The sequence below is a fragment of the Oncorhynchus mykiss genome, chromosome 11 (assembly GCF_057628025.1).
Source record: "Oncorhynchus mykiss isolate SJ-2025 chromosome 11, ASM5762802v1, whole genome shotgun sequence".
Taxonomy (NCBI): domain Eukaryota; kingdom Metazoa; phylum Chordata; class Actinopteri; order Salmoniformes; family Salmonidae; genus Oncorhynchus; species Oncorhynchus mykiss.
In genome coordinates, this window is record NC_143032.1 from 47450092 (window position 1) to 47522180 (window position 72089).

A 72089-nucleotide genomic window follows, 5' to 3' on the forward strand; every position below is an offset into this window, starting at 1 on the left:
TGATATGCTATGTCAGTAGGTAACATATAACTAATACATCAGCATACGTGACAACTAGATTGGTAAAAAAAGCAGTATTTCAACTTATTCTAATGAGACCATGTTGGTCAGCATGTGGTTCTATAAGGGCACAAGGCGAGACCCAGATTCAGACACGGGAGGCAAATGGTTTGAGTCTTGATATTTATTGAACAATCCAAAAGGGGTAGGCAAGATAATGGTCGTGGACAGGCAAAAGGTCAAAATCAGTTCAGAGTCCAGGAGGTACAGAGTGGCAGGCAGGCTCAAGGTCAGGGCAGGCAGAATGTTCAGGTAGGTGGGTATGGAGTCCAGAAAACAGGCAAGAGTCAAAAACCGGGAGGACTAGCAAACGAGAATAGAAGCAGGAGTACAGGAAAACCGCTGGTTGACTTGAGAAACATACAAGACGAACTGGCACAGAGAGACAGGAAACAGGGATATATACACCAGGGATAATAAGCGACACCTGGATGGGGTGGAGACAATCACAAGACAGGGGAAACAGATCAGGGTGTGACAGGTTCAGCATCAGAATGGGGTTCAGCATCAGAATGGGGTTCAACATCAGCTCCTCCAAACATTCTAGGCAGAAGAGACACCCCATAACCGTCTGACTTGTTTAATTAGGATTTTGGTTTGTTGTGCTAAAATAATAGGCCTTGAATATATTCATATCAATATCAGTTGGAAAAGTCTATTTTCAGGAGAGATGACTCCTATGTCTTGATTAAATTGGGTTAATTGGCCACAGCGAATACTCTGAGCATCAGAGTGGAATGGAAACTAAGCTTGTTAAACAGTAACTCAAATGTTTTACTTTATATTTACGTTCATCTTCCCTTGTATGCTCACAAAGCAAAGGCTTGACTGTCTCTGACTGTTACTTACACAGTGGGTTCATTATTGGTTGTCAGTTTTAAGAAGCTACTGTTGTATTGAATGATTCATTGTTATTATGAGGATTAAAGAGATAAAATGGCTTTGTGTGTTTGTTTCTTTTGAGCGGTAGAGACACAGCAGAGCTTAAAAGTTCCACTTCAAGGTATATCAACTAACAACAATGACAGCCAGAGAACGTTGTCATTTAAACCAGTTTAGCACTGAAGATTGCACCGGTGTGATATGTAGAAATCAAATAAAACACATTTTCCCTCTGAGGAAAATGTAACATGGTGGGACTGAATTAAGGACTGAATTAGTAATTGAAGTACTGAAAGTTGATCTTAATTCTCCTATGTGTTACTGCAGTTATTCAGTGATGCTTCCATCAATGAGGAGATCTTGGAGTTGAAAATGTATTGTGCCAACCAAGGGTGCTCCTGGAGGAGTATTCTCAAGGACTTTGAGGTATTGACACTGTTTTACACATTTGAATGATACAACAAAAAAATGATTTTTATCACCATGTGACCATTGTAATACCTACCCACTGTAATTAGATCAGGGTCAGCCCCCAATTTTTCACTAAAACAAAAGTCCTGTTGAAGAAAACCTTCAGACAATTTAAGAACAAAATATTTTAAAGTGGTACGAAAATAATGAATACATTTTAGAACTAATGAGGACAATTGCCCCTGATGGTTGATATTGACTTTGCGCTGCTATCAAGATGTTTATCCTCCAAGTGGATTGATTCCCTGAAATGTTGTGCTGAGCTTGGGTTAGTTTATTGTGATTTCTGAATTGTCTTGAATCCTCTTTCAGGAGCACCAGGAGCAGTGTGAGTGTGCCCTGATCCCCTGCAACATTGGCTGTGGTCACATGGTGCTGTAAAAGGCCTTGGCCTGTCACCTGGAGAAGGCCTGTCCAAACAACATGTCAGTGTTCCCCACATGCTGCCGCTCTATGTGCCCCTCAGAGCTACAGGTAAGACAGGCCCAAATAATTAACTTCCAGCCGTGCACTCAGTAGCTGTCAAACTAACCATCTCGTCTAAGTTGCAAATCCTGCCACTGACAATCTTGCTGAGATTCTCAAATGTTCAGCCCTGATATGAAGTGTTTTTACTCCTGGAAATAAATAGCCAATGTATGGTTTCCTGTGGTTTTTATACTGCAGGGGCTACAGTCGCTGGGAATTGTACAAAATAAGTTAGAATTGGTCTCTAGTGGAAAACCTTGTTGGGGACGAGGTCAGTGTGACATTGGTTGGGTCCCCACAGCGCAGCTCAAGCAGTAGTGTCTCCAATGTTTACTGCTGCCCCATATTCCCTTTCACCACTGATCTGGGAAGGGCAGTGGGCTGCCGAGAGCTTTGGACCACAGCGAAAGGGAGCAGAAAGCCACAGAACTTTAGACTCGAGAAAGGTTAGGTTAACCATTAGGGGGAAGGGCATCATGATTCGGGAAGAAATGTATCAAATGTATTGTAAGAAGCAATTGCAAAAGCATTCTGTGTGTAGACTACTGACTACACTAAAATAGTAATACTGTACTCCTTAAGTTGTCCAGTCTCTTGACAACAAGGTAGATGAAATTCGAGCAAGGGTTTCCTTCCAGAGAGACATCAGAGATTGTAACATCCTGTTTCACAGAAATATGGCTCACTCGGGATAGGTTATCAGAGTCGGTATAGCCACCTGTTTTTTTCACGCATCGCGCCGACAGAAACAAACATCTTTCTGGTAAGAAGAAGGGCGGGTGTGTATGCCTTACTATTAACGAGTCGTGGTGTGATCATAACAACTTACAGGAACTCAAGTCCTTTTGTTCACCTGACCTAGAATTTCTTACGATCAAATGCCGACCGCATTATCTACCAAGAGAATTCTCTTCGATTATAATCACAGCCGTGTATATCCCCCCCCCCCCCCACCCCCCCAAGCAGACACCTCGAAGGCCCTGAAAGAACTTCATCGGACTCTATGTAAACTGGAAACCACATATCCTGAGGCTGCATTTATTGTAGCTGAGGATTTTAACAAAGCTAATCTGAAAACAAGGCTCCCTAAATTTTATCAGCATATCGAATGCGCGACCAGCGCTGGCAGCATTCTGGATCATTGCTACTCTAACTTCCGCGACGCATACAAAGCCCTCCCCCGCCCTCCTTTCATCAAATCTGACCATGACTCCATTTTGTTGCTCCCAGCCCATAGACAGAAACTAAAACAGGAAATGCCCGTGCTCAGGTCTGTTCAACGCTGGTCCGACCAATCGGATTCCACGCTTCAAGATTGCTTCGATCACGTGGACTGGTTTATGTTCCGGATAGCCTCAGACAACAACATTGATGTATACTCTGATTCGGTGAGCAAGTTTATTAGCAAGTACATAGGTGATGCTGTACCCACGGTGACTATTAAAACCTTCCCGAACCAGAAACCGTGGATTGATGGCAGCATTCGCGCAAAACTGAAAGCGCGAACCACTGCTTTTAATCATGGCAAGGTGACCGAAAACATGACCGAATACAAACAGTGTAGCTATTCCCTTCACAAGGCAATTAAACAAGCTAAGCGTCAGTATAGAGACAAAGTAGAATCGCAATTCAATGGCCCAGACACGAGACGTATGTGGCAGGGTCTACAGACAATCACGGATTATAAAAAGAAAACCAGTCCCATCGCGGACACTGATGTCTTGCTCCCAGTCAAACTAAACAACTTCTTTGCTCGCTTTGAGGACAATACAGTGCACTGACACGGCCCTCTACCAAAACCTGCGGGCTCTCCTTCACCGCAGCCAACATGAGTAAAACATTTAAATGCGTTAACCCTCGCAAGGCTGCCGGCCCAGACAGCATCCCTAGCCGCATCCTCAAAGCATGCACAGACCAGCTGTCTGGTGAGTTTACGGACATATTCAATCAATCCCTATCCCAGTCTGCTATTCCCAAATGCTTCAAGAGGGCCACCATTGTTCCTGTTCCCAAGAACGCTAAGATAACTGAGCTAAACAACTCTCGCCCCCGTAGCACTCACTTTCGTCATCATGAAATGCTTTGAGAGACTAGTCAAGATCATATTACCTCCACCCTACCTGACACCCTAGACCCACTCCAATTTGCTTACTTCCCCAATAGGTCCACAGATGATGCAATCGCCATCACACTTCACACTGCCGTAACACATCTGGACAAGAGGAATACCTATTTGAGAATGCTGTTCATTGATTACAGCTCAGCATTTAACACCATAGTACCCTCCAAACTCGTCATTAAGCTCGAGACCCTGTATCTCGACCCCGCCCTGTGTAATTGGGTCCTGGACTTTCTGACAGGCCTCCCCCAGGTGGTGAAGGTAGGAAACAACATCTCCACCCAACTGATCATCAATACTGGGGCCCCACAAGGGTGCGTTCTCAGCCCTGTCCTGTACTCCCTGTTCACCCATGACTGTGTGGTCATGCACGCCTCCAACTCAATCATCAAGTTTGCAGACGGCACTACAGTGGTAGGCTTGATTACCAACAACGACGAGACGGCCTACAAGGAGGAGGTGAGGGCCCTCGGAGTGTGGTGTCAGGAAAATAACCTCACACTCAACGTCAACAAAACAAAGGAGATGATTGTGGACTTCAGGAAACAGCAGAGGGAGCACCCCCCTATCCACATCGACGGGACAGTAGTAGAGAAGATGGAATGTTTTAAGTTCTTCGGCGTACACATCATAGACAAACTGAAATGGTCCACCCACACAGACAGCGTGGTGATGAAGGTGCAACAGCGCCTCTTCAACCTCATGAGGTTGAAGAAATTTGGCTTGTCACCGAAAACACTCACAAACTTTTACAGATGCACAATCGAGAGGATCCTGTCAGGCTGTATCACTGCCTGGTATGGCAACTGCTCCGCCCACAACCGTAAGGCTCTCCAGAGGGAAGTGTGGTCCGCACAACGCATCACCGGGGGCAAACTACCTGTCCTCCAGGACACCTACACCACCCGATGTCACAGGAAGGCCAAAAAGATCATCAAGGACAACAACCACCCGAGCCACTGCCTGTTCACCCCGCTATCATCCAGAATGCGAGGTCAGTACAGGTGCATCAAAGCTGGGCCCGAGAGTCTGAAAAACAGGTTCTATCTCAAGGCCATCAGACTGTTAAACAGCCATAACTAACATTGAGTGGCTGCTGACTCAAACCTCTAGCCACTTTAATATTTGGAAAATTGAATGTAATAAATGTATCACTAGTCACTGGAAACAATGCCACTTTATATAATGTTTACATACCCTACATTACTCATCTCATATGTATATACTGTACTCTATACCATTTACTGCATCTTGCCTATGCCGCACAGCCATCGCTCATCCAATATGTACATATTCTTATTCATTCCTTTACACAAGGTAGTTGTTGTGAAATTGTTCGATTACTTGTTAATGTAGTGTCTATCAAATCCAATGATGTTATTTGTTGTATAGCTACTGTTCGTTTTTGTGTAACACTTTTTGTTGTTGTTGCATGATGTGTTAATTGTCAAAATTGTCTTGATTCTACAGAAAAATCCTCTTCCAAGTTCCAAAATGCAAGACTCTGTGTTTTCTCTGAAATTCGTTGCCCATTTAAGCCAATCTAATAATTCCAATATTGCATTACAGTAAAATGATTGAATTAGAAGAAATGGGGCATCAAATACAAAGAACGTGTGGCATATTATAAAGCTTTTGCTGTACAGTTATTGACGTTTTTGTCTTTCAATCCCATGTATCTTAGGGGACCGTAGAGAAGGTGAGAGGCCATGAGACCAGCAGCCACGTCAGCCACCTTCAGCTCCTGCTGCGTGCCACCACCACCAACAGCAGTGACCTGCAGTTCGCCCCACAGGTAGCCCAGTTCTCCTTGCCTGGTGCAGCAGCTATGGTTGAGCCGCTGCCCCAGCTCAGAGAGGCTTTGTCTGACTTGAAAATCCACTAGGACATGGGGCTGTCAGGGGGAGCTGGAGGCGGATGGAAGGGACAGATGGGATAGCTCAGCAGCTGAACAGTCTGTGAAATGATGACCAGGTGACCATCCTCATGGACATAAGGCTGCAGATAGACACACTGCAGCAGAGGGTCCAGATATCGGAGAACATCATCTCTGTCCTCAACAGGGAGGTAGGTGGAAAAGACCCAGCTGAGAGTGGAGGCTTTGGAGAGGGAGAACCAGAGCAGCCAGAACATGATTCACCAATTAGAAATAAAGGTACATTATATTGTGAGTCGTTGGACCAGTTATATGACCTCATGCTGTTTCATTCCAGGGCATGCCGTGAACTTTAAAAAAAAAGTTGAATTATACTTCTTAAAGGTCCAATGCAACCATTTAAAAAAAATCTCAATATCAAATAATTTCTGGAAAACAATTAAGTACCTTACTGTGATTGTTGTCAATTAAAATGGTCAAAAATAAACAAAAAATGGTTCTTAGCAAAGAGCAATTTCTCAATAAATACTTTTTGCTAGGACTGTCTCGGAGTGGTCTGAGGGGGAGGGGAAAACTGAAAACTAGCTGTTATTGACAGAGGTTTGGAACCCTCTTTCTTACTGGTCTATTTGTTACATCTTCTCCTGCCACGCCCTCTACTTCTCATCCTGTGTCTCCATAACCTGCTGCCACTCCCCCATTGATCTCTCCCTCCCTCCCTCTCTCTCTGTGTGAGTGGAGACAGGTGTGCTGGAGGCAGAGCAGATCCCCACCAGCTGCAACCTGTTCCATATTCAAGAACTCTACAAATACTCAGCCCTGCCACTTCCACGCTGCCAGATCATAGCCTCTGCTCAGTCAGTCTGCGGTTCAAGCCTGTTCCTGCATAGATCTTGGTATCCTGTTGAGCCTAGTTTTCCCTAGCCTGACGCTCCTTTTCTCTCCGCTACAGTTCCGCCCGCTCTGACTCTGGTCGCTGTCTCCAGTCCCTCATCTCGTCAGTCCTGCCCCCCCCCCCCCCCCCCTGGCTCTACTGCTTTCTTGGATTCCCCTCCGGACCTGCTTACCCTGCTCCTACTGCTTTTCAATAAAAACCTTGCCCCTGTCTCTGAGTCTGAGTCTGCACTTGGGTACACCTACTCCACCACACGTTTCACTAACTAATTTACCACCTGATGTCACCAGGCAGGCCAAAACTCTATCCCACCAAAACAGTCTTTTCAAACAGCTCTTACACTAAAGGCACTATCATAATTTGCACAGTATTTTTCCAACCTCATAGTGTGGAAATATATATAAAACACAGGAAATATATTTTTTGACTGCTCTGGGCCTTAGAAGTGCATGCGTGAACTATCCTCCCAAATTACAGTAAGTAACTTTTCTGATGCTCCTAATTTGCAGTGGTGGAATTGTAGCCTTACAATTGCTCTATACACTCGCTGGTCTGGCTGAACATTGAGGGGGAAGGGAGAGCATCAAATGTCACATCTTGGTTGGAAAAATGGACTGTTGACAAGAATGTATTTCACTTTCCTGAAAAATATCCATTTATATCCCGCTTCTGCAAACGTTCCTCTCCTACTCTTAAAGTAGAGAGCCTCTTCTCATGTAACAGTGCATAGAATGACCCCTAACCCCCCCCCCCCCACACACACACACACACAAAATGAAACAGATTTTACCAGGGTCTCTCTGCTTTTTTCACTGGCTGTTGAAATGTCAGCTTAATTAACAGAAAAGTGCGATGTCATTTTATATTTTAAAATGTCATCTTGAATCACTGTTCTAATTTCTCTCAAATCCAAAAACAAAACGTTATTGAACAGTAAACAAAACGAAGCAGTGATTGTATATTTTCAAAACAAACATATCTCAGACAGTCAGCTGAAATTGAAAGGTCCTAAACATAATATTTAGTTATGTGTTATCTGACCAGGATAATGGGGGTGATTCAGCTACACTGCAATGTCAAGACCTGCGACAACAATACCATTTCAGAAAGCTCGGCGAGAACAAATTATAGAGGGGACCAAATAGATGTATCTGACAACAGACATCAACAGTTTTCTGCGTGATGTCTGTTGTTTGTATCAGCCTACTTTATTGTGGAGAATGTTGATATTTGTAACCTAACTATGCCTTCTTAAGAAGATGAAATCTGTTTCATTGTGTGGGGAGGGGGGATAGGGGTTATTCTATGAGCATGAGAAGAGGCTCTCTACTATAAGAGTAGGAGAGGAACGTTTGCGGAAGCGGGATATAAATGGATATTTTTCAGGAAGGCGAAATTCATTCTTGTCAACCGTCCATTTTTCCAACCAAGATGTGACATTTGATGCTCTCCCTTCCCCCTCAATGTTCAGCCAGACCAGCATTTTATTATTCTCATTTTCTTCAAGAATAGTGGGTGTGTGCAGCAATACTAAGGCTACAATTCCACCACTGCAAATTAGGAGCATCAGAAAAGTTACTTTCTTGATTGTATTAGCCTACCTTTCTGTAATTTGGGAAGATAGTTGACGCATGCACTTCTTAATTGCCCCTGTGGGGATTAATAAAGTTGAATTGAATTGGTTGTTGCCCTGTAGGTGACAGAGCAGCAGCACAGACTGGCCAGGAAAGATCTTGTCATCAGCTCCCTGATAGAAAGCCTCTGTGCCCACCAGGAGGTCTCCTATGACGGTAATTTCATCTGAAGGCTGTCTGACCTTAGCTACAAAATGAAGGAGGCCATCTCTGGCCATTGGAATAGGCCTAACCTGTACTCTCCTGGTACAGTATTCTTTCAATTTCACCTAAAACAGAAAAACCAGTGGTGTAAGACAGTCAATTCACAGGGACAGTCTTCTATGCACATGGAATAAAATAGGCCTTCATTAGAGAGTGCTTAATTTGAACAAAATAGTTTTTTATGTACCACCTTTGAAACACTACACAGACAGACAAGTTCCCTCTGATATTAACATTTGTGTCCACTGAAACACTGGCACAAGTTTGAATCCGCGTTTTTTTGTGTTCTCTGCTTCCTCTAGCATTCTACACATCCAGGTACGGATTCAAGGTGCGCATGAGGCTGTATCTGAATGGTGACGGGGTGGGAAAAGGCACTCATATCTCTCTGGCCATTCAAGCACTCTCTATAATACCTGTGTAACAGACATCATAGATTGTTTGTTTGTTTATTTAGAGGGCTGAGGTTTTCAACTGAAATGTTAGTTGAGATACGTATTTCCTGAATGTCAAAAAACAAACAAACAACAAAATCTCCTCATGAGTCATTACAGTTCTAGTTCTCATCTCTTTCCCTCTGCATCATTAAGGTAAGTAAGCATTGCGTCAACCATCTTGTGTGGTATGTCTGTTACACCGATTAAACATGAACATGTCTGTCTCCTTTCCAGGTCACTTTCTTTTTGCTTGATCATAATCACTGAGAACATGTGATTGACGCCTTGTTTTATGCATAGATATGTCCACAACATGAGCCCGTGGTAGGTAGGTAGGTAGGTAGGTAGATAGGTAGGTAGGTAGGTAGGTAGGGGGGAGGAATAGGAATGGGTCGTACCTACTAAGAAGGGGGGGGGGGGGGGTGATGGGAGATGGGACAGATACTGTAAGCCAATTATCAACTTTTCATTTTATTAACTTGGTGTTTTGGTGTTTTTTCCATGTTTTTTTTGTACTGTTTTTCGATTATTTTTCTATGTACTTCTTGAATATAATTTCCTGTCTTTGATTTGAACCCCTCCCAGGAAAAAAAATACAAAAAGTTGGTAAAAAAATATATATCCACAGGCTAATTACAATGTGCTCGATTAGTTGCATTTAGATTGCTTAAAACTTCACCATTTAAGATCTTTTTAAAAGTCTTACAAGAGTGTAGTAGTACTTACAAGTTATATATATCAGCAATTATATAGCAGAACTGATTTTTAGAAAGCATAGAATTGGCCAAATAATTGTCCCCTCAACTCATCTGCTAAATGACATTTCAGTTGATCCCTGACATTTCCTCTCAGCATAGAGGCATTAGAAAAATCATCATGAACAGACAGCAGCACAGTGGAAGTAAACAGAGATCTCATGTTTTTTTATTTGCTTGAGAGTAAGCTCAAATAAACAGAGCAGAATCCGCAATCTTACGTCAGTGCTAGTATAGCAATCCTAGGATTCTCAAGGAATTTGATTTGAAAACCTCTCAAATGACTTCTCCAAACATGTTATTTGTTTAATGTTGTGTGTTATTTATTACGTTCAAAAAAAGGTATACATTTAATCATGCAACAGTAATGTTAAATACATGTTGCAGGCATTTCAAAATCATAATTCTTTACAAAAATATATTATTAGTCTTATGGTGATGATGGTGGTGGTGGTGGTGGTGGTGGTGATGATGATGAATAGGGTAGTAAAGCCTAGTGGTAGTACAGTGTTGCGTAATCAGTAGTAGTGGTAGATCATTGATAATAACAAATAGTGCGTGAAAATATATGTGATTAAAGGAAAAAAAATACATGTAGAGATTTGAAAAACGTAAGGGGCTCATTTGAAGAAAACAAATGCTGTTCCTCCGCATCTTGTGAGGAAATATTGAACTTCCTGTATGGTGATGATGTGTTTATGTTAATCACATAGCTAAGGCAAAAACCTAAATGATTCGCGGGAAAAAGTAAAAAATGGCGACTAGCAGAGTTTGAACTTTAGCGCCTGTACACATATTTGCAAGAAGAGACAACTCCTCGCTAATGGAACGTTACTCAACAGCAACAACAATATTTCGAGTTTTATCGAACCTGGGTTGGAAGTTTATCAAGGGGGTAAGAAGTCTGGATACATTAGAGTTAAATTTGATGTGTTTTTGTTGTTGTATCTCCTAGTTTTTATGTCTCAAACTAGTATTTTATGTAACGTGCTCAATCTCATATGTCGGTTATTCATTATAGATTACATTTAGCTAGCAAGCTAAAATATATGTTCCTAATGCATATGCGATACACTATACCCAGGGCCAAGCAACAGATACGTTTCATTGCATTGACAGTTGCAGCACAGTTTAGCAGGCTAACTTCACTAGCAGCTACTTTATCAGTTACCAAGCTAGTTATATTCAATATTGCTACTATAGTTAGCTACATTTGATAGATAGCATTTTAGACTAGCCAGCAACGTTTTGTGACTCTAGAAGACATCCTGTTGAGATGCAAAAGTGTCTGATCAGATTTGCAGAAGAAAATACTTTAAACAGCTTGAGCTGGCGATATGCTCATCATCTTATTGATGTACGTTAACTTAGCCAATCAACCAGTCTATTATCAGTTTGATATAAGTTACATTCGAGAGTTGCTATAGTTTGATAGCCTACTAACTACTACAAGTTTGTAAGCCATGTTACTTTTTAATGCTGTGCACGATTGTTTGGCTCGAGCAAGTGCGGCAATCTGCGACTGCTTTGACAAGTCCAACTCAAATGTGCAGGCTGGTTGTAGTTAGCTGATGAGTCAAACCTGTAGGCTGTGCTGCGATCTACACGCAGGAGAAAATTGAGTCATCAGACATCAGCCTCAGAACAGGGGAGGGGTGTTAAAACAACAATGTTGAAGGGCTGGAATTCATGATAGCATGGGCATATGTCGTAAATATGTTTTTGTAGGCTTTGTATGACACAGTAATAATACATACATGTGATCAACAACCCCAAAATTACAGGACAATGTTCAACCACCACTAAACCTCCATAACGTTGTGATCAGGAGGACATATGGTGTCTACCACAATGACGATGTAACACCCTGATTCACCTAGGAAGTGTTGTAGTGTGTGGACAGCCCAGCTGCAGCATGTTGGAGTCAGCATACAGAGATGACTTCTGCAGTGTGGAGCCGAAGAAGGGGCTGGATGCCAAGCGTCTACCCCAGAAGAGGGAGCGGAGCTTCACAGACCTGGAGAGCAGCCTGACCGTGGGCCAGTATGTCCTGTGTCGATGGTCTGATGGCCTATACTACCTAGGGAAGGTCCAGAGAGTAAGTGCTCAATAGAAAACATTCCTGTTATCAGTCAAATACTGTAGTATACTGCCACACAATGGTTTAGATTAATTTGATTTACTACCCAAATACCGCTATTCACAAACTGTGATGGTTTCTCTGTAGTTTTCTGGGACCACATCTGTTATTCCTGTTTTATGAAAAATCTATTGTAATACACTATGAGAATAAAACTGTAATAAGGTTGCTGTAAACAACTTGCCTCCTGCCTCATACTGTCTGTTTTCACTTTTCCAATCAAGGTGAGTGCCTCCAAGCAGAGTTGCTTTGTCACTTTTGAAGATAATTCAAAATTCTGGGTTCTCTGGAAAGACATCCAACATGGTGAGTGAAGAGGGACTAAAATATTGTTGTTGTCACATTGTTCAATAAAAAACGTGAATTAGTCAAACGTCAAATGTACTACACCCAACATCTTCAATGAATGTACAGTGGGGCAAAAAAGTATTTAGTCAGCCACCAATTGTGCAAGTTCTCCCACTTAAAAAGATGAGAGGCCTGTAATTTTCGTCGTAGGTACACTTCAACTATGACAGACAAAATGAGAGAAAAAAAATCCAGAAAATCACATTGTAGAATTAATGAATTTATTTGCAAATGATGGTGGAAAATAAGTATTTGGTCAATAACAAAAGTTTATCGCAATACTTTGTTACATACCCTTTGTTGGCAATGACAGAGGTCAAACGTTTTCTGTAAGTCTTCACAAGGTTTTCAAACACTGTTGCTGGTATTTTGGCCCATTCCTCCATGCAGATCTCCTCTGGAGCAGTGACGTTTTGGGGCTGTTGCTGGGCAACACGGACTTTCAACTCCCTCCAAAGATTTTCTATGGGGTTGAGATCTGGAGACTGGCTAGGCCACTCCAGGACCTTGAAATGCTTCTTATGAAGCCACTCCTTCATTGCCCGGGAGGTGTGTTTGGGATCATTGTCATGCTGAAAGACACACCCACATTTCATCTTCAATGCCCTTGCTGATGGAAGGAGGTTTTCACTCAAAATATCACGATACATGGCCCCATTCATTCCAGGATCAGTCGTCCTGGTTCCTTTGCAGAAAAACAGCCCCAAAGCATGATGTTTCCACCCCCATGCTTCACAGTAGGTATGGTGTTCTTTGTATGCAACTCAGCATTCTTTGTCCTCCAAACACGACGAGTTGAGTTTTTACCAAAAAGTTATATTTTGGTTTCATCTGACCATATGACATTCTCCCAATCTTCTTCTGGATCATCCAAATGCTCTCTAGCCAACTTCAGACGGGCCTGGACATGTACTGGCTTAAGCAGGGGGACACGTCTGGCACTGCAGGATTTGAGTCCCTGGCGGCGTAGTGTGTTACTGATGGTAGGCTTTGTTACTTTTTCTGCTCTCTGCAGGTCATTCACTAGGTCCCCCCGTGTGGTTCTGGGATTTTTGCTCACCATTCTTGTGATCATTTTGACACCACAGGGTGAGATCTTGCGTGGAGCCCCAGATCGAGGGAGATTATCAGTGGTCTTGTATGTCTTCTATTTCCTAATAATTGCTCCATTTCCTAATATTGCAGATTCAGTCTTCCCAGCCTGGTGCAGGTCTACAATTTTGTTTCTGGTGCCCTTTGACAGCTCTTTGGTCTTGGCCATAGTGGAGTTTGGAGTGTGACTGTTTGAGGTTGTGGACAGGTGTCTTTTATACTGATAACAACTTCAAACAGGTGCTATTAAAACAGGTAACAAGTGGAGGACAGAGGAGCCTCTTAAAGAAGAAGTTACAGGTCTGTGAGAGCCAGAAATTGTGCTTGTTTGTAGGTGACCAAATACTTATTTTCCACCATAATTTGCAAATAAATTCATTAAAAATCCTACAATTTTTTTTTGCATTTTGTCTGTCATAGTTGAAGTGTACCTATGATGAAAATTACAGGCCTCTCTCATCTTTTTTTCACGTCCGGATGAAAAGCGTGCCCAAAGTAAACTGCCTGCTACTCAGGCCCAGAAGCTAGGATATGCATATTATTAGTAGATTTGGATAGAAAACACTCTGAACTTTCTAAAACTGTTTGAATAATGTATGTGAGTATAACCGAACTGATTTGGCAGGCAAAACCCCGAGCACAATCCATCCAGGGACATTTTTTTTTAGGTCAATCTGTTTCCCATTAGTTTTCTATGGTAAAACCCTTTTTATTAGGAATCTGCTTGCAGTTCCTATGGCTTCCACTAGATGTCAACAGTCGTTAGCCCCAGAACATCACTGCTCTAGAGGAGATCTGTATGGAGGAATGGGCCAAAATACCAGCAACAGTGTGTGAAAACCTTGTGAAGACTTTGCAAATAAATTCATTAAAAATCCTACAATGTGATTTTCTGGATTTTTTTTGCTCATTTTGTCTGTCATAGTTGAAGTGTACGTACCTATGATGAAAATGACAGGCCTCTCTCATCTTTTTAAGTGGGAGAACTTGCACAATTGGTGGCTGACTAAATACTGTTTTGCCCCCCTGTATGTCTGCTGATAATATGGATCTACACCATACAGGTTCAACATATCAAAAGCTCGCTCTAAAAGCCATTAGTAATGTAATCCACTTTGAACAGCATTGCACAACATCCTAACGGGAAATCATTTACATTTTGTGCTGTAGCTCCGTGGAACCTCATGAAGCTGTTTTAGGCCTTTATTCCTTAACACTTTTTCATTGGCTAGCCGACACTTGTACTATGTAGTAGGCCACTTAATGGTATATTTAGATACTTCCCTAAAGGATTTAGCTGTCCTTCAAACTCTTCAACTGTCACGTTTCATTGAAAGGCTGATTTATGTCAGTAATTCCCTGCCGATTGCTTCTAATTTAATATCTTGCATGTTTTGTCTACATGTTGGTTTCATGTAGCTGAACGATGAGAAAGCTGAGAATCCCACTCCAGCTCTTCATTCATCATTGAATATACCCTAATGCTATTCTTCTCTCCCAAAACATGCAGCTGGAGTTCCGGGGGAGGAACCCAAATGCTCGGTTTGTTCTGAAATGGTGCTGGTGTCTGACAATGAGATCCTGATATGTGGGAAATGTGGAATAGGTGAGTCACTGTAGAGTAATGTATAGTCTGACACTTCAACATTAAAGCATAAGTGGTGAAGTTCCCCTTTAAAGGAGGGTGTGGCTACACCCATCTATCTTGCCCTGATATAGCCTACAAGAGGATGTTGGTTCTTTACAAGCCATGGTTAAGTGGGAGGAGATCGCATTGCTTATTGCATACAGGGTTCTGTATGCTTCTATATTTACTTCCATAACTTTGTTTAACTCTTTTAATGATTTAACACTCACTCTAAAAGCATAAACTGTATCTTTGAACTGTGGTAAATGGACTGGAACAATATACAGAACTTAAGATGGGGACAATGTGTCCAACTTGATCAAAAGTAGCCTAACTGCATCAAGTTATCTTCTACAGTTAAAGTGGAACTGAACATTTTCAAGTTGGACAAGGCAAGTGCACACCAAGCCTCTGCGACTCATAACATCATTTACTGAAGCCTGTGTACGTTAAACTAAGTACTTTCCATGGATGTCTGTCTTATAGAGTCCGGTCCCATTTGCAGTCTACGGTTTGCAGGTCCTGTCTTCAGGCTGTGGTCTCGTTGGTTCGGTTTTTACATGGCACTTAATTAAAGTCATTGGGAGAATCTCAATTGCATCCTCTCTCCTCGCCTCCTTCTGGAAACCCATTGAAGGAGAATGTCAGAGGGGAGGGACCTCTGGCTTTCTCATCAAATGGGTTGAGAGAAAAGGACGCGAGGAGTATGTAATTGAGATTCTCCCATTGATTGCTTTGGGAGTCCACTCCTGGCTTCCTCTAACATTTGCTGATCAAGGGATTAAAAGCTTCTAGTTGGTTGGGTGCCACCTTCAGATAAACATAACACATTGATGTGGCTGAAAGTGCGGCCGGCAGTAGCACTTTCATTAATCCATTCATTTATTTCTATTGGGTTTGAGATGATCCAAGGCAATTGATATTTTTCAAATATTTAACCTTTATTTAACTAGGCAAGTCAGTTAAGAACAATTTGTTATTTACAATGATGGCCTACCCCGGCTAAGCCCTAACCCAGATGACGCTGGGCCAATTGTGCGCCGCCATATGGGACTCCCAATCACGGCCAGTTGTGAAACAGCCTGAAATTGAACCAGGGTCTGTAGTGACACCTCTAGCACTGAGATGCAGTGCCTTAGACAGCTCCGCCACTTTGGAGTTCCGGGGGAGGAACCCAAATGCTCGGTTTGTTCTGAAATGATCTTGGTCCTCTTGTTTTTGTTTTTTCCAGGTTACCACCAGCAGTGCCACCTGCCAGAGGTGGAGAGCTCAATGGATTTGTCACCATGGTTTTGCAGGAGGTGCATCTTTGCTTTAGCTGTGCGGGTGAGTATTATTAATAGAATAACCTGCTCAAGGAAAACAAAACTGACTAATATAATGTATAAATTACTGTTTATCTAGGGTCTTGTTCAGTAGTGAGAAAACATTTGGAAAAGGAGTGAAATGGAGAGGCACTATCTAAACACGTCCAATAAGAAAACACATTTTTGTTTTCTGTTTTAAAACATTTCGCTATGATGTGTCCTACAGATCACTGTCCTATTGCCGAACCATGTTGATGTGGCTGTTTCTTCTCTTCACAGAAAGGGGGAGCTCTCAAAAAGGGCGCTATAGCAAAAGCACTGCAGGCCATGAAGCAGGTGCTTACCTACAACCCAGCAGAGCTGGAGTGGGATTCTCAGCACCGCACAAATCACCAACAGTGTTATTGCTACTGTGGAGGACCTGGAGAGTGAGCGTGCTGGCTAGACACACTGTAGCATAGCATTTACATATCCACACTTTTAAAATCCATTAGCAGGTTTTGTGACTCAATGAAGGCACAGCAGCTGTATTTGATTCAGATGGGCACAGCAGCTGTATTTGATTCAGATGGGCACAGCAGCTGTATTTGATTCAGATGGGCACAGCAGCTGTATTTGATTCAGATGGGCACAGCAGCTGTATTTGATTCAGATGGGCACAGCAGCTGTATTTGATTCAGATGGGCACAGCAGCTGTATTCAATTCAGATGGGCACAGCAGCTGTATTTGATTCAGATGGGCACAGCAGCTGTATTTGATTCAGATGGGCACAGCAGCTGTATTTGATTCAGAAAGATGCCTCTTAGCACTCTGTTGCTCATTCAGTGACTACTACTTTTCACTAAATGGCTGCTTTCCACCCAGGTGGTACTTGAAGATGCTGCAGTGTTTTCGGTGTCAACAGTGGTTCCATGAGGCCTGTATCCAGTGCCTACAGGAGTCCATGATGTTTGGAGATAGGTGCGTAACATTGTTATCAAACAAGAGGTTTTATTCCCACGGTCCAGTAGGGCTGAGCGATATGGCCTAAAAATCATATCTAGATTTTTTTCAAAGTCATGGGGGATTTACGATATACTGTATATTTTGATTTTTTTAAAACGTTTTCCCTGAATAAGCCTTGTTGTGCAATAAGGGAAAGGGTGATACCTAGTCAGTTGTACAACTGAAATGTGTCTTCCGCATTTCCGCTGCCTTAAATCGACATCCACGTAAAGGTCAATACACTGCATGTAAAATTCTACCTAGGCTAACTATAAGCCTTCCACAACCATAAAACCCACTAATAATTATTTTATCAAAATAGTTTAACCTGCTTTTTTTTACAGTAATCACTGATCTGGCTTTCAAGTCTGTCAATGAAAATGCAATTTCTGAAGAAAATGTAACCAGAATCATGCACATGCACTAATAATGACCAACTTCTAGTAGTAGGCACATGCTAGTGAGTAGCCAGCTCATATTTAAAGTCGAGCCAACTTGGATCTATTTGCATGCTAAAAAGAGAGTAACTGTTATGAATACACCCTCCTGTCCATCACAAACTGTTTGAACATCATAGCCTGTACACAGTGCACACAGCACAGAAGAGTGAAGGAGACGAGACCAGAAAGACATAAAAAGCTCATGAAAACAAACAGAAAAACATGATTATTTTGATACAGGCATTTGGAACATTGCGCTATAACATCAATTGTAATTAATCAAATTGATATACAGTGCATTAGGAAAGTATTCAGACCCCTTGACTTTTTCCAAATGTAACGTTACAGCCTTATTCTAAGATGTATCAAATTAATGTTTTGCCTCAATCTACACAATACCCTATAATGGTAAAGCGAAAATGTGTTTTAGACATTTTTGCAAATGTATTAAAAATGAAAACAGAAACACCTTATTTACATAAGTATTCAGACCCTTTGCTATGAGACTTGAAATTGAGCTCAGGTGCATCCTGTTTCCATTGATCATCCTTGATGCTTCTACAACTTGATTGGAGTCCACCTGTGGTAAATTCATTTGATTGGACATGATTTGGAAAGGCACACACCTGTCTATATAAGGTCCCACAGTTGCCAGTGCATGTCAGAGCAAAAACCAAGCCCTGAGGTCGAAGGAATTGTCCGTAGAGCTCCGAGACAGGACTGTGTCGAGGCACAGATCTGGGGAAGGGTACAAAAAATATTTATGCAGCATTAAAGGTCCCCAAGATCACAGTGGCCATGGAAGAAGTTAGGGACCACCAAGACCCTTCTTAGAGTTGGCCGCCCAGCCAAACTGAGCAATCGGGGAATAAGGGCCTTGTTCAGGGAGAGATCAAGAACCTGATGGTCACTCTGACAGAGCTCCAGAGTTCCTCTGTGGAGATGGGAGAACCTTCCAGTAGAACAACCATCTCTGCAGCACTCCACCAATTAGGCCTTTTTGTGGTAGACTGGCCAGATGGAAGCCACTCCTCAGTAAAAGCCACATGACAGCCGCTTGGAGATTGCCAAAATGTACCTAAAGGACTCTCAGATCATGAGAAACAAGATTATCTGATGAAGCCATCTGGAGGAAACCAGGCACCGCTCATCACCTGGCCAATACCGTCTCTACGGTGAAGTATGGTGGGGGCAGCATCATGCTGTGGGGATGCTTTTCAGTGGCAGGAAGACTAGTCAGGATTGAGGGGGAAATGAAAGTACAGAGATCCTTGATGAAAACCAATCAATTACATTTATTTATAAAGCCCTTCTTTCCTCAGCTGATGTCACAAAGTGCAGAACAGAAACCCAGAGCGCTCAGGACCTCAGACTGGGGCGATGGTTCACCATTCAACATGACAACGACCCTAAGCACACAGCCAAGACAACGCATAAGTGACTTTGGGACAAGTCTCAATGTCCTTGAGTGGCCCAGCCAGAGGCTGGACTTGAACCCGATCGAACATCTGTAGAGACCTGAAAATAGCTGTGCAGCGTTGCTCCCCATCCAACCTGACAGAGCTTGAGAGGATCTGCAGAGAGAAATGGGAGAAACTCCCCAAATACAGGTGTGCCAGGCTTGTAGCGTCATTCCCAAGAAGACTTTAGGCTGTAATCGATGCCAAAAGTGCTTCGACAAAGTACTGAGTAAAAGGTCTGAATACTTATGTAAATCTGATATTTAATTTTTTGTTGTTGAATAAATTAGCTAAAAATGTCTAAACAATTTTTACTTTGTCATTATGGGGTGTAGATTGATGAGGGGAAAAAATGACAATTTATTCGATTTTAGAAGGCTGTAACAAAACAAAATTTGGATAAAGTGAAGCCGTCTGAATACTTTCCGAATGCACTGTAATGCTCAGCCCTACGGTCAGAGCAAATCCTGGGAAGTCATAAGACATATCATGGAAGTCGAAGGTGTAGCCAGATGACCGAGGGCCAATATTGATTTTGATTTCCCCTAGAGGCATGTGACCTGTGCTTTCTCCTCTGATCTCTCTTCCTTTCTCTTTCAGGTTTTACTTGTTCATCTGTTCCGTGTGTAATAAAGGACTGGAGTACATTAAGCGCCTGGCTCTCCGATGGTAAATGGCTACTATTATTTTCCTACCTACCTCTGAGGCTCACTCAGGGGTACTTTAAGAATACAAAAGGCATTTGTGTCGTATAGTGCAGGATGTATGCATGTATGCAATGATTGTGCTCTTGTGCGCATAATGTCATAGGGATAGATAAAGTTGTACAGTATTGCACTGTATTGGTGTTAATACACATAGTGGTGCTGTGAATGATTCAGGCAGCACAATAGCTCTGATTAAGAGGACTACATTTACACCTCTCTAAACCCAATTTCTTATCTGCTAACCCATAGGGATGTATAATTGAGAATTCCATTTATGAAGATGATGAAATACATTGTCATACTCATACCTTATGATCTGATATGCACCTTATACTTGTGAATGCTGCAGGTGAGGGTTCGGCACTCATTAATTGCTATCAGCTCTAGATACATTACAATCAGTTCATCTTTAGATTTTCAGGCCTTCAATGAATTTTGTGTTTTATTTTTATTGTAGAACCTTTTAAGGATCTGAGGACCCATGCCAAATCTTTTCAGTCTCCTGAGGCGGAATAGATTTTTTCGTGCCCTCTTTACGACTGTCTTGGTGTGCTTGGACCACGTTAGTTTGTTGGTGATGTGGACACCAAGGAACTTGAAGCTCTCAACCTGCTCCACTTCAGCCCCGTCGATGAGAATGGGGGCGTGCTCGGTCCTCTTTTTCCTGTAGTCCACAATCATCTCCTTTGTCTTGATCATGTTGAGGGAGAGGTTGTTGTCCTGGCACCACCTGGCCAGGTCTCTGACCTCCTCCCTATAGGCTGTCTCGTCGTTGTCGGTGATCAGGCCTACCACTGTTGTGTCATCAGTAAACTTAATGATGGTGTTGGAGTTGTGCCTGGCCGTGCAGTCATGAGTGAACAGGGAGTACAGGAGGGAACTGAGCACCCACCCCTGAGTTAAGGATCAGTATGGCGGATATGTTATCTACCCTTACCACCTGGGGGCAGCCCGCCAGGAAGTCCAGGATCCAGCAGCAGAGGCAGGTGTTTTGTCCCAGGGTCCTTAGCTTATTGTTGAGCTTTGAGGGCATTATGGTGTTGAACGCTGAGCTGTCGTCAATGAACAGCATTCTCACATAGGTGTTCCTTTTGTCCTGGTGGGAAAGGGCAGTGTGGAGTGCAATAGAGATTGCATCATCTGTTGGGGCGGTATGCAAATTGGAGTGGGTCTAGGGTTTCTGGGATAATGGTGTTGATGTGAGCCATGACCAGGCTTTCAAAGCACTTCATGGCTACAGACATGAGGGCTACGGGTCGGTAGTCATTTAGGCATGTTACCTTAGTTTTCTTGGCCACAGGGACTATGGGGGAACATGTTGGTATTACAGACTCGGACAGGTAGAGGTTGAAAATGTCAGTGAAGACGCATGCTTGCAGTACACATCCTGGCAATCCGTTTCTCCCTGTGGCCTTGTGAATGTTGACCTGTTTAAAGGTCTTACTCACATTGATTGCGGAGAGCATGATCACGGAACAGCTGGTGCTCTCATGCATGTTTCAGTGTTATTTGCCTAGAAGCTAGCATAGAAGTGATTTACAGTGCCTTGCGAAAGTATCCGGCCCCCTTGAACTTTGCGACCTTTTGCCACATTTCAGGCTTCAAACATAAAGATATAAAACTGTATTTTTTTGTGAAGAATCAACAACAAGTGGGACACAATCATGAAGTGGAACGACATTTATTGGATATTTCAAACTTTTTTAACAAATCAAAAACTGAAAAAATTGGGCGTGCAAAATTATTCAGCCCCTTTACTTTCAGTGCAGCAAACTCTCTCCAGAAGTTCAGTGAGGATCTCTGAATGATCCAATGTTGACCTAAATGACTAATGATGATAAATACAATCCACCTGTGTGTAATCAAGTCTCCGTATAAATGCACCTGCACTGTGATAGTCTCAGAGGTCCGTTAAAAGCACAGAGAGCATCATGAAGAACAAGGAACACACCAGGCAGGTCCAAGATACTGTTGTGAAGAAGTTTAAAGCCGGATTTGGATACAAAAAGATTTCCCAAGCTTTAAACATCCCAAGGAGCACTGTGCAAGCGATAATATTGAAATGGAAGGAGTATCAGACCACTGAAAATCTACCAAGACCTGGCCGTCCCTCTAAAATTTCAGCTCATACAAGGAGAAGACTGATCAGAGATGCAGCCAAGAGGCCCATGACAACTCAGGATGAACTGCAGAGATCTACAGCTGAGGTGGGAGACTCTGTCCATAGGACAACAATCAGTCGTATATTGCACAAATCTGGCCTTTATGGAAGAGTGGCAAGAAGAAAGCCATTTCTTAAAGATATCCATAAAAAGTGTCGTTTAAAGTTTGCCACAAGCCACCTGGGAGACACACCAAACATGTGGAAGAAGGTGCTCTGGTCAGATGAAACCAAAATTGAACTTTTTGGCAACAATGCAAAACGTTATGTTTGGCGTAAAAGCAACACAGCTCACACCATCCCCACTGTCAAACATGGTGGTGGCAGCATCATGGTTTGGGCCTGCTTTTCTTCAGCAGGGACAGGGAAGATGGTTAAAATTTATGGGAAGATGGATGGAGCCAAATACAGGACCATTCTGGAAGAAAACCTGATGGAGTCTGCAAAAGACCTGAGACTGGGACGGAGATTTGTCTTCAACAAGACAATGATCCGAAACATAAAGCAAAATCTACAATGGAATGGTTCAATAATAAACATATCCAGGTGTTAGAATGGCCAAGTCAAAGTCCAGACCTGAATCCAATCGAGAATCTGTGGAAAGAACTGAAAACTGCTGTTCACAAATGCTCTCCATCCAACCTCACCTTGCTCGAGCTGTTTTGCAAGGAGGAATGGGAAAAAATGTCAGTCTCTCGATGTGCAAAACTGATAGAGACATACCCCAAGCGACTTACAGCTGTAATCGCAGCAAAAGGTGGCGCTACAAAGTATTAATTTAAGGGGGCTGAATAATTTTGCACGCCCAATTTTTCAGTTTTTGATTTGTTAAAAAAGTTTGAAATATCCAATAAATGTCGTTCCACTTCATGATTGTGTCCCACTTGTTGTTGATTCTTCACAAAAAAAATACAGTTTTATATCTTTATGTTTGAAGCCTGAAATGTGGCAAAAGGTCGCAAAGTTCAAGGGGGCCGAATACTTTCGCAAGGCACTGTAGCTCATTTGGTAGGCTCTTGTCACTGGGCAGCTCTCGGCTGTGCTTCCCCTTGTAGTCTGTAATGGTTTGAAAGCCCTGCCACATCCGACGAGCGTCTGAACCGGTGTAGTACGATTCGGTTTTAGTCCTGTATTGACGCTTTGTTTGTTTGATGGTTCTTCGGAGGGCATAGCGGGATTTCTTATAAGCTTCCGGGTTAGAGTCCCGCTCCTTGAAAGCGGCAGCTCTAGCCTTTAGCTCTGTTGCCTGTAATCCATGGCTTTAATCCATGGCTTCTGGTTGGGGTATGTACGTACGTTCACTGTGGAGGCAACGTCATCAATGCACTTATTGATGAAGCCAATGACTGATGTGGTGTACTCCTCAATGCCATTGGAGGAATCCTGGAACATATTCCAGTCTGTGCTAGGAAAACAGTCCTGTAGCTTAGCATCTGCTTCATCTGACCACTTTTTTTATTTATAGAGTCACTGGTGCTTCCTGCTTTAAAATTTGCTTGTAAGCAGGAATCAGGAGGATAGAATTATGGTCAGATTTGCCAAATGGCGGGCGAGGGAGAGCTTTGTATGCGTCTTTGTGTGTGGAGTAAAGGTGGTCCAGAGTTTTTTTTCCCCTCTGGTTGCACATTTAACATACTGATAGAAATTTGGTAAGACGGATTTAAGTTTCCTTTTATTAAAGTCCCCAGCTACTAGGAGCGCCGCCTCTGGGTGAGCGTTTCCTTGTTTGCTTATGGCGGTAATACATCTCATTCAATGCTGTCTAATTGTGGTCTACAGCTTATCGTGAGATACTCTACCTCAGGCGAGCAATAGCTTGAGACTTCCTTAGATATCGTGCACCAGCTGTTATTTACAAAAATACATAGTCTGCCACCCCTTGTTTTACCAGACGGCGCTGTTCTATCTGGCCGGCACAGCGTATAACCAGCCAGCTAGCTGTATGTCGATAGTGTCGTCATTCAGCCATGACTCCGTGAAGCATAAGATATTACAAGCCCTTGCATAATATGTGGGGAATTGTTGATTTGGCAAAAACAATTGCAATCGTGGGATCCTTGAGGTACTGGTTTCTGTTAAACATGCGTATCTTTTTTCCCCTCTCATTTCATCTCTATTTTGAGCTCACTGATTGTCCCTGGTTTCTTATCCAGGGTGGACGTGGTGCACTTGGCACTTTACAACCTGGGAGTCCAGAGTAAGAAGAAGTACTTTGAGCTGGAGGAGATCCTTAACTTTGTCAGCAACAACTGGGAGCATTTCCATTTGGGCAAGGTTAGAACCACCAAATGAATTCCTGTCTGAATTCTGAGTAGGAATCCGGATAGGAAGTTGATTAATGCCATCTCAAGTCAATTGCATCAGACTAACATTTTGATATTCCCCACAGCTCTCCAATACTCCTCCAACAGAAAGAGGCCAATATCTCCTTGATGCTCTGAACAACTACAAGAGCAAGTAAGACATCTCTCTCCGTTGTATTCAGATAATGCATTATAAAACTACTATTTAATTGGAAATCCCATCAACAGCATTTACTGAATCTGCCAATGTAATTATCATGTCCAGCTAACAATAATATAGTATGGCCCCCAACATTCAGTAAGTTGTTTACTTTTTGTTCTGGGTGATAAGAGTATTTGTTACAACAGACATGTTACTCGGCTGAAGGTTTATTTGTTGACATCACACCTCCTTTACCAGACCATGACCTTAACATCCCCTCTGTATTTCTCCAGGTTTCTCTGCGGGAAGGAGATCAAGAAGAGGAAATGCATCTTCCGCCTGAGGACACGCGTTCCACCGAACCCTCCCTCCAAACTCTTTCCTGAGAGGGCCCAAAACGAGGGATGGAGAGGACGAAAGAAAGGCCCAGACAGGAACAGGTATTTCACGGCGTTGTGATATGCTTGTTTTCATGGGAAACCGTGTATTTCAATGAGGCCTGTCTTGGCTCAGTCAGAAAGTGTTAATTAACTTCTTGCGACTAGCAATCCCGGATCCGGGAGCGTAATCATAGCCTCAAATGAATTAGCATAACGCAGCGGACATAAATACACCTAGAAACTTTTCCTATTCATGAAAATCGCAAATGAAATATATTCAAACACAAGCTTAGCCTTTTGTTAATCACACTCTCATCTCAGATTTTCAAAATATGCGTTACAGCCAACGCTAGACAAGCATTTGTGTAAGTTTATCATGGCATAATGCTATGCTAGGCTCTGCTGGCAGCAGGCAACATTTTCACGAAAATAAGAAAAGCAACCAAATTAAATAATTTACCTTTGAAGAATTTCGGATGTTTTCACTCAGGAGACTCCCAGTTAGATAGCAAATGTTCCTTTTTTCCAAAAAGATAATTTTTGCAGGCGAAATAGCTCCCGTTTGTTCATCATGCTTGGCTGAGGAATCGACCGGAAAATGCTACCACTACAACGCCAAACTTTTTTCAAAATTAGCTACATAATATCGACAGAAACACGGCAAACGTTGTTTAGGATCCATCCTCAAGGTGTTTTTAACATACGGTGCCTTGCGAAAGCCCCCTTGAACTTTGCGACCTTTTGCCACATTTCAGGCTTCAAACATAAAGATATAAAACTGTATTTTTTTGTGAAGAATCAACAACAAGTGGGACACAATCATGAAGTGGAACGACATTTATTGTATATTTCAAACTTTTTTAACAAATCAAAAACTGAAAAATTGGGCGTGCAAAATTATTCAGCCCCTTTACTTTCAGTGCAGCAAACTCTCTCCAGAAGTTCAGTGAGGATCTCTGAATGATCCAATGTTGACCTAAATGACTAATGATGATAAATACAATCCACCTGTGTGTAATCAAGTCTCCGTATAAATGCACCTCCACTGTGATAGTCTCAGAGGTCCGTTAAAAGCGCAGAGAGCATCATGAAGAACAAGGAACACACCAGGCAGGTCCGAGATACTGTTGTGAAGAAGTTTAAAGCCGGATTTGGATACAAAAAGATTTCCCAAGCTTTAAACATCCCAAGGAGCACTTTGCAAGCGATAATATTGAAATGGAAGGAGTATCAGACCACTGCAAATCTACCAAGACCTGGCCGTCCCTCTAAACTTTCAGCTCATACAAGGAGAAGACTGATCAGAGATGCAGCCAAGATGCCCATGATCACTCTGGATGAACTGCAGAGATCTACAGCTGAGGTGGGAGACTCAACAATCAGTCAGTCGTATATTGCACAAATCTGGCCTTTATGGAAGAGTGGCAAGAAGAAAGCCATTTCTTAAAGATATCCATAAAAAGTGTCGTTTAAAGTTTGCCACAAGCCACCTGGGAGACACACCAAACATGTGGAAGAAGGTGCTCTGGTCAGATGAAACCAAAATTGAACTTTTTGGCAACAATGCAAAACGTTATGTTTGGCGTAAAAGCAACACAGCTGAACACACCATCCCCACTGTCAAACATGGTGGTGGCAGCATCATGGTTTGGGCCTGCTTTGCTTCAGCAGGGACAGGGAAGATGGTTAAAATTGATGGGAAGATGGATGGAGCCAAATACAGGACCATTCTGGAAGAAACCCTGATGGAGTCTGCAAAAGACCTGAGACTGGGACGGAGATTTCTCTTCCAACAAGACAATGATCCAAAACATAAAGCAAAATCTACAATGGAATGGTTCAAAAATAAACATATCCAGGTGTTAGAATGGCCAAGTCAAAGTCCAGACCTGAATCCAATCGAGAATCTGTGGAAAGAACTGAAAACTGCTGTTCACAAATGCTCTCCATCCAACCTCACTGAGCTCGAGCTGTTTTGCTAGGAGGAATGGGAAAAAATGTCAGTCTCTCGATGTGCAAAACTGATAGAGACATACCCCAAGCGACTTACAGCTGTAATCGCAGCAAAAGGTGGCGCTACAAATTATTAACTTAAGGTGGCTGAATAATTTTGCACGCCCAATTTTTCAGTTTTTGATTTGTTAAAAAGGTTTGAAATATCCAATAAATGTCGTTCCACTTCATGATTGTGTCCCACTTGTTGTTGATTCTTCACAAAAAAATACAGTTTTATATCTTTATGTTTGAAGCCTGAAATGTGGCAAAAGGTCGCAAAGTTCAAGGGGGCCGAATACTTTCGCAAGGCACTGTATATATTCGATAATATATCCGTCGAGGCAATTGGTTTCTCATAAGAAGCGATTGGAAAAATGGCTACCTCAGTATTTTACTAAAGATTTTCTGCGGGAGACACCATGTGACCACTTTCTAAATATGCGCCCTTACGGCTATTCTTCAATGGAAATGCGTAAAAAGACGTCACAATGCTGTAGACACCTTGGGGAATACGTGGAAAACGTAAGCTCATTCGTAGCTCATTCACAGCCATATAAGGAGTCATTGGCATGAGGCGGTTTCAAAAAATGTGGCACTTCCTGATTGGATTTTTATCTGGGTTTCGACTGTAACATCAGTTCTGTGGCACTCACAGACAATATCTTTGCAGTTTTGGAAACGTCAGAGTGTTTTCTATCCAAAGCTGTCAATTATATGCATAGTCAAGCATCTTTTCGTGACAATATCTTGTTTAAAACGGGAACGTTTTTCATCCAAAAATTAAAATAGCGCCCCCTAACACCAAGAGGTTTTAATCAATGTTAATGATGCTATAAGGCTGTGCCGAATTGTCACCCAATAATCATATTGTTTGGTCAGAAAGTGAAAGTTGTCTCTTTAGCTCTCTCCCGGCAGAGAAGAGGAGGAAGAAAAGGTCGAAATGGCTGCTGGAGGACGCCATTCCCAATGTAAGTTCTCGGATTGTCACAAGATCCTCCCTCATTTTCAAAACACCTCACATCGAACCACCTTTCTGCTGTTTGAACTAGAGGTCGGACGATTATGATTTTTCAACCCCGATACTGATTATTGGAGGACCAAAAAAAGCAGATACCGATTAATCAGTCGATTTAAAAAAATATATATATATTTTTTTTTACATTTTTACATTTGTAATAATGACAATTACAACAATACTGAATGAATACTTATTTTAACTTAATATAATACATCAATAAAAATCAATTTAGCCTCAAATAAATAATGAAATTTGGTTCAAATAATGCAAAAACAAAGTGTTGGAGAAGTAAAAGTGCTATATGTACCATGTAAAAAAGCTAATGTTTGAGTTCCTTGCTCAGAACATGAGAACATATGAAAGTTGGTGGTCCCTTTTAACATGAGACTTCAATATTCCAAGGTAAGAGGTTTTAGTTTGTCGTTATTATAGTATTTATAGGACTATTTCTCTCTATACCATTTGTATTTCATATACCTTTGACTATTGGATGTTCTTATAGGCACTATGGTATTGCCAGTGTAACAGTAGAGCTTCCGTCCCTCTCCTCGCCCCTACCTGGGCTCGAACCAGGAACACATCGACAACAGCCACACTCGAAGCAGTGTTACCCATGCAGAGCAAGGGGAACAACCACTCCAAGTCTCAGGGCGAGTGACGTTTGAAACGCTATTAGCGCGCACCCCGCTAACTAGCTAGCCATTTGACATCGGTTACACCAGCCATTAGGCTGATAGGCTTGAAGTCATAAACAGCGCTGTGCTTGTGAAGAGCTGCTGGCAAAACGCATGAAAGTGCTGTTTGAATGAATGCTTACGAGCCTGCTGCTGCCTACCATCGGTCAGTCAGACTGCTCTATCAAATCACAGACTTAATTATAACATAACACACAGAAGTACGAGCCTTAGGTCATTAATATGGTCGTATACGAAAACTATCATTTCGAAAACAAAACATTTATTATTTCAGTGAAATATGGAACCTTTCTGTATTTTATCTAACGGGTGGCATCCCTAAGTCAAAATATTCTTGTTACATTGCACAACCTTCAATGTTATGTCATAATTACGTAAATTCTGGCAAATTAGTTCGCAATGAGCCAGGCTGCCCAAACTGTTGCATATACTCTGACTCTGCGTGCAAGAGAAGTGACACAATTTCACCTGGTTAATATTGCCTGCTAACCTGGATTTCTTTTAGCTAAATATGCAGGTTTAAAAATATATACTTCTGTGTATTGATTTTAAGAAAGGCATTGGTATTTATGGTTAGGTACAGTCGTCCAACGATTGTACTTTTTTTCGCGAATGCGCTTTTGTTAAATCATCCCCCAGCGTTGCATCGATTATATGCAACGCAGGACACGCTAGATAAACTAGTAATATCATCAACCATGTGTAGTTATAACTAGTGATTATGATTGATTGGTTGTTTTTTATAAGATAAGTTTAATGCTAGCTAGCAACTTAAATTGGCTTACTGCATTCGCTTAACAGGCAGTCTCCTTGTGGAGTGCAACGAGAGGCAGGTGGTTAAAGCGTTGGACAAGTTAACTGTAAGGTTGCAAGATTGGATCTGACAAGGTGAAGATCTGTCGTTCTGCCCCTGAACAAGGCAGTTAACCCACCGTTCCTAGGCCGTCATTGAAAATAAGAATGTGTTCTTAACTGACTTGCCTAGTTAAATAAAGGTATTAATATTTTTTATTTTTTAAATCTGCAAAATCGGCGCCCAAAAATACAGATTTCCGCTTGTTATGAAAACTTGAAATCGGCCCTAATTAATCTGCCATTCCGATTAATCGGTCGACCTCAAGTTTCAACCACACTGAACGATCCAAACCCCTGGTTATTTCACTCATTCCTATCTCTGATGGTTAGCAACGTGGTTGGAATCCCTCCCTTCTCCATTTGTCTGTGCTCTTCTTTTTTCTTTCCCTCTGACCACTGTCCATCTTCTAAAAGTCTGTCTTCTCTCTGCCATGTCCCATGAAGAACTTATGTGTCATTGCCCTCATCACTGTCTCTCTCCACAGTTCTACTCAAAAGGGGATTACAGTTGGCCTTTGAGGCATTTTACTGACAAATCCCCCTGAACAGAGCAGTGCATGTCTGGTCCCCAGGCATATTCATCTCAAACAACAGACCTCTGACATTTCTTAGTAATTACTGCCTCGCTGGAAGGAGGAAGGTGCTCTGATTTGAAAATGTAGACAAAGCATATAGTAGGGTTCTCCAACTGGCAGCCCGCAGGCCAAGTGATTTTTATTTGGCCCCCAAGTTTTCTGAGCAAAACACAACGTATTATTTATTATTAATTGTTGGAAATATACGGGTTGGCTGACCACGTCACGAAAATCATGTGCACGCATCGATGTGACCGGAAAGTGTGCGTTATGATTCCGATGGCTAGCAACAAATAAAAGAAGATACCATGTGGGGAAGCGTAGGTGGCTCGTTTCTGCTCGTTGTATCTTGTTATTGATGTTGTCTTGTTTTGACCTCTGTCATGTCTATGCTAATATGAAAAACATTCGCTAGCTAGCTAACCAACATCGTTAACTATGTATTTGAGAGACAACAAGTGCTCATTGTGCAAATGTATTTGTTTTCAATAAACATGTGGAGGCAAAATATGGTTGTCAACAGTCTAAGCTAACCCAGTCTGTTTTGCACGCATCGGTTTTGTTGGTAAACAACCAACCCGTCTATAAAAGACTGTAAAAAGACCAGCAAATCAGCTCCAAATGTAAACAAGGTTTGAAATTAGGATTTGACGGTATCCAGATTTTCATATCGTCCGTCATACTGTCCTTTTCTCATCCTGGGATTTATGCTATTATCATCATAGCACACGAAAAGCCCATCGGGCCTCTATCACCAGAATGCTAACAAAATTAGAACAAACTACTAGCAAAATCAGATGCTATTAGCTAAACGCAAAAAAAAACAGATACTTTATTTACGGAAGTATTCAGACCCTTTGTTATGAGACTGGAAATTGAGCTCAGGTGCATCCTGTTTCCATTGATCATCCTTGAGATATTTATACAACTTGATTGGAGTCCACCTGTGGTTAATTCAATTGATTGGACATGATTTGGAAAGGCACACACCTGTCTATATAAGGTCCCATAGTTGACAGTGCAAAAACCAAGCCCTGAGGTCGAAGGAGTTGTCCGTAGAGCTCCAAGACAGGATTCTGTAAAGGCACAGATCTGGGGAAAGTTACCAAAAAATGTCTGCAGCACTGAAGGTCTCCAAGAACACAGTGGCTTCCCTCATTCTTAAATGGAAGAAGTTTGGAGACACAAAGACTCTTCCTAGAGCTGGCCGCCTGGCCAAATTGAACAATCGGGAGATGAGGGCCTTTTATGGTAGAGTGGCCAGACAGAACCCACTCCTCAGTAAAAGGCCCGCTTGGAGGCACCGAAACAAGATTCTCTGGTCTGATGAAACCAAGATTGAACTCTTTGGCCTGAATGCCAAGCGTCTGGAGGAAACCTGGCACCATCCCTACGGTGAAGCATGGTAGTGGCAGCATCATGCTGTGGGGATGTTTTTCAGCGGCAGGACTGGCAGACAAGTTAAGATCAAGGGAAAGATGAACGGTACAGAGAGATCCTTGATGAAAACCTGTTACAGAGCACTCAGGGTGAAGGTTCACCTTCCAATAGAACAACGACCCTAAGCACACAGCCAAAACAACACAGGAGTGGCTTTGGGACAAGTCTCTGAATCCCTCGAGTGGCCCAGCCAGAGCCCGGACTTGAACCCAATCAAACATTTCTGGAGATACCTGAAAATAGCTGTGCAGCGTTGCTCCCTATCCAACCTTACACAGCTTGAGAGGATCTGCAGATAAGAAACTCCCCAAATACATGTTCGCCAAGCTTGTAGCGTCATACCCAAGAAGACTCAAGGATGTAATCGCTGCCAAAAGTGCTTCAACAAAGTACTGAGTCAAGGGTCTGAATACTTATGTAAACATGATATTTCATAAATGTTTTCTAATCTGTTTTTGCTTTGTCATTATGGGGTATTTTGTGAAGATTGACTATTTAATCAATTTTATTATAAGGCTGTAATGTAACAAAATCTGGAAAAAGTGAAGGGGTCTGAATACTTTCCGAATGCACTGTAGGTTGGGAAGAGATTTTTCGATGTACCAATTCCATGGCAGATGGTTTATGAACTGATACACAAAACAACGCTGGATTCAAAACTTTTCAACTTTTCAATTTTAACTCATTATACAAAATTATTGCAACCAGTAGAATGTTATATACAGTTGAAGTCGTAAGTTTACATACACTTAGGTTGGAGTCATTAAAACTTGATTTTCAACCACTCCACAAATGTCTTGTTAACTTCTTTGTGATCCCTTCCCGCTCGAATCCCGGTAATGGGATTGATTTGACAACATCCAGTGAAATTGCAGCGCGCCAAAATTCAAAAACAGAAATACTCATAATAAAAACTCTCAAAACATCCATGTGTAATACATCGAAATAAAGCTTAACTTCTTGTTAATCCAGCTGCAGTGTCAGATTTCAAAAAGGCTTTACGGCGAAAGCAGACCATGCGATTATCTGAGGACAGCGCCCCGCATACCAACACATGAAAATCATATTTCAACCAGGCAGGTGCCACACAAAAGTCAGAAATAACGCTATAATTCATGCCTTACCTTTGAAGATCATCTTCTGTTGGCACTCCAAAATGTCCCATAAACATCACAAATGGTCCTTTTGTTCGATGAAGTCCTTCTTTATATCCCCAAAATGTCCATTTATTTGGATAATTTGATTCAGAAAATACACCGGTTCCAACTCGCCCAACATGAATACAAAGTATCTAATAAATGACCTGTAAACTTGGTCCAAACATTTCAAACAACTTTCCTAATAAAACCTTAGATATCCTAAAACGTAAATAATCGATAAAAATTTAAGACTGGATAAACTGTGTTCAATACCGGACGAAAACAAACGTTGACATCTAGTGGAAGCCATAGGAACTGCAAGTAGGTTCCTAATAAAAAGGGATTACCATAGAAAACTAATGGAAAACAGATTGACCTAAAAAAAAATGTCCCTGGATGGATTGTGCTCGGGGTTTCGCCTGCCAAATCAGTTCGGTTATACTCAGACACTATTCAAACAGTTTTAGAAAGTTCAGAGTGTTTTCTATCCAAATCTACTAAGCTTTGGGCCTGAGTAGCAGGCAGTTTACTTTGGGCACGCTTTTCATCCGGACGTGAAAATACTGCCCCCTTTCCCTAAGAAGTTTTAACAAACTATAGTTTTGGACTATAGTTTTGGCAAGTATGTTAGGACATCTACTTTGTGCATAATCTGTTGTTTAACAATTGTGCAACTTATAATTCACTGTATCACATTTCCAGTGGGTCAGAAAATTCAGGAAAGTGATGTCATAGGCTAACTGACATCATTGAGTAAATTGGAGTTGTACCTGTGGAAGTATTTCAAGGCCTACCTTTAAACTCAGTGCCTCTTTTTTTGACATCATGGGAAAATCAAAATAAATCAGCCAAGACATCAGAAACAAAATTGTAGACCTCCACAAGTCTGGTTCATCCTTGTCAGCAATTTCCAAACGCCTGATGGTGCCATGTTCATCTGTACAAAAAATAGTACGCAAGTTTAAACATCACCGGACCACGCAGCTGCCATACCACTCAGGAAGGAGACGCGATCTGTCTCCTAGAGATTAACTTACTTTGGTGGGAAAAGTGCAAATCAATCCCAGAACAACAGCAAAGCACCTTGTGAAGATGCTGGAGGAAACCGGAACAAAAGTATCTATATCCACAGTACAACGAGTCCTATATCGACATAACCTGAAAGGCCTCTTAGCAAGGAAGAAGCCACTGCTCCAAAACCGTCATAAAAAAGACAGACTACAGTTTGCAACTGCACATGGGGTCAAAGATCGTACTTTTTGGAGAAATGTCCTCTGGTCTGATGAAACAAAAATCGAACTGTTTGGCCATAATGTCCTTCGTTATGTTTGGAGGAAAAGGGGGAGGCTTGCAAGCCGAAGAACACCATCCCAACAGTGATGCATGGGGGTGTCAGCATCATGTTGGGGGGGTGCTTTGCTGCAGGAGGGACTGGTGCACTTCACAAAATAGATGGCATCATGAGGGAGATAAATTGTGGATATATTGAAGGGTCTTCCAATGGACAATGAACCCAAGCATACTTCCAAGGTTGTGGCAAAATGGCTTAAGGACAACAAAGTGAAGGTATTGGAGTGGCCATCACAAAGCCCTCACCTCAATCCCATAGAACATTTGTGGGCAGAACTGAAAAAGCGTGACGCGAGCAAGGAGGCCTACATACCTGACTCAGTTACACCAGCTCTGTCAGGAGGAATGGGCCAAAATTCACCCAAATTATTGTGAGAAGCTTGTGGAAGGCTACTCAAAACGTTTGACCTAAGTTCAACAATTTGAAGGCAATGCTACCAAATACTAATTTAGTGTATGTTAACTTCTGACCCACTGGGAATGTGATGAAAGAAATAAAAGCTGAAATAAGTTATTCTTTCTACTATTATTCTGACATTTCACATTCTTAAAATAAAGTGGTGAACCTAACTGACCTAAAACAGGGAATTTTTACTGGGATTAAATGTCAGGAATTGTGAAAAACTGAGTTTAAATGTATTTGGCTAAGGTGTATGTAAACTTCCGACTTCAACTGTATATGGGGACACAACCATCCCTGCTCTGCAGATTTAGCTGTGAATAGAGAATTATTAGATCATTTATTTTGGTACTGGCCATATTTAGCTGGTTTTTGGTCGAAGGTTCAGGAATAGCTGAAGAATTGCAACATTTACCTGAATCTGTCTCTGCAAATAGCACTGCTGGGTGATTAAAAAAATTCATAGTCAATTGATCAATGATGTAATAATACTCTTAGGGAAATATTGTATCTTTAATTTACAATCTGTAAAAACTATGAGAATATAAAGGTTAAGAATGTTTGTGAAACATCACAACACAGTTGAAAAATAGATGGCAAATAGATGGTCTCAGAGATGAGTTCCCACATATGCTGAGCACTTGTTGGCTGCTTTTCCTTCAGTCTGCGGTCCAACTCATCCCAAACCATCTCAATTGGGTTGAGGTCAGGTGACTGGAGGCCAGGTCATCTGATGCAGTGCTCCATCGCTCTCCTCCTCGGTCAAATAGCCCTTATACAAAATAAAGGAAAACCTTTGAATGAGTAGGTGTGTCCAAACTTTTGACTGGTACTGTACAAAAAATATATATGGGAGATTGAAAATGACGCAGACAATTACATTGATGGAAGCCACAAACTATCTGCAATATTAAAGCTGATCTACCCCTAAATACATTTAGTTAATACAATGTTTTATTGATATCAAATATGATGTCTGTTAGGGTTTCTTGCGGTCAATTTGTCGTTAAAAAAATACTATTAGTAACTATGCTTCGGCCCCCTGATCATCTTCTTATGAAAGAAGAAAATTGCCCCAGGCTGAATCTAGTTGATCTCTGGCATGTAGCATTTAAACAGTAGTGATGAAGACGATGATGATGACTGTCTGTTTATGACACTGGCTGAGTACTATAATACCGTGTGTGTGTGATTTGTTATGTAGAATGACCTGACCTCAGCCTGGAGCACCAACCATCATATGGCCAACATCTTTGACTTCACATTGGACGAGTTACAAAGCCTCAAAAGGTAAATGGTTTGGATACTAAGGGCCAGTTTCCCTGACAGATTCAGATTGGATTAAGTAGCATGTTCAATTGAGTTTATCAATTTAAAGTTATTTTAAATCTAGGACTGTGTCTTGAAAACCAGCTCTAACTGTAATTTTTAACACTTTTGTCTAGATGCTCATTTCCAATGAACTCTGTACTACTGCAAACATTTGACATTGACTTCGATTGAATGCAATAATTTTCAAGGCCCTAGCTATCTACTTAATTTACATGAATTTCCCTTTGAAAGACAACCTCTGGCAGTGTTGTTTTGTCACCCCTCTGATGATTTTCATCAATGTGTCGAACGAAGAGATTTAATTACGCTTTCCTGTAAAGGTTATCTCCCGAACAGTGCATAGTAATAAAAGTAAAGGCAAACACTTTGGGGACTGTTGAGAATCAACCAAGCTTTCTTAGAGGAAAATCAAGAGATGGGGAATAGCTGGTGCAACGCCAAAAAGTGGACTAACGCTGTCGGAATGTGAGGAGTGGAATAGGCTTGGTCATAACTCTATAGCACCTGAACAGAGCTGGAGGATGAGAACAGCTAAAATAGTCTGTGGGAGCTTTGAAGCATTACATTAACTTTCTTCCATTAGCTAGATATAGTACTTTCTCACACATTCACACGCCTTTAGCATGCAGGCTCTTTTATTATATGGGCGCAGAACAGTGACTTGCAAATTCAAGTCGCAGGGTGAGGGACCATGGTAATAATGTACATTTTCCTTTGAGGTTAGGATTAGAAACGACAAAATAGGACTATTCTATCTGGTCCAGGGGCCACAAAATCCTCTGAATAGCACTTATTTCCAGCGTCTGAACGGAGCTGACGCTGTTTACTCCTCAGCACTAGCTCGGGACGGACCTTCAGTCTTGACCTGGACTCCACAGACGCTGCCAGCACCTCTGGGTCCGCCACCACCAGTGTCTCCTACGACTTCAGGTACAGTACGAGAGTCACCAAGACTTAGATTGTTAGAAAAGGCAACTCCCTCACGCACGGTTACCTCTGCAAATTGTTCATTGTGTTGGCATTAGGAGGAGGTCCTGTCTTCTTTATTTTGCTCCACTGTGTGGAATGTGTTGCAAACCGATCGATAAGACCCCCGACTGGAACCGCTGCAGCCCGGGCTGTCAGATGAGATTTTTTGTCTCCCACGCTTTCTAAGCTCTTGGACATTGTCCTATGTGAGGAGTTGAGGAGAGCCAAAACATGTTTGACAGCACACAAAAATAAGTATGATGTGAGGTCCTGGATTATTTAATGTGGTTGGCTCCTCTACATCTTCTAATATTTGCTTGAATATTTGCTTAAACTTGGTTGGAACCTAGCAATGGAAGTGACTATACATTCACTATATCCACATTCACAACCCCCCGATGACAGAATTATTTGAACACTGTGAAACACCACCCCTCCCCATATCTGCGAACAACCCTGGGCTCCCTAACTGACTGGCTTAATTTGGCGACACTCTCGGTGCTGGCTCCTCGCACGAGGGAGGGGCTCTGAAGTCTGACATACAGAGTGTATTGACACTCTCTGATAGGTTTAAAAAAATATATATTAATAATCATTTGTCTTTGCCTTTACTGTGTTTTGTTTCATGACTGAAAATCATACTGTTTGGCATCCCGGTGGAGCTGCTGACATCTCCTGTGGCTCTATTTCCAGCTGGCACTAAGGAGGCACATGTTAGTTTGCAATTTCGTCATGTATAAACTGGCATTTTACGGCCCTAATGCAAGGTTTGGTAATTTACCTGTCTATTTTCATCTCGCTTGCCCTGAGGTGGGAGGGGTGGCAATATTTAATTTCATGCAGAGCTAATGGGAAGTTCAGACCCACAAAAAGCAGGTCTTAATGGTAACGCAGTTTATAATGGCATGGAGTTTGAGAGTGGAAACACAGCCATGCATGACACACAGTGCCTATGGAAGGAGAAATGTGTCTTTTATGCCAATTCATCTGGTTTAGAAACATAATTTAGTTTAATTTGATTCGAAACCAAGCATAGCCTACCCTCCCCTTAATCAAGGCTGGTTTAGCAGCATCAGAAAGGTGCGCATGTGTATTCTGGCTTATAGCCAAAAGAAGCAATGCGTTTTGCCTTTTTTATCCTGGTCTTGCAAAGTAGCATTTCCATAAAAGTAGCCATCCCCATTTCCAAAGAGCGCCTCATGTTATTACGAAAGACTCCCTTATCCAAACTTATTGAAGGATTCAGTCCTATAATGCAGTATCAACGGTAGGCCAAGGCTGTATTTTGCTTATTGACAACATGCCTCACATACAATACAATTTACAGAGCCTAGTATTTTGTTATTTTTGGAGAACTGCGATACGTAAAGATATGTAGGCTAGGCTCGTTGAAGCCAATTACAACTCCAAACATACTGTTGCTATTACTCATTACCGTAGCCTATGCTATTTAATAAACTGTAGTATCAATCCACAATGGACCTGGACGAGAATTGAAGTTGATGACAATAACCTACAGAACTTGAGACAAACGCAGGCAGTATTAAGCCTATGGACCGCGTTGATTGGCCAGTGAGGGGCCAAGCCCTCGTCACAACTACTGTTTATTCATCAACATCCAGCCCTTTCGGGCCACCGCCAGCTATTGCATTCATAATTACGGCTGTGAAAATAGCTAACATATTTCTGAAACACCCCCAGGACCTACAGTTGAAGTCAGAAGTTTACATATACTTAGGTTGGAGCCATTAAAACTTGTTTTTCAAACACTCCACAAATTTCTTGTTAACAAACTATAGTTTTGTCAAGTCGGTTAGGACATCTACTTTGTGCATGACACAATTCATTTTTCCAACAATTGTTTACAGACAGATTATTTCACTTATAATTCATTGTTTCACAATCCCAGAAGTTTACATATACTAAGTTGACTGTGCCTTTAAACAGCTTGGAAAATTCCAGAAAATGATGGCATGGCTTTAGAAGCTTCTGATAGGCTAATTAACTAATAGGCTAATCATTTGAGTAAATTGTAGGTGTACCTGTGGATGTATTTCAAGGCCTACCCTCAAACTCAGTGTTTTTTGCTTGACATCATGGGAAAATCAGCCAAGTCCTCAGAAAATAAATTGTAGACCTCCACAAGTCTGATTCATCCTTGGGAGCAATTTCCAAACGCCTGAAGATGCCACAAACAATAGTACGCAAGTATAAACACCATGGGACCACGCAGCCATCATACTGCTCAGGAAGGAGATGCTTTCTGTCTCCTAGAGGTGAACGTACTTTGGTGGGAAAAGTGCAAATCAATCCCAGAACAACAGCAAAGGACTTTGTGAAGATGCTGGAGGAAACAGGTGCAAAAGTATCTATATCCACAGTAAAACGAGTCCTATATCGACATAACCTGAAAAGCCGCTCAGCAAGGAAGAAGCCACTGCTCCAAACCCGCCATTTAAAAAAAGCCAGACTACGGTTTGCAACTCCACATGGGGACAAAGATCGTACTTTTTGGAGAAATGTCCTCTGGTCTGATGAAACAAAAATAGAACTGTTTGGCCATAATGACCATTGTTATGTTTGGAGGAAAAAGGGGGAGGCTTGCAAGCTGAAGAACACCATCCCAACCGTGAAGCACTGGGGTGGCAGCATCATGTTGTGGGGGTGCTTTGCTGCAGGAGGGTGGTGCACTTCACATCATGAGGCAGGAAAATGATGTAGATATATTGAAGCGACATCTCAAGACATAAGTCAGGAAGTTAAAGCTTGGTCGCAAATGGGTCTTCCAAATAGACAATGACCCCAAGCATACTTCTAAATTTGTGGCTAAATGACAACATAGTCAAGGTATTGGAGTGGCCATCACAAAGCCCTGACCTCAATCCCATAGAAAACGTGTGGGCAGAACTGAAAAAGCGTGTGCGAGCAAGGTGGCCTACAAACCTGACTCAATTACACCAGCTCTGTCAGGAGGAATGGGCCAAAATTCACCCAACTTAGTGTGGGAAGCTTGTGGAAGGCTAACCCGAAACGTTTGACCCAAGTTCAACAATTTGAAGGCAATGCTACCAAATACTAATTGAGTGTATGTTAACTTCTGACCCACTGGGAATGTGATGAAATAAATCCATCTCTCTACTATTATTCTGACATTTCACATTCTTAAAATAAAGTGGTAATCATAACTGACCTAAAACTAGGAATTTTTACTAAGATTAAATGTCAGGAATTGTGAAATACTGAGTTTAAATGTATTTAGCTAAGGTGTATGTAAACTTCAGACTTCAACTGTATAACGCTATTTCCAGTGCTTGGATGTATCATTGCTTTAGGTTTGTTCAAATAGAGCCCTGAGAGAGAGAACTGATTGTGATGATGATGTTTACACTTATGTTACTCTGCCCTGTCTGTTTCCCCTCTGGTACTCAGCCTACACATACATACATACACACAGTCCTGGGAGATGAGTAGTGTTCAGGTGTGTGCGTGCACTGTTAATCTACTGACTGGTTTATGCTGTAGAGTTGCCCCCAGTGACACCAATTTGATTATTTGAATGTTCATGTTCAAGATATCAACCCAGAATTTAGAATGTGAGGCTCTGAGGCTAATAAAAATAAAAAAAAGTGAGTGAATTTTTACCCCTTTTTCGTGGTATCTAATTGTTAGTAGCTACTATCTTGTCTCATCGCTACAACTCCCGTACGGGCTCGGGAGAGACGACGGTTGAAAGTCATGCGTCCTCCGATACACAACCCAACCAAGCCGCACTGCTTCTTAACACAGCGCGCATCCAACCCGGAAGCCAGCCGCACCAATGTGTTGGAGGAAACGCCTTGCACCTGGCAACCTTGGTTAGCGCGCACTGCGCCTGGCCCGCCACAGGAGTCTCTGGTGCGTGATGAGACAAGGATATCCCTACCGGCCAAGCCCTCCCTAACCCGGACAACGCTAGGCCAATTGTGCGTCGCCCCACGGACCTCTCGGTCGCGGCCGGTTACGACAGAACCTGGGCGCGAACCCAGAGTCTCTGGTGGCACAGCTGGCGCTGCAGTACAGCGCCCTTAACCACTGCGCCACTCGGGAGGCCTGAGGCTTATAATTGAGGCTAAATATGACATTGTATTGATGTTCCTTGTTTGATATGTTCAGAGTGTAAAGAATTGGGGAAACTACCAGATACGGGGTGCCACACAGGACATTTTCAAAGGGATTTATTGCTTTTTAAAGGCAGTTGCTCTTTAAGTGTGGCATTGAGGAGGGAGTGTAAAAGCAGCACAGTTATTGGGCATGACAATGAGACAGAGAAAAATCATGTAGCTGACCACAGCTACCCCTGGAGGCTGATCCAAGTCATGTTAATAATCGCAGTCTTCTTTTGGATTGGGTTGGTGGATTGCATCCAACTTAAAGGTGCATACACCACCACCTATTGTACTAAAGTGTGAGGCCAGTCACGGCCTACCTACATTACATTCTCTTCATTATTCCTGTTCCTAAAAGGAAAATCTTGTACCACCAACTAGCCCTAGACCTATATACCACTATTTAATAAACATTTAAATCACCACCCCATTAACTCTTCTGCAGTAAAATCTTGCACACCCAGGTACTTCTCTGCAGCTGCCAGTTTCCCACGACCCCATTCTCACTACTTTGACCCTATCTGCTCCTGCACCATGCCAAGGGCCTGGGATGACTGGACGTCGCTCTTCAACACATCCTGTAACTCTTTTGAAGTAAAATCTCATATACCCAAATATTTCTCTGCAGCTGCCACCACAACATTTATTCTCTGTGATTTACGTTCCATTTCTGCAGTACATTTGATAACCATTGCTAAGAAGCCAACCTTACTGAAGCAAAACTCACTTGTTGGCCTATCCCCCTGTGCTGGCACAAATCTACTAGGGCTGGGCGGTATACCATATTTGACTATATACCAGTATTAATGCACGGACCGGTTTAGGTTTTTACTTTACCTTCTATAACAGTATTTGAATGTTTGGTTTGTTAAATGTGATACGCTGTGTGTAACATCCATTTTTATAGTTTACTATGCTACTTGAGTCATCTCTCTCTCACGCAGCTTTCCACACAGACCTAGTTCCACCCCCGTCACTAAAGGAGCTCATTTGTTGTTGCTATTGATAATGTGTGGGCAGAACTGAAAAGGCGTGTGCGAGCAAGGAGGCCTACAAACCTGACTTAGTTACACCAGCTTTGTCAGGAGGAATGGGACAAAATTCACCCAACTTATTGTGGGAAGCTTGTGGAAGGCTATCTGAAACGCTTGACCTAAGTTAAACAATTTAAAGGCAATGCTACCAAATTCTAATTTAGTGTATATAAACTTCTTCCCTACTGGGAATGTGATGAAAAAAATAAAAGCTGAAATAAATCATTTTCTACTATTATTCTGACATTTAACATATTAAAATAAAGTGGTGAACCTAACTGACCTAAAACGGAATTATTACTAGGATTAAATGTCAGGAATTGTGAAAAACTAAGTTTAAATGTATTTGGCTAAGGTGTATGTAAACTTCTGACTTCAACTGTATGTGTTGCCACCAGAGGGTCACACACTACTCATAAAGCAAATGTAGAACTTTTATTAATCAAAAATGTGAAAAATACAATGATATGATATTTTGGCCATATCGCTCAGCCCTACTGGGATCCTCACCCTTGACCTATCCTCCTCCACTTTCATCACTGTCTCAGCATACGAAACTCTCTGCACTACTCTGACTCTGGCCACTTGCCTCTCCTGCACCGGACACTTCCGATCCCCAGAATCATGAACACCCCTACATTTGACACACACAACTTTATCCACCGAAACTACACAATCGTCTATCCCTTTCCCTCCTGCACACTTCCCACATCTTGGAATCTCCCTCCTACAAACTGCTTTCACGATGCTTCCTACCGGGTCTGCATCACACAAAACAGCGGGTGTCACAAAAACCAGGAATTTCTACTTCAATTGCTCCACCTCCACACTTAATACTACCCCAAAAATGACCCTTTTCAATGTTGCCCTGTTCCTAACAGCAAGGCAAGAAACATATCTTGACCCATGTTGTGTAACGCAATCGCAGTAGGTGTCCAATGTCCAGTTGTACAAAAGTGTTTGTTGACTCCACAAAGGTATGACTGGTGGCACAGCAAAGCACAAAAAGCAGTAAATTCAGGAAACAGTCGTTACTTTTGTTTCAATAGGTTGCTGATATCAGGGTCATTACGTTCATTAGGCATCAAATGGAATAAAACAGACTGAAAGAGGGAGGGACTAACTGGACTTGTCCAATAAGACAAGGTTTCCCAAACTCGGTCCTGGGCAGGGTTAAGGGTTAAGTTTAGTGCCAGGTAAGGGTTAGTAGCTAGCTAGTTGAAATGTTACTGATAGTCTGTAGAGCAGGGTTTCCCAACTCTCCTCAGGCCCGCACCGATGTTTCAGAGTTTTCGTTTTAACCCTAAACTGGCACTCCTGATTTCAATTAGTCAACTAATCATCAATTGAATCAGGTGTGCCAGTGTAGGGTTAAAACAAAATGTGAAACTGGGGGGACCGAGGAGAGGGTTGGGGAAACCCTGCTGTAGAGCATCTACAGATGGATTATCAAAATAAAGTGTTACCAAATGTTTTTTGCTGCATGCCCTAATGAACCCGTTATTCTAACTTGTTGCAGGAAGAATGTTGGCAGTCGTAAGAGGAAGCTGCCCACCTCTAACTATACGGTGCTGGCCACTAAGAAGGAGGTGGTGGAGAGCGAGCTGAGCCCCATGGAGCTGAGCCTACCAGGAGAGGAGGCTGCCTCCGCGATGCTGGACAACGCGATCGACAGCCACACCTTTGACAGCATCAGCGAGGACGACTCCTCCCTCTCCCACCTCAAGTCGTCCATCACCAACTACTTTGGGGCGGCGGGGCGGCTCACCTGCGGAGAGAAGTACCAGGTGCTGGCCCGCCGGGTCACTCCAGAGGGGAAGGTGCAGTATCTGGTTGAATGGGAGGGCACCACTCCCTACTGACCTAGCCGGCCAGACTGGCTGGCTGCTGCAGTCAGGAGGTGTCGCAGAGGAAGGGGGAGTAATAGGCAAGATCGGCCTAGCAAGGCCTACCTGGTTGTACTCGTTTATTTTTTTTCATGTTACTTTCTCTTGCTCTACAGTGCTATCTTTATTTCAGTGTATAATATTATTTTGGGTATATTGAACCAATTTGGTAGCGTCCTCTTGAGCATCTTGAATAGTAACAAAGTCTGAAAAACTGTGTTCCGGATGCTAGTTTGAGTAGGTTTGTGATGGTAAAGATAACGAAAGAGTTGGCTCAGAGTTCCAAGAGAGAACAATACCACTGATTCTAAAGGATGGGAGCAAAACTGTTGGAAGAGCACTACTAAAACACGGGCTCTGTGTCCCTAAATTCAACAATATTCTGCTTTATTAATAGTTTTTCCACAGTATTTTTAAAAACGTTCTGTTTAGAATTATTTCACAATAACAGCAATATGCCATATCTATGCCACATTTACAGTGCCTTCAGAAAGTATTCATGCCCCTTGACTTATTCCACATTTTGTTCTGTTACAGCCTGAATTCAAAATTGATTAAATGTATTGTTTCCACCCATCTATACACAATACCCCATCTACACACACTACCCCATTTTGCAAATGTAGGGAAAATGAAATACACATATCTAATTCACTTAAGTATTCACAGCCCTGAGTCTATACTTTGTAGAAGCACCTTTGGCAGCGATTACAGCTGTGAGTCTTTCTGGTTAGGTCTAAGTGCTTTCCACACCAGAATTGCAACATTTGCCCATTTTATTATTTTCCGAATTCAAGCTCTGTAAAATTGGTTGTTGGATCATTGCTAGACAACCATTTTCAGGTCTTGCCATAGATTTAAATCAAAACTATATCTAGGCCGCTCAGGAACATTCGCTGTCTTGGTAAGCAACTCCAGTGGGCCTCCCGAGAGGTGCAGTGGTCTAAGGCACTGCATCGCAGCGATTCTGGGTTCAAGTCTAGGCTCTGTCGCAGCCAGCCCTGTCCGGGAGACCCATGGGGCGACGCACAATTGGCCCAGCGTCGTCCGGGTTAGGGGAGGGTTTGGCAGGGATGTCCTTGTCACATCGCACACTAGCGACTCCTATGGCGGGCTGGGCGCAGTGCAAAGAAAAAAAGCTACTCCAGTGTATATTTAGCCTTGTGTTTTAGGTTATTGTCCTGCTGAAAGGTAGATTTGTCTCATGGTGTCTGGTGGAAAACAGATTGAATCAGGTTTTCCTCTAGGATTTTGCCGATGTTTTAGCCACATTCCGTTTCTTAGCCCCCCAGTCCTTAACAAAAAAAATTGATTGGAGAAGATTTGGAAAGGCATACAAGTGTCTATATAGGGTCCCACAGTTGACAGTGCATGTCAGAGAAAAAACCAAGCCATCAGGTCGAAATGAATTGTCCATAGAGCTCATAGACAGGATTGTGTCAAGGCACAGATTTCGGGAAGGGTACACAAAACACTTCTGCAGCATTGAAGGTCTCTAAGAAAACAGTGGCCTCCATCATTCTTAAATGGAACAAGTTTGGAACCACCAAGACTCATCCTAGAGCTGCCCAATCAGGGGAGAAGGACCTTGGTCAGGAAGGTGACCAAGGACCCGGTTGTCACTCCGACAGAGCTCCAGAGCTCCTCTGTCGAGATAGGAGAACCTTCCAGAAGGACAACAATCTCTGCAGCACTCCACCAATCAGGCCTTTATGGCAGAGTGGTCAGACGGAAGCCACTCCTCAGTAAAAGGCAAATGACAGCCCGCTTGGAGTTTTCCAAAAGGCACCTAAAGATTCTCAGACCATGAGAAACAAGATTTTCTGGTCTGATGAAACCAACATCGAACTCTTTGGCCTAAATGCCAAGCATCACGTCTGGAGGAAACCTGGCACCAGCCCTACGTTGAAGCATTGTGGTGTCAGCATAATGCTGTGGGGATGCTTTGGGACAAGTCTCTGAATGTCCTTGAGTGGCCCAGACAGAGCCCGGACTTGAACCTGATTAAACATCTCTGGAGAGACCTGAAAATAGCTGTGCAGCAAAGCTCACCATCCAACCTGACCGAGCTTGAGAGGATCTGCAGATAAGAATGGGAGAAACTCTCCAAATAGAGGTGTGCCAAGTTTGTAGCGTCATACCCAAGAAGACTTGAGGCTGTAATTGCTGCCAAACTTGCTTCAACAAAGTACTGAGTAAAAGGTCTAAATTCTATGATATTCTTGTTTTTAATTTTTTATAAATATGCAAAAGAAAAATATGTTTTAATTTGTTTTTGCTTTGTTGTTATGGGCTATTGTGTGTAGATTGTGGAAAATGTAATCCATTTTAGAATAAGGCTGTAATGTAAAAAAAATGTGGAAAGTATCAAGGGGTCTGAATGCACTGTATAATTTCATATTTTTTGGAGTGGTGGCAACGATTTAGCAGCGGCAGCTCGCCTCTGCAAAATGAATATAGGGGGAAACACTGGCAAACACTGCAAGCACCTCTTATATAGTGTATAGTCCTGGTTTTCCTTTGGCTCTGTTTATGCTGACATAGGTAGTTTGGCTAAGTAGATGCAAAACTTGTATTTTCCCGGAAATGCAATGCAGATGATGGAGAGCTTAACATAGTACTTTTAGACACTGTAAGATCTTTTTTGACATTTGAAATCTAGAAAGTTACAATGAGAATATTATGGACTTCAAGGGGTAGTCTTGGTTTATTTTCTTACAATATCCAAAGATTTCTTTACATATTCCTCCCATCCATAGTTATTTCTGTGTTGCCTCAAGACATATATATATATATATATGCTGTTGATTTTTTTTCACTAACAGTGAAACCTGGGTCGTGTTCCTTAGGGCGCTCAGTGGAAAAAACAAATATTTGTGTTAAGGGCTTCATATGACAAGTCCAGGTCGTCCCTCCCTGTTTCATTTTGTTTCCTTCTTTTTCTGCCTAATGAACATGATGCAGAAAATAAATATTCGATTTCAATAAGTCAGTACATTATAAAAGATAAATGATGCTTTCCTATTAACACAACGTGCATAACCCCCTTTGCTTCATTGCACTATTGACATCTTAAACTATGCAAGTATTGTTTTTCAATTCCTTTTTACTAAATAACCAAATATTATTTACAAATAGTTTTAATTGATGAATATGGAAATGTGTGATCAGAAGTCACATGCTATATGTGTTTTATATTATTAATAAGAAAAGTTTGAAGCTAATTGTAATATTTTTCCCGAATGGCATTTTGCAACCATTTATGCTCTTATGTCTTTAAATTACAGTATGACTGTATTCACTCTAAAACAAACTGTTTACATGAGTAGATTCATATCTATCCTATGGAGTCTCCATTTAATATAATTTTTTGGATGACTCTTAAAGTGACATGTCAATGGTAAACTTTGTTCATTGTTTTACATTAATAGGCCTTTTTTTTTACCATGTAACATGCCCATAGCTGTGTAGATAGAGAACATACTGTATACATTTCTCCTATTTGCTATGCTTGTTAGAAATGATGTCTCTCAGCGAGTATTGTGCATCCTTTATTTGTAATTTGTCAAATCTTTATTTGGTATTTTGAATTGTAATTAAAAGCATTTTGAGATGTGTGTATTTGCTCCTTGGAAAGATGCCATATCAGTTAACTCCATGGTAACGGCAAAGTGCCCAAGAAACCCGATTCACACAGGAATAGAAATGTTAAATGGTGCATGATCTAAAAACCATACCCACATATGTTCACAAAAGGCTTTAGCATTACTAAAAGCCAAGCCTGGTGGTTTTCCAGAGCAGCATGTGTGAAGTGTTACAGGAGAAGACTCCATGTCTTTTCCTTTAATAATTGTTCAACCTCTTATCTTTGCTCTCTAAACGTTGAACATCACTGGCACTAGAGGGCAGCAAAATAGCACGATACAGACTGATCAGATCTGTTGTGATTGAAAGTCATAATGATGATGTTTGACGACATCTTCAGCAATGCTAAGTACACCTATGTCCCATAAGTTTCCAAAGTCATTTATAAAAATAAATAAAAAATGTGCAACCGACCGAGACTTTATCCCACCCAAGTCTATGCCAGAGAGTTAATTCTTCAATATAATTAAGGCGTTTTACGCTCCAGTCAGTTTGTCAAAACACTGCCCTATAGTCGTTCGTGGCGAAGAAGTTGTGGAAGTCGTGCATAATTATGGTCCTGAAAAGTGAAAAAAATGCTTAACGTAAAAGTACATCAAACAATAATAGCCGAGGGAGACGCCACTGTATTTTTTGTTATCCCCGAGAAAAGTGCGCTCTACGAAATAATGAGAATTTGGTGATCCCATCTTTCACGATGTCAATTCCAAGGCTGGATGAGTGTTTGCGGTAAGTAACGTTAGCCGTTAATAAACACAGCAAATGTTTTAAATTAAACCTCCCAACTCAAGCACCGATGAAAAGGGGATGCATCTCAAATCAATGGGCTGCTGTGTATTTGCTAAAAGCTTGTAGCTACGTTAGAACTGTTGACGTTCATGTTAAAATGTCATTCGATTCATGCGAAAGGCCAGTCAGCTAACATTACCTATCAAAATAACTAAGTTACGCATGAGTCAAGACGGGTGAGAACACTCAGCACCTAGAGAGACATTGTATTAGATATTAAGCTGCAGGATAAAAGCTTGTCCTGTAAAAACAGTAGTTGACCGAATATAGACGAGTGATGCAACCATTGCATTTTTTTTTTTAAATCAACTGTGGGAGCACTAAACTCAACTCGTCATCGACAACACTCAAACGTATGTCTTCAATCTGATATGGGTACACACTAACTGACAATACTGGTGTAACCTATCATACGGTTAACGTCAAATTAGTCAAAAAATCCATCTTCAAGCAGTAGACAACTTCAATTTGTAGACAGGATGTCACAAGCAAGGGACATTTGACCCCGGGTAGTAACCTTATTCTCCAGCAAAATGGGGATTACTGAAAATACAGCATTGCCCTGTAATGACATGGTCTATGCTGCCTGCCTACAGTGCCTAGCATAGGCAATATCCCCTACCCTTAACTTCATTTTAGTATGAAAACAGTCAAGCTCAGTAGCTAAATTACTGTGCTTGATGGACTTGAGTCACCTAACCATTCTGTACCACAGCATTGATGAGCCCAGAAGAATGAGCCCAATGCCCTACTGCGAAAGGAAGGATTATTGAAGGATCCCCTTGAGTCTTGATTAGAGGTCGACCAATTAATTAGGGCCGATTTCAAGTTTCATAACAATTGGGTAATTGGCATTTTTGGACACCGATTATGGCAGGTTACATTGCCCTCCATGAGGAGACTGCGTGGCAGGCTGACTACCTGTTATGCAAGTGCAGCAAGGAGCCAAGGTAAGCTGCTAGCTAGCATTACATTTATCTTATAGAAAACAATCAATCTTAACATAATCACTAGTTAACTACACATGGTTGATGATATTACTAGTTTATCTAGCTTGTGCTGCGTTGCATATAATCAATGCAGTGCCTGTTAATGAATCATTAAATCACAGTCTACTTTGCCAAACGGGTGATTTAACAAGCGCATTTGCGAAAAAAGCACTCGTGTACCAATGTGTACCTAACCATAAACATCAATGCCTTTCTTAAAGTCAATACACAAGTATATATTTAGAAACCTGTATATTTAGTTAATATTGCCTGCTTACATGAATTTATTTTAACTAGGGAAATTGTGTCACTTCTCTTGCGTTCTGTGCAACAGAGTCAGGGTATATGCAGCAGTTTGGGCCGCCTGGCTCGTTGCGAACTGTGTGAAGACCATTTCTTCCTAACAAAGACTGTAATTAATTTGCCAGAATTGTACATAATTATAACATTGAAGGTTGTGCAATGTAACCGCAATATTTAGACTTAGGGATGCCACCCGTTAGATAAAATACGGAACGGTTCCGTATTTCACTGGAAACATTTTTTTTCTTCGAAATGATTGTTTCCGGATTTGACCATATTAATGACCTAAGGCTCGTATTTCTGTGTGTTATTATATTATAATTAAGTCTATGATTTGATAGAGCAGTCTGACTGAGCGGTGGTAGACAGCAGCAGGCTCGTAAGCATTCATTCAAACAGCACTTGTGCATTTGCCAGCAGCTCTTCGCTGTGCTTCAAGCATTGAGCTGTTTATGACTTCAGGCCTATCAACGCTTGAGATTAGGCTGGCAATACTAAAGTACCTATTAGAACATCCAATAGTCAAAGGTATATGAAATACAAATGGAAAAGAGAGCAATATTCCTATAATAACTACAACCTAAAACTTCTTACCTGGGAATATTGAAGACTCATGTTAAAATGACCCACCAGCTTTCATATCTTCTGAGCAAGGAAGTTAAATGTTATCTTTTTTACATGGCACATATTGCACTTTTAATTTCTTCTCCAACACCTGTTTTCTTGCATTCTTTAAACCAAATTGAACATGTTTCATTATTTATTTGAGACTAAATTGATTTTATTGATGTATTATATTAAGTTAAAATAAGTGTTCAGTATTGTTGTAATTGTCATTATTACACACATATATCTATTTTTATATATAATTAATTTATGTAAATCGTCAGTTTAATCGCTATCTGCTTTTTTGGTCCTCTTTTTTGAAAAATCATAATCGGTCGACCTCTTGTCTTGATGCTGTCTGTGTCATATGGGTAAGTAAATTAATTTATTGTTTGCCCCTTTATCAGAGCTCGCATGGATCACATCTCCACTGTACCATCCGGGATGCTGACATTTAAGTTTTATGTGCACACATTTTTCATCCATTCCAATAAAGGGACTTGCTTATATGTACAGATAGTAATAATATCTTAGTTTGTACACGTTTTGCAGATATTAAGAGCTCATCAACTAACTGGATATCCTGCAGCCAGCCTTTCACTGAGCCTGCCATATTGAAGTCCAAGTTCGGCACAGAGACCGACTATCAGCTACTTCTATTGGACAAATTAGGTATTTAACCCCTGTCCAAATAATGAATAATATATGGTGTGAGTATTGAAGAGATGGAAAATCATTTAGGCCTATATTTGTACCTTTTTAAGGAGAGTGGAATTCCACCCTCCTGGAGTGAATTATCCCATTGTTCAGTAGCAACTGTAGCCTAAGTTTCCCTCATTCCCTGCTGTCCTGGTTGCTCCTCAGATCCACCCGCTGCTGTTGCAGGAGCGCCGTGCAGTTTGGCTACTACGTCACACCCCCACTGTGCCCACAGACAGCCACACCCCCGGAGACTACACAGCCACAGATGACAGTGAGTACAACCCCACCAACTCCTCCCCTACCAGACTGGTAAACATCACTCAACTATACTATGGGATGAAACAGTTCCCTGACAAACAACAAAGTATAGTGGTAGTAAAATATAAAGTGGCTTGCGAAAATATTCACCCCCCCCTTGGAATTTTTCCTATTTTGTTGCCTTATAACCTGGAATTAAAATATATTTTTTGGGGGGGTTTGTATCATTTGATTTACACAACATGCCTACCACTTTGAAGATTCAAAATATGTTTTATTGTGAATCAAACAAGAAGTAAGACAAAAAAAACAGAACTTGAGTCGATACTTTGTAGAGCCAACTTTTACAGCAATTACTGCTGCAAGTCTCTTGGGGTATGTCTCTATAAGCTTGGCATATCTAGCTACTGGGATTTTTGCCCATTCTTCAAGGCAATACTGCTCCATTTCCTTCAAGTTGGATGAGTTCTGCTGGAGTACAGCAATCTTTAAGTCACACCACAGATTCTCAAGTGGATTGAGGTCTGGGCATTGACTAGGCCATTCCAAGACATTTAAATGTTTCCACTTAAACCACTTGAGTGTTGCTTTAGCACTATGCTGAGGGTCATTGTCATGCTGGAAGGTAAATCTCTGGAAGACTGAAACAGGTTTCCCTCAAGAATTTGCCTGTATTTAGCACCATCCATCATTCCTTCAATTCGGACCAGTTTCCTAGTCCCTGCTGATGGGGAAAAACATCCCCACCATGCTGCCACCACCATGTATCACTGTGGGGATGGTGTTCTCGGCGTGATGAGAGGTGTTGGGTTTGCGCCAGACATAGTGTTTTCCTTGATGGCCAAAAAGCTCAATTTTAGTCTCATCTGACCAGAGTACCTTCTTCCATATGTTTGGGAAGTCTCGCACATGCCTTTTGGCGAACACCAAATGTGTTTGCTTATTTTCTTCTTTAAGCAATGGCTTTTTTTCTGGCCACTCTTCCGTAAAGCCCAGCTCTGTGGAGTGTACGGCTTAAAGTGGTCCTATGGACAGATACTCCAATCTCCTCTGTGGAGCTTTGCAGCTCCTTCAGGATTATCTTTGCCTCTCTGATTAATGCCCTCCTTGCCTGGTTCTGTGAGTTTTGGTGTGCGGCCCTCTCTTGGTAGGTTTGTTGTGGTGCCATATTCTTTCAATTTTTTAATAATGGATTTAATGGTGCTCCGTGGGATGTTCAAAGTTTCTGATATTTTTATATAACCCAACCCTGATCTGTACTTCTGAAAAACTTTGTCCCTGACCTATTTGGAGAGCGCATTGGTCTTCATGGTGTCACTTGCTTGGTGGTGCCCCTTGCTTAGTGGTGCTGCAGACTATTGGACCTTTCAGAACAGGTGTATATATACTGAGAGAATGTGACAGATCATGTGACACTTAGATTGCACACAGGTGGACTTTATTTAACTAATTATGTGACTTCTGAAGGTAATTGGTTGCACCAGATCTTATTTAGGGGCTTCATAGCAAAGGGGGTGAATACATATGCACCCACCACTTTTCCGAAACAAGTTCTATTTTTAATTTCACTTCACCAAATTTGACGATTTTGTGTATGTCCATTACATGAAATCCAAATTAAAATCCATTTAAATTACAGGTTGTAATGTAACAAAATATTGTCTATTCACTCCATATTTGACAAAGAAAATACAAAGTATTCATCTGCAGCAATTGGAAGCATAGCAAACTAGGCTACTCGTTGTAAATATTGGAACTATTAATTTAATATCACACCAGAAAACATTTTGTGCAGGCTTTAACTTGCCTTTGAGTCATAGTGCTGATAATGAATTTAGCCAAGATTTAGGTTAATGGAAAATGAAACTTTGATTGGAAAAAGTTGATTGTGGTTATGAAATTAAGGCTGTTTGTCAGAAAGGGGATAATTAAAAAGAAAAAAAATAAGAAAGAAAGAGATAAAACATCAACAAAAAAGTGTGGAAAAACAGTGGAAAAGAGTGCTCCGGTTGCTGGTTGAAAATGGCAGATGTTTAAAGCCTTTATTACAGATTAAAGATTTAAAAACAGCCACATTTGTGAAATTGTTTATCCATCATGTTGTGGTCGACTGAGGCTTGGTGCTCACGGAATCAGTAGGCTATTAAACAACTGCGCAAGAGGACAGGTATATTAGAGTGTCTAGTTTGAGAAACGGACACCTCACAAGTTCTCAACTGGCAGCTTCATTAAATAGTACCCGCAAAACACCAGTCTCAACGTCTACAGTGAAGAGGCGACTCCGGGATGCTGGCCTTCTAGGCAGAGTTCCTCTGTTCGGTGTCTGTCTTCTTTTGCTCATCGTAATATTTTATTTTTATTGGCCAGTCTGAGATGTGGCGTTCTATTTGCATCTCTGCCTAGAAGGCCAGCATCCTGGAGTCGCCTCTTCACTGTTGACATTGAGACTGATGTAGACAATTAAGGCAAGGACTGTTTTCTCGTCTTCTGCTGCGTCCGCCGCATTGTTCTCAACACCAATGCTGGGTAACTTTGCTATTATGCACCATAGCAACATGGTCTAGGAGAAGGTGCCAATTCAACAGCACACTTACGTGTTTCAGAACCGCGAACAGCGACCACTATCCAACACTGGAGAAAGCACATTTGTTATTAAGTATGATTTTTATTTGTGTTGCACCATTGTTCTTACGTAATAAAACCACATACAATTTCAGTAGCAAATGTCTTAGACTGATGTACTGTGCCACCTCCACAAAGGATTAGTCCACTCAGACATGCACTAATCAGACAGGTGTCTTTTATACCATAATTTAATATGTTATTTTGCTACTGCTTGACTAAAGAAATCTCGGATGACCAACAGCCTATCGACCAAACAATCGACCAGTCGACTAAATGGGGTCAGCCCTAGCCAACATTTATGATCACTATGTTTGATGTACAGTTACACGATGACATGGTGTCATCCCCTGGGACGTTTGTCTTTTGTGAAGAAAATTTGCCACAGCACACACCTGAATGCACTCATGACTCCTTTTTATGCGCACCAAATTGAATAACTTTTTCCCTGAATTGCATTGTGAAAGCTTAACAAGGAAATATCATATTTTATAACTTTTTATAACTAGTCATGTTGGCAATAGAATAAGCTTTCAAATGATGCCCACCTGACCCAAATTGCAATTTATAATGGACCTTTTTAGGATTGCGTAAACAAATGTAGTTTGAAAACGAAAGTTCAATAAGGCTGGTCTGAATGTCGTTTAACTTAATCAACCAGCATAACATAATTCACTCTGTTTCCAATTATATGGAAATTAATACAAAGGTATCATCAGCATAGCGTCTCTTTCTTCTCCTCTTCCTCTTAATCATGTGCGGAATGTCATTTACCTTTAGCATAATTCTGCACGCTTGCTGGTAGGCCGTCATTGTAAATAAGAATTTTTTCTTAACTGACTTGCCTGGTTAAATAAAAAATTAAAATGTATCTATGGGCTCAATCATTAAAGTATCGCTTCTGTCTCTCCAATGGGTGTAAATCTTGGGATGTATTTATATGTCAACTTACCCATGTTCTCTCACTTGCTGTTTTTCAGCAACAGTTTTCTACAACCATCCATCTCCCCACCACCAGCTATAATAACCCGGAGGCCCGTCATTGTTACTCCTTTCCCCTAGCGGGGTTTCGATGACAGCTTCCCAGGGCTACTTGTCATCACTATCGGGCTCCGAGGAGCATTCCTCGGAGATGAGGCCATACCCCAAACTATTTAATAAAATGCCATATTGCGTTCCGTCTCTGTTGTTCATTCAGTTGAGCCTACACTCGATTGAACAATAATTGTGTGATGGTGGGGATGCCGGGTTGTGTTCCAAACTTAACAACTACAAGTGTGCCTGCTCTAGTTCCTCAAGGGCACAGCTAGGATAGCTAAAAAAAATGCACCTTATAGTTGAAGACTCTTCTTTGAGTCATAAAAGTGCATTGAAATTACTTGAACTGTACTAATGCTGAGCGATTAGTCCTTTTGAGGTTGGATTCGGTTATTAAATCACGGTTTTCGGTTTTGATTATTATTTTTGACATGAAATGCACTATGCGGATTGAATGCTGTAAGAACACGGAAAACAATTAATAAAAGCCCTATGATGGTACTGACTGCTTATAACTTACTAACCATCATTTATTCACATTACTTTAAGAAAATATTTGGTTGTTGTGTATATTACATTTGTTTCATTCCAAGTCATAATCTCTATATAGTTGCTGCATATGCCGTCTGAAAGAGAATTTTCCTGATGCATCAGGAAATTAAAACGAGCCTTGTGATTGGCTAAAAATTAGCAGTTCTTTGTTTCCATTCTGGGGCAGTCGAGTCATTTGGATCAGGGCTTTCTATCGTACAATAATGTTCTCTCACTCGCTCAAATGCTATAGGCCTATGTCCTATTACTACAACATTCAAATGTGCAAAAATGTATCTGAAATTCAGCCATACATATCAACAACCGTCATTTTATATAACTTAATAACAAGATTAGTTGTTGGTCTCCACTAGGCTACGACATATATTTCTAGTGTATCCTAAGATAATGAATGAACTGTCAAAATTGAGTTTAATCGCGGCCTGGGGTGGTTTAGCGGTTAGGGCCACTGCCTTCACCGCGCACATACAGGCCTACCATGTTGGCGTGGGTTCAATTTCTTCTGGCACAAATAATGCAATCTCCAGATTGACTTGATGTATTTCAAATATGGGCAGTCCAGGGTAATTTCTTATTTTTCTTGATAATAAATTACCATTATGGATAACATAAATATTAAACAAATAAAATGACACCAACCTTGGTTTCCATTCATACAAAGTGTCAGTTAAATTGCCACAGTAGATTTGATGTGGTAAACAAGGAAATACTTAATTTCTATCGTACAGAATGCTTGTAAAATAGATAAATTGCCCGTAGTCTTTTCAAAAAGGACTAAATTGTTCCAATGACAATACCAACTGGAGGGCGAACATACAGTGCATTCGGAAAGTATTCAGTCCCCTTGACATTGTTACCTTACATCCTTATTCTAAAATTAGATTTTTTTTAAATCCCTCATCAAACTACACACAAAACCCCATAATGACAAAACAAAAACAGGTATATTTTTCTGTGCAAATTTATTAAACATAAGTATATGTATATGAATAAGGTATATATATTTTTTAAGTATTCAGACCCTTTGCTATATGTGACTCGAAATTAAGCACAGGTGCATCCTGTTTCCATTGGTCAACATTAAGATGTTTCTACAATTTGATTGGAGTCCACCTGTGGTATATTAAATTGATTGGACATGATTTGGAAAGGCACACACTTGTCTATATAAGGTCCCACAGTTGACAGTGCATGTCAGAGCAAAAACCAAGCCATGAGGTCGAAGGAATTGTCCATAGAGCTCCGAGACAGGATTGTGTCGAGGCACAGATCTGAGGAAGGGTACCAAAAAATGTCTGCAGCATTGAATGTCCCCAAGAACACAGTGGAAAAAGTTTAGGACCACCAAGACTCTTCCCAGAGCTGAGCAATCGGGGGAGAAGGGTCTTGGTCAGGGAGGTGACCAAGAACCTGATGGTCACTCTGAAAGAGTTCCTCTGTGGAGATGGAAGAAGTTTCCAGAAGGACAACCATCTCTGCAGCACTCCACCAATCAGGCCTTTATGGTAGAGTGGCCAGACGGAAGCCAAGTAAAAAGGCACATGACAGCCTGCCTGGAGTTTGCCAAAAGGCACCTAAAGGACTCTCAGACCATGAGAAACAAGATTCTCTGGTCTGATGAAACCAAGATTGAACTCTTTAGCCTGAATGCCAAGCATCACATCTGGAGGAAACCTGGCACCATCCCTACAGTGAAGCTTTTAGGATGTGTTTCAGTGGCAGGAAGACCAGTCAGGATCGAGGGAAAGATGAACGGAGAAAAGTACAGAGATCCTTGATGAAAATCTGCTCCAGAGCACCCGGGACCTCAGACTGGTGTGAAGGCTCAACTTCCAACAGGACAATGACCCTAAGCACACAGCCAAGACAGCACAGGAGTGGCTTCGGAAACAAGTCTCAGAATGTCCTTGAGTGGCCCAGCCAAAGCCCTGACTTGAACCCGATCAAACATCCCAGGAGAGACCTGAAAATATTTGTGTAGCAACACTCCCCATCCAACCTGACTGAGCTTGAGAGGATCTGCAGAGAGGGATGGGAACAAAATGTGGCCAAAGTCAAGGGGTCTGAATACTTTCCGAATGCACTGTATCTTTAAAGACTTTGGTTGCAAGCATGACTATATGGCAGAGAGGAAGTGAGAGGGTTCACTCTCGCCAGAATAAGCCCAGTGCGTTTCTATGGGCTTAACTGTATGCAGACCTAAACTTGTTGGCTGCCTTCCTGCCTTTGGGACGACGATTGTTAAGGCGGAGACATGAGATAGATCTCTGACTAAGGTAACACCAACATCAATCTGACAATTAATCTTGATTGTTGTACAGTCGTCTCAAATAAAACTGTGAAGGACCTCGGCGTTACTCTGGACCCTGATCTCTCTTTTGACGAACATACCAAGACTGTTTCAATGACTTTTTTTCCATATTTCTGCAAAAATCAGAAACTTTCTGTCCAAAAATGATGCAGAAAAATTAATCCATGCTTTTGTTACTTCTAGGTTAGACAACTGCAATGCTCTACTTTCCAGCTACCCGGATAAAGCACTAAATAAACTTCAGTTAGTGCTAAATACGTCTGCTAGAATCCTGACTAGAACCCCCAAATTTGATCATATTACTCCAGTGCTAGCCTCCCTACACTGGCTTCCTGTCAAGGCAAGGGCTGATTTCAAGGTTTTACTGCTAACCTACAAAACATTAGATGGGCTTGCTCCTACCTATCTCTCTGATTTGGTCCTGCCGTACATACCTACACGTACGCTACGGTCACAAGATGCAGGCCTCCTAATTGTCCCTAGAATTTCTAAGCAAACAGCTGGAGGCAGGGCTTACTCCTATAGAGCTCCATTTTAATGGAATGGTCTGCCTGTGAGAGACGCAAACTCGGTCTCAACCTTTAAGTCTTTACTGAAGACTCATCTCTTCAGTGGGTCATGTGATTGAGTGTAGTCTGGCCCAGGAGTGTGAAGGTGAACGGAAAGGCTCTGGAGCAATGAACTGCCCTTGCGGTCTCTGCCTGGCCGGTTCCCCTCTTTCCACTGGGATTCCCTGCCTCTAACCCTATTACAGGGGCTGAGTCACTGGCTTACTGGTGCTCTTTCATGCCGTCCCTAGGAGGGGTGCGTCACTTGAGTGGGTTGAGTCACTGATGTGATCTTCCTGTCTGAGTTGGCGCCCCCCCCCCCCTTGGGTTGTGCCGTGGCGGAGATTTTTGTGGGCTATACTCGGCCTTGTCTCAGGACGGTAAGTTGGTGGTTGAAGATATCCCTCTAGTGGCGTGGGGGCTGTGCTTTGGTAAAGTGGGTGGGGTTATATCCTTCCTGTTTGGCCCTGTCCGGGGGTATCATCGGATGGGGCCACAGTGTCTCCTGACCCTTCCTGTCTAAGCCTCCAGTATTTATGCTGCAGTAGTTTGTGTCGGGGGGCAAGGGTCAGTTTGTTATATCTGGAGTACTTCTCCTGTCTTATCCGGTGTCCTGTGTGAATTTAAGTATGCTCTCTCTAATTCTCTCTTTCTTTCTCTCTCGCGGAGGACCTGAGCCCTAGGACCATGCGTCAGGACTACCTGGCATGATGACTCCTTGCTATCCCCAGTCCACCTGGCCGTTCTGCTGCTCCAGTTTCAACTGTTCTGCCTGCGGCTATGGAACCCTGACCTGTTCACCGGACGTGCTACCTGTCCCAGATCTGCTGTTTTCAACTCTCTAGAGACAGCAGGAGTGGTAGAGATACTCTTAATGAGCGGCTATGAAAAGCCAACTGACATTTACTCCTGAGATGCTGACTTGCTGCACCTTCGACAACTACCGTGATTATTATTATTTGACCATGCTGGTCATTTATGAACATTTGAACATCTTGGCCATGTTCTGTTATAATCTCCACCCAGCACAGCCAGAAGAGGACTGGCCACCCCTCATAGCCTGGTTCCTCTCTAGGTTTCGGCCTTTCTAGGGAGTTTTTCCTAGCCACCGTGCTTCTACACCTGCATTGGTTGCTGTTTGGGGTTTTAGGCTGTGTTTCTGTATGGCACTTTGCGATATCAGCTGATATAAGAAGGGCTATAAAATACATTTGATTTGATCATCTTTTAGGGAGCGGTAGAGGTGACCAATAATGGTTAATTTGAGATCAGCTGTGCGTGTGAATTTAGCGCATATTGATGGTTTAGCGAGACCTCAGTTGTCGATAATCTAGTGCCATCGATGGTTGCAATAGGCCTCTTGTTATTTGGTTATATTTCTATAAGCTACATTTTGTCGGCTACCCATTAGCCTATCAATAATCACCAATGAAAGGTGTGAAAACCGATAATCCACTGTGTTTACCTGGCTAAATCAATTTTTAAAAAATTGTGCCATCAGTTGATTGACAGATGTAGGCCTACTGTGGATCAACTTTCCTGCGGTGTGGATGCTTGCCCATCTTTTATAGTTAAGCTATGTATAATTTTCAGAGGTGGGTAGAGTACTGAAAATCTACCTCAATTGTACCGACCAACCAGTGCTCCCGCACATTGGCTAACCCGGCTATCTGCATTGTGTCCCGCCACCCACCACCCCCTCTTTTACGCTACTGCTACTCTCTGTTTATCATATATGCAGTCACTTTAACCATACCTACATGTACATACTACCTCAATCAGCATGACTAAACGGTGTCTGTATGTAGCCTCGCTACTTTTATAGCCTCGCTACTGTATATATCCTGTCTTTTTATTTTTGTTTTATTTCTTTACTTACCTATTGTTCACCTAACACCTTTTTTGCACTATTGGTTAGAGCCTGTAAGTAAGCATTTCACTGTAAGGTCTACTACACCTGTTGTATTCGGCGCACGTGACAAAGTTTGATTTGAATACTCAGCTATGAAAAGCCTCTACAACCACTGATTTATTATTTGACCCTGCTGGTCATCTATGAACATATTAAGATCTTGAAGAACAATCTGGCCTTAAATAGCCATGTACTCTTGTAATTTCCACCCAGCACAGCCAGAAGAGGACTGGCCACCCTTCAGAGCCTGGTTCCTCTAGGCTTCTTCCTAGGTTCCTGCCTTTTTTCATGGTGTTTTTCTGAGCCACCGTACTTCTACATCTCTTGTTGTTTGGGGTTTTAGGCTGGGTTTCTGTATAGCACTTTGACATCTGCTGAAGTAAAATGGGCTTTATAAATCAAATTGATCGATGGACTAGAATGCAAATCAGACACATTTCATCATTCACCAAATTGACATTTGTTTTTGCATTTTAGCTATCCCCTAACTCTTTTCCTTCACCTTAACCTACTCCTCATACGTTAATTATCTTAACCTTCTTGCGAAAAGTTTATTTTGTTGGCTGGCCAATTCTTCTCCCCCTCGGTTGTGCTGCTAAACGCTGTGAATAAAAAGAAAATATTGATTTCTATATGGCGCAAAAAGTTTACTGTGATGATACACTGACTGTGTATCTTACTCAAGTGTGTGTGCCGTTATCAGCAGCTTTATCCACTGGACCGCACAGTTACTGAGATAACCATGAATTTATTTTGCCTATTGCTTGACTTGAACATATAATAAAATAATTGATCTAAAAAAAAAAAAGATTTTCCCTACTCAAAAATACATCTACCCCCTATACATATGGTCTATTTTATTATAATACACACAACAATTCACACGAGAAGCGATGTAGCCTGCACATAGCCACCCAGGCTACTTGAACTGGCGTCCAGTAGACCTGCAGTCTAAATTATTGTATAGCCTACAAACACTGCTTCCAGCTGCCTCCTGGCATCGATTATGCATATTAAATAGATATGCAAATCTTCCTGCTGCATGATTATTATCCTCTTGTGACAAAATGGTTAATATTAAAATGCTACATCTGTACGGGTATATTCAACACCACTGGTTGGTCAATCAGTATAGGTCTTTTCAGTCTCAAACGGCCATGATCCTTTGATTTGAACGCTTTGGGTGCGATAAAACAACAGAGCCCCATTCAATGAGGGGAGTTGTTTATCTGGCCTGTGGGATGAGTTTGAACCGGGTGAAAAGTGATTGCTTTCGTTTTGGAGCCGGGCTGCCTTCTGGGCATGAGCCAGGTGCCCCGCTCTAATTGATTGCGAAGTCTGCTCAAAACAAAAGTGACGTAATCAAGCACGTGGAGCGATAATGAGTATTCTGTTTTCACATGCACAAGTGATTGCTTTTGATAAAATCCTGTTATCTGCCTTCCCAATGAAAACTAGTTTGAAAATTCAAATATTTATTGCATGACCAGAGGTGTATGTTTCTGGACGATGCAACTAGCGGCCTTGTTGACAACATAATTGATTTAAGGAGGGCACTCCTCCCTCCCTGCTTTCGGCCAATGACGGGCCATTACCTGGTTCAACCGGTCCAGACTAATAGAATTCCCTCAATGAGGAAGCGAAGTGTCCTTCATGTAAAATATACTTTCACAACAGTATAGGATCAGTGGTGACCTGTCATTCAGGGCAGGTTTTTAGCCCCACATTTTTAGCATAAAATAATATGAAAAAAATATTTGTATTTTTTGGGCTTGCCTGTTTTGCATGTTATTTTTTACATTAATACATGTCACATATCAGTTTGCAAACAATGTAATTTGAAAAATATATATAATTCAGTTAATAAAGCTGCATACACATGGTCTCCTTTTTGTTTTCTTGAATAAGGCAGCTCCAAAATGCAGGTGTTTAAGCCTAGCTCAGTGCTTTCTGTGGTGGTGGGGCAAGCCAGCAGATAACACGGAGCGTTGCGCCATGAATGGCTCAGTGTACTGTCACTCATGGGGACAACACATCAACTCCAAGTTTAAGTGCTTAGTAAAGGTAGACATCCAAAATTTCAGCCCTTTGGGTCCTGCCATAGTTATATTACAAGTGCCCTTCCAAGAAGGCTCAAGGTCATTGGCCACAGATAAAATCACGTTATATGTACAGTTGGACTGATCATGTCAACATCTTACTTTCAAAGTCTTAGCTAGCAGTCATCATCATGAACCAAGTTGACAATCTACTGGCAAATCCTTTTTAATCCTTGTCATATGAAGAGATATTATAGATAAAACGTATCAGTGCTCATCGCCCATTGGACATAAAGATCACACAGCAAGTTGGAAATCGCAAATTCAACAATGAGTTGTTTGGAAGGAATCAGTGGCTAACTGCAAGCATTGCAAAGAAACCACTAACGTTAGCCTGCTATTCAATGGAGTGGCGGTGGTTGTTTTTTACAGTACCCACCATAAATCAAGAGAATACCAGACTTTGATGACAAAATTTGCCCACAATGGACCTATCTTCACAAGGTGAGTCCAAAAATGTGTTGTATGCTGCTGCAATATGCAAGGGAGTTATGTATACTGTAGCTAAGAAAGTAATAGTAAGTGTATGTAAGCTGTTAGTCGGCACAGCCAGAAGAGGTCTGGCCACCCCTCATAGCCTGGTTCCTCTCTAGGTTTCTTCCTAGGTTTTGGCCTTTCTAGGGAGTTTTTCCTAGCCACCGTGCTTCTACACCTGCATTGCTTGCTGTTTGGGGTTTTAGGCTGGGTTTCTGTACAGCACTTTGAGATATCAGCTGATGTACGAAGGGCTATATAAATACATTTGATTTGATTTAGTCGTCCATGTGCCTCACCCTAATAATTTGTCTATTTTCACCAACGCGGTATTGTAAACACATCGTTCATGGCCCGGTGTGTGCAACCTTTTTTGAACAGCTTTGACAGTGCTACTGATAGTAGTGGTGGCGCTTGGCTTGCACGTACAAATTCAGCACACACAACATTCTAATAGAATTGTGTTTTTGATATGTCAAATTGTGTTATGACATTCTCTTTTTGACACGCAAAGACCCAAACAGCGTTCAATGTGCCTCACCCAAATAATTTGGTATAGTTTCACCTCTTAATGTCGCCTACTGTTCTGACTTGGTGGTGCACATATAGCCTATAACCTGTTTTAGAGAAATGTAATCATCGAATATTGTAAGAGCTTCCATTGTCTGTTTATATGCCCCCTTTATTTATCCTACGGTTCTGACTTGTACACTGTAAGAACAGCCCATGTTCTGAATTCTATCGCTGTACATTTCAAGTGTCTTGAAAAAATACAGTGCCTTGCGAAAGTATTCGGCCCCCTTGAACTTTGCGACCTTTTGCCACATTTCAGGCTTCAAACATAAAGATATAAAACTGTATTTTTTTGTGAAGAATCAACAACAAGTGGGACACAATCATGAAGTGGAACGACATTTATTGGATATTTCAAACTTTTTTAACAAATCAAAAACGGAAAAATTGGGCGTGCAAAATTATTCAGCCCCCTTAAGTTAGCGCCACCTTTTGCTGCGATTACAGCTGTAAGTCGCTTGGGGTATGTCTCTATCAGTTTTGCACATCGAGAGACTGACATTTTTTCCCATTCCTCCTTGCAAAACAGCTCGAGCTCAGTGAGGTTGGATGGAGAGCATTTGTGAACAGCAGTTTTCAGTTCTTTCCACAGATTCTCGATTGGATTCAGGTCTGGACTTTGACTTGGCCATTCTAACACCTGGATATGTTTATTTTTGAACCATTCCATTGTAGATTTTGCTTTATGTTTTGGATCATTGTCTTGTTAGAAGACAAATCTCCGTCCCAGTCTCAGGTCTTTTGCAGACTCCATCAGGTTTTCTTCCAGAATAGTCCTGTATTTGGCTCCATCCATCTTCCCATCAATTTTAACCATCTTCCCTGTCCCTGCTGAAGAAAAGTAGGCCCAAACCATGATGCTGCCACCACCATGTTTGACAGTGGGGATGGTGTGTTCAGCTGTGTTGCTTTTACGCCAAACATAACGTTTTGCATTGTTGCCAAAAAGTTCAATTTTGGTTTCATCTGACCAGAGCACCTTCTTCCACATGTTTGGTGTGTCTCCCAGGTGGCTTGTGGCAAACTTTAAACAACACTTTTTATGGATATCTTTAAGAAATGGCTTTCTTCTTGCCACTCTTCCATAAAGGCCAGATTTGTGCAATATACGACTGATTGTTGTCCTATGGACAGAGTCTCCCACCTCAGCTGTAGATCTCTGCAGTTCATCCAGAGTGATCATGGGCCTCTTGGCTGCATCTCTGATCAGTCTTCTCCTTGTATGAGTTGAAAGTTTAGAGGGACGGCCAGGTCTTGGTAGATTTGCAGTGGTCTGATACTCCTTCCATTTCAATATTATCGCTTGCACAGTGCTCCTTGGGATGTTTAAAGCTTGGGAAACCTTTTTGTATCCAAATCCGGCTTTAAACTTCTTCACAACAGTATCTCGGACATGCCTGGTGTGTTCCTTGTTCTTCATGATGCTCTCTGCACTTTTGACGGACCTCTGAGACTATCACAGTGCAGGTGCATTTATACGGAGACTTGATTACACACAGGTGGATTGTATTTTATCATCATTAGTCATTTAGGTCAACATTGGATCATTCAGAGATCCTCACTGAACTTCTGGAGAGAGTTTGCTGCACTGAAAGTAAAGGGGCTGAATAATTTTGCATGCCCAATTTTTCAGTTTTTGATTTGTTAAAAAAGTTTGAAATATCCAATAAATGTCGTTCCACTTCATGATTGTGTCCCACTTGTTGTTGATTCTTCACAAAAAAATACAGTTTTATATCTTTATGTTTGAAGCCTGAAATGTGGCAAAAGGTCGCAAAGTTCAAGGGGGCCGAATACTTTCGCAAGGCACTGTAGTTATATTGACTACGTCTGTCATTGCTTGCTCATTAATGTCTTAATCGAAATGACAGATTGTCTCTTATCCGCTTGTCATCCCCTTATGCCATAGTTTGTACATCTCAATTGTCAGTAGAAACCACATTTGTTTAAGCAAGTCAGCCATATCAGCTATGTTTTTTTTTTAAATGCCAGTAAATGAGTCTGAATGAACTGTTTTGCTGCCAGACAAGGCCAAGCTGAAAGCCAGGTGTAGCAGCGGTAAGGTGTTCGGACAGCTTTATGTAGGCCTTAACAGTTGGTGGGCACCGTTTGTCACAGTTATAGTGCAATTCATGTATTGTTTAGTGGTGTGTAATGGCTTTGCTGGCATACATCCCAAATGTTTTTATTTTGCCCCACCAATATTTACATGCTAAAAATCGCCACTGTATAGGATAAATCAAATGCATTTAGAAACACAAAAACGATATAGGCTAAAGGTTACAAATTAGGGGGCATGATTTGTTAACATAATTGTAATCCAAACCCAACGTTAATTTACTAGTGACGCGCTGAGGTTCCAAACTCCGTTTTAGATGAGACTGACTTTATGACCAAAATTATTATATTTACAATTTGTAGTCAAATTTGACACTACAACACATGATTCAGACTCCTATCGATGCCATTTTCAAAGGGATTTGTTGGTTTTTAGGATGCAGTCGTATTCTAGACAGTGACGGCTTGCTGCTGAGTAAGGTAAACTCTACGGTTGCTCCTACAGCACCTCTTACTACTGAGACACGGGTGAATCTAGTCTTGTAATTCTTTCACAGTACGCTGTAATAATGGCTAACCGTGACCACAGGACTCAAAATGGAAATTAATTGATCTAATCCATCAATTTGCCTGCTACTGCTTGTTTTTGCTCAGTAGCGCCCTTAGCTGTGCTGCTGCATCACCACGTGTTCATGTAGTGGAGGATCTGGTTGTCGATGGCCATTGGTCAGGATCTCAGAGAACTGAAGTGAGAGGGATTCTGAACTTGTTAAGTGACCATCTGGTGAAAGGCAGATTATAAAAAATGTGCTGTGTCTTTAAGAGTTGAGGAGCGAGAGCTGGCAGTGAGGCCCTATGTTGAGCCCAACTTAATCATAGACTTGGAAAGGCTGCCAGATGTAGCACAGCAGCAGGCAGAACACAGCACAGCAGCCCCTGAAAAACCAGGCATCGCTACTCACTCTGGTAGGCGTTGAGACGAGGCTAGGTTTCAGTGCCTCACTCGATTCTACATACGCAAGCACAATTGGCAGAGAGGAGCATGTCTCATTCGGTGCTTTGAAGTTATGGAGTTGGACAACGCGGCCGAACTGGGGAGCTACAATGGTAAGAGCAACTTGTTAAATCAAGCAGACAACCTGTTGAAGTCTGCCTCTGTCCCCGTGGCAATGGGAGCTTTGAGATCAGCAAGATCGGCTGTTCTCTTTGTGCTTCTTTTTCACTCATTTCCAGATTGGAGTTCTAGTGAAGTGGGGTTGTTTGCTGTTGATGCAGATTGCATGTGGAATTCCTATGAATCAAATGTTTTGTTCGAGTAGACAGCAGATGCCGGGGGGTTACTAATACTGTAATCAAGAGGATGTTTGACATTACTAGGAAGAATTCTTAGTACATGTGAATGCTTTAGTCCAAAAAAAGTGAGTGGACACTTTTTGCTTAGAATGCTGTCTGTAACAAAAGATTCATAGAATAATATTTATGTCTCAGAATAAATTCAAGCAATCTGTTTAACTGGATTTCCACTCTGTGGGCTGAATGACCCATACAAATCTGGTTATGCGTCTTCTAAAGAATAGCATGAATATTGTGCAAAGTGCGCAGCACCGGTTCAAGTGTGAGGACGTGTATGAGTCGTTACATTTTTGAGAAGGGAGACGTGATTGTATGTCTTGAAAGCTTGTACATGTATAACATTTTCAGGAGAACAACTGTTCAATGAACGGTTGAGGATAAATTCTACTTTGTATTAAATACCGATCAACTTAAACTGTGGCTTTAGTTCCAACATGAGTCCAGGTTAGAATATTTCCAGAGCCACACTTGGCTGACTTGAATTTATTCCGTTTTATTAGCCGGGCTCTGTGCCACCAACAGTTGTCACGAGAATACCATACCAAAACCACTGTTTGGCCCAACCTTCCTTGGAAATATTAAAATCCCACAACTATCTGCTTCATCCAATTTGAAGTAATTGTATATCTACAGTACACACTCTAGTATGGGTTAGAATAGCCATCCATCCTGATGCTCAGACGGTCTTCCTCTAGTGTAAAATTGTCTGGGTTCCAAACAACCCTTGATGCACCAGTATGTAATCTAGACACCTCTTTGTTCATGACTGCCAGGTAAGCTTTTTTTGTGTGGCTGCCAATGAATTCATGTCAGTTCCCTGATATGATCAACACATTTTCTTATACTGTTCTTTAGTACGTAGGAGTTTGAAGGGAGACATCAGCCTATTTTTCTATTTAACATGCCCCATGGTTAATGTGAATGCATATTTTTGCATTTCTAGCTTCACGAGCATGCAATGTTGTGGTGTGATGAATAATTCATTTTATTAACACTTGCAGGAGTCACTGTCAGTACTAGAATATCCTTGCGAACAGTCTAGAAAGATACTGACTGGTACGGGCCTTTTTGATGACTACTATGGCTGGAAAAACACAATCATAAATTCCTCCTCAAATGTGAATGAATGATGTGCTGAAATATCGATGTCAATTTTACATAATGCTATCTCATCGTTCTCTAAAGTATCCCGAACTATTTGTTTTGTTAACACTGTAAGGGATTACATGCTCCAGACAGCCTGCATTAGCCCTAGATGTAACACAAGGAGTTAGCATAATCCTGATGACATATCAAAATTGACAATCTGCTTTAGCATGAAATTAGAGTCAACATTTTAATGCTGTGTTGCAATGACGAGTTGACGATTGCCTAGAGATGGGACAATAAAGCGAAAATGATCGATACCAATCACTTATCGCAGGCATTTTGCTGATATTGTTCTTTACGATAAATAGCCTATACTACAGAAATGGGGAGTTTGAAATGAAATAAGTTTGTTAATAATATTACTTAATTCATATTGAGTGATTTGTTAAAATGGTACACTTGATGGCTACAACCATTAAATGTAAGTAGTTTAAAGGGTAATAAAAACAAAGGTGTACATTAACGTTATAAACATGTTGTTCTGTTTATCATTATCGCGGCAATCTGTCCATATTGTCCAGCTCTACAATAGCCTATGATGAATTTGTTATTTTAGTTTGAGAGATGATCTCAAATCAAACTTTATTTGTCACATGCGCGAAATACACAATTTCACCTTACCGTGAAATGCTTACTCACAAGCACTTAACTCTTCTTGAACTGCACTGTTGGTTAAGGAAATATTTACCAAACAATCTAAAGTAAAAAATAACAATAACGAGGCTATACACAGGGAGTACCGGTACCGAGGCAATGTGCGGGGGTACAGGTTAGTTGAGGTAATTTGAACATGTAGGTAGGGGTGAAGTGACTATGCATAGATAATAAACAGGAGTAGCAGCAGTGTACAAAACAAATGGAGGGGGGTGTCAATGTAATAGTCCGGTGGCCATTTTGATTTTATTATTCAGCAGTCTTATGGCTTGGGGGTAGAAACTGTTGAGGGTAGGATCCTTTTGGTCCTAGACTTGGCGCTCTGGTACCACTTGCCATGCGGTAGCAGAGAAATCAGTCTATGGCTTGGTTGATTGTGTCTGAGAGTGTCTGACAATTTGTTGGGCTTTCCTCTGACCCCATCTATTATATCGGTCCTGGACGTCAGGAAGCTTGGCCCTGGTGATATACGGGGCTGTACGCACTACCCTCTGTAGTGCCTTGCGGTCAGATGCCGAGCAGTTGCCATACCAGGCGGTGATGCAACCGGTCAGGATGCTCTCGATGGTGCAGCTGAGGATCTGGATCTTAACTATTGTTGGGGGAAGCCTAACACATTTTGGGGAGAGGTTATCTTCTGCACAGTTGAACCGATCCAGTAAATGTGGTGGAGGAGTTAAGATGGTGTGTCACCTTGTTAATGTCCAAAAGTGGAAGTTGCGTCACAGGCTCTCTTTAATTTCCCCTGAAAACAGGATGCATACGGTTGTTTACCGGCCCCGCAGAGGGTACTGTTGGGGAGAAAGAACAGATGTACATACCTCAGTGGCATTACACTTGGGTCCCATCTGTTGTTCATCTTGTCATTTAGATGTCTCCCTAGTAACCAAAGTTGTCATATTCACTGCCAACATTTAGATACAGGATGTCTTACAAGCCAAAAACCAAAGAACCTAACCACTCAGGCGTATTGCAAACATAATCAAAAAAGTATAAAATTGTAATGTGTTGTATGGCGGCTTACAAAAATCTCCCATGTTTTAACTTTTTTTTTAATGCAAGTTAACAAGTTTTTTATCCCCTCTTACATGGAAGGAAATGTCTGCTCGGGATGAGTCCCCCCTCCCGATTGAACAATTATTCCAGTGTACATAAGTGTCTGCCTTATTTCTGTGACCAAAAACACATAGATTTCTATTTGATACAAAAACTATTTGCATATTGTATCAATTACAACGCCCTCAAAAAACATGGTACGGCTTGCTAATGCCCTTTGAGTTAAAAATGGCAGTGAATCCCACAAGCTCTGAAATATAGTGTAAAAAAAAGATGAGGATTGTGGATGACATTTTATTGGGTCCCAGTCCATTTTCGCCCTCTTGAAAAGAAAACAGCTTGAATTTAATGGGATGACTGACTGAACAATGGTGCACTTCTTTTTGACTCAACTTTGTGGGAGTTGAACTGCGTAGATGCATTACGTACCTAGCTTTAAACTGACAGATGTTACATTTGAACCTTTTTTTTTAGTCTATATTTTGCGATGGTATATTTTGTGTTTCTAAATCCACGTGGTTTATCCTGTACTGTCGTGAAAGCATGTTTGACATGAAGTCTAGCTGACATCTGCTCTTCCCATGTTACGAAGGTGAAAAGAGGAGGCTGCCACTTCTCATTTTTATCGTCATTCTTCGGCTTGTCTTTGAATCAAGTAACAAGTCTAAGCTGTCGTTGCTCATGCTATGTGCTTCTGTGGTTTTACTTTGGCACTTCAATTCACCTTGAAGGCAAGGGAGTGATTTGAGAGATTTTTAAATTTCTATGAAATGTTTGCAGTAATGATAAGGGTCCTTTTCAGCGCAGTTGTATTAGAGCGGACTAACTGATTTTAGTTGTCAAATATGAAGTTTGACTAAATTATACTACAAGGTTATACTACAAGGTTTGACAAAATATTGCCCTTGGTGTGAAATATTTGACCTGTTGGACTGTTGAGCTTTTGAAGACGGGGGGGGAAGTAAACAAACACAATTTTATACTATAGAGCTCGTGCTCCATCTTTGACATATTAACATGTAAAAGCATGTGGGCTTGTGACATTTGAAGTTCGAATTCCTTCGGCGAGGGCTCAGCTAGCTGTCATACGTCAGGGCAGTTTGCTGACCTCACATGCTGCACACAAGTGTCTTTGTCTGTAAAAAAAAAGCAGCTGTATAAATCCTCTGCCCAATCTTCTCTGTTTCTATAGTCCTCCGCTCAGGAAGTTCTGTCTCGCACAGCTTGTTAGGCCAATAGACTGAAGTGCACCATGCAGTGAGAGACAATGATGGACTCATAGCAATGGGCTGTAGACCAGGCGACGGCGTCGGACCAGAGATGCAGGCCAGTCCGTAGCCATTTTTCACCCTCCTATTTATACTCATTATACATGTTTTACTGGGCTTTTTTTTGTCTTCAAGAGATCCAGGGCTGGAAGTATAATGCCCTATAGTTGCTTAAAGCCCAGTGGATTGCTGGGATTAAAAATGTGAACGTTTATGAAACTGTTGCTGTCTGCAGTCAATAAACAATGTACAAGTTCAGACATACCAGTTGCAGTGACAGCATAGAAAGAAAAATATTATTTTACAAAAATTACCCCTCTTTGTGGACCATGAAGCTCCCTTGTTCAAGAGACTGGATAAAAACACTTCCCAAAAACAAGGCCATATTTTTTTAAAGCCCTGTATTATTATCAATCTTATGTAAGTGAAAAAATGATACATTTGACTGTGCCTCTTTTTAAAGGGTCAAGCCACAGTTGAAACAAAGTGTCATCACTGTTTTGGTAAAATGTAGAGGGGTGGGCCTGGAGGAAATATATAACCACTCTCAAATTCATAGACAGAGCTATGGACTGACCATCCATGATATCACAATTGCTTTAACCAATATTTGAGGCTAGCACATTTGGTACCTTGGAAGTTGTGGGAACATGTGTTTTTGGTTTGCCATTGGTTCTGGGAACGAAGCCATAAGTTTCCCGACCGGTAAAACTGAATGCTTTTTTAAACATTCTGAGAATGGAAGTGAACTTTTCTCCAGTTCTGGGAATGTACATTTTTAGGTTGCAGGGGGGTTCTGAGGAAGGTTCCCTAAATACTATTTCCTGGGAGGTTTTATAAAAGTCCTGAGAATGGAAATTATAGGTTATTTGAAGGAAATTAAATATGTTTTCTGAGAACATTCTCTAAATGTTTTGAATATAATGTAAAGGTTATTTGGAGGTTTTTCTTAACTTTCACTGAATGTTTCAATAAGACCTGCTATCTTAGTTTGGGTTAAAGGTAAACATCACTTTTTTAACTTCATATTCAAAATCTCCAGTACCACCCCAACATCAACATATGTGAAAATGGCTATGTTTCTATGTTTTGTAGTAAAAAAAGATGTTTCCAATGACATCATCAACCAATTAGTAGACAACTAGTAGGCAATGCCTACTCACAATTGGTAAAAATCACATGAATAAGAAAACATAGAAACGCAGCATTTTCACATGTTGGGATTGGGCTGGAGACGATGAATATCAAGTTGAAAAATGTAGACTTTTCCCTTTAGCTGTTCTGAACTCCAAGCACAGATGGGACAAATGGAAATGAATTTGCTTAGGCATTAATCATGCAAACACATTTCTTTTTTTTATTTTGGCACGGTGTCATTGAGATTCAAACCTGTGATATTCTGTT

At 41.6% G+C, this 72089-nt stretch overlaps 2 protein-coding genes and 1 pseudogene across 4 annotated transcripts in view; all 3 read left to right on the forward strand.

Moving 5' to 3' along the window:
* The first annotated feature begins 554 nt into the window (after positions 1-554).
* Positions 555-9033, forward strand: LOC110535029 (TNF receptor-associated factor 2-like; annotated as a pseudogene).
* Positions 9034-10298: 1265 nt separating this feature from the next.
* On the forward strand, positions 10299-47340 carry LOC110535736 (PHD finger protein 19). Of its 3 annotated transcripts, none has more exons than XM_021620951.3 (15): positions 10299-10696; positions 11682-11899; positions 12166-12247; positions 14892-14987; positions 16240-16334; positions 16595-16743; positions 17181-17276; positions 19801-19869; positions 24222-24342; positions 24458-24525; positions 24807-24953; positions 27790-27856; positions 35565-35650; positions 36527-36622; positions 43360-47340. In XM_021620951.3, the coding sequence occupies exons 2-15, from the start codon at positions 11717-11719 to the stop codon at positions 43700-43702; spliced, it is 1698 nt and encodes a 565-aa protein (XP_021476626.3). In that variant the 5' UTR covers positions 10299-10696; positions 11682-11716; the 3' UTR covers positions 43703-47340. The 3 variants fall into 3 exon arrangements, with proteins under 3 accessions (XP_021476626.3, XP_036791419.2, XP_021476627.3); XM_036935524.2 differs by having other exon boundaries at positions 10322-10696; positions 11694-11899; XM_021620952.3 differs by having other exon boundaries at positions 10534-10696; positions 11686-11899.
* An 18515-nt stretch (positions 47341-65855) lies between these two features.
* LOC110535737 (disabled homolog 2-interacting protein) overlaps positions 65856-72089 on the forward strand; it is a 110939-nt gene continuing 104705 nt past the window's right edge. The window contains exon 1 of the mRNA XM_036935525.2: positions 65856-66312. Coding sequence (XP_036791420.2) covers positions 66273-66312 — 40 coding nt within the window. The 5' untranslated portion in view covers positions 65856-66272. The remainder of the gene's footprint in view (positions 66313-72089) is intronic.

Bases quoted from the DNA above. Each gene is read 5' to 3' on its own strand.
- LOC110535736 (XM_021620951.3), top strand. From the start codon at position 11,717: ATGTTGGAGTCAGCATACAGAGATGACTTCTGCAGTGTGGAGCCGAAG. The intron at 16,335-16,594 runs GTGAGTATTATT...TTCTCTTCACAG, and splicing joins TCTTTGCTTTAGCTGTGCGG to AAAGGGGGAGCTCTCAAAAA. The intron at 36,623-43,359 runs GTACAGTACGAG...AACTTGTTGCAG, and splicing joins AGTGTCTCCTACGACTTCAG to GAAGAATGTTGGCAGTCGTA.